This window comes from Oncorhynchus kisutch, linkage group LG27, assembly GCF_002021735.2.
Source record: "Oncorhynchus kisutch isolate 150728-3 linkage group LG27, Okis_V2, whole genome shotgun sequence".
NCBI lineage: Eukaryota > Metazoa > Chordata > Actinopteri > Salmoniformes > Salmonidae > Oncorhynchus > Oncorhynchus kisutch.
The window spans coordinates 12,035,220-12,102,099 of NC_034200.2; the positions used below are offsets into that span (position 1 = coordinate 12,035,220).

A 66,880-nucleotide genomic window follows, 5' to 3' on the forward strand; every position below is an offset into this window, starting at 1 on the left:
AGCGTGATGTGACATTTAAAAGGCAACGTTCTCTCGTTGGCAGACTGCATTCATGGTAAACGCTGAATGACAGCTCAATCAGGAAAAACTACCTTTTACATTTCTAGTGTGCCATCGATAACGCTGCTGTGACAGTGAATAGAGCACTTCATCTGTTTTAGTGGTAATCGCAGTCTGCATCGTATGTTCCATTTTCCAGATTTGATTTATGGGACAGGTGAGAAACTGGGAAAGATAGGAGTGTCACAGGCATCGGGTCAGATTAGACCCCTGGAAGGTTTGTGTGCTGTAAGCAACATGGTTAACATTGTATTGAAGAAAGGGTTAGTATATCTATGGGTGGCTGGATCCATGTGATGCGATTGACCATTAACGCAATCCAGCAACTTGTTCATAGAAACAACAATCGGAACACATAACACCAAGCAAGGCCGGATTCGTATTCTCACCGTGTCAGGAACCAATTTTATTAATATCATTAATGTCGTCAGTGTCACTGAGATGAGTTAGTCTGTGTAAAGCAGAATCGGATGTGCATTGCCATTTTCTTGACGAACACTCAGTTCCACAAAGCGAGGAGGAAGGGAAGGGGGGAGGAGGTGCAGTGAAGGAGGCAACGCAGGGAAAAAGACCTCCGCATGGGGAAGCTGAAACTTCCCCCTCCACTAGGATGTGATTGGTTGTAGCTTGTGCAAGATCAAGTCGAAACAGGTGTTCTGAAAACGAAGACAAGAGGGGTGTGTGTGTGTGTGTCAGGTTTGCTTCGTAAAGCCACTTCGTCAGGTTTTGATGCAATCGCTGACGTCATCGTCGTCCGAGGTCTGGCTGCTGCTGCTGGTTTCAGACTCTGAGCCCTCGTCATCTTCTAGGTGAGCCTCAGCCACACACCTCCAGGGGGTGAAGTGGAGGGTGACGCCTCGTGCGCCCCGGGGGAGGACCCCGTTTCTCTTCAGCTGGGAAGAACAAGAACCACCTGAGTCAAAACAAGAACCTAGACACTAACCTGGTTCTCATGCTATGTGCTTCAGACAACTCTTCCATATGACATGGGAGTGTTGGCTACAACACATACACAGGAGCCTTTTTTACACCTTGCGCTAACATGTGGTTTTCACTATCTGATCAAGTTCTGTTACGTTTACACATGGCATTAAAATGTGTCTTATCGGTCCACCGTGACCAGATTTCCTGGTCACTCCATGTATAAAAAGTATTTGAGAGATTGTTTCAAAATAATATTTTATAAATCATAAAATTAGACAATTATTTATGCCTTGACTCTGTCTCGTCAATCATTTGACTGGGCGCTATAATGATGATTTAAATGGTTTCACCATCCAGATCTTTTTACACTTGTAAGATATCCAGATACATTCCGTGCCTGACTACCTCTGGAGGGTAGTCAGAAAGATCTGATTACAATCAGTTCACAATGTCTTTTGATTGGCTACTCTACACCCATCTAAAAATGATGGCACAATCAGAATGTGGACAAAATCAGGACAAAGGACGCTTGTTAGCGCCAGGTATAAACGGGAATTGGGTTACCTAAACACCCCTTTTTCATTCTGTACAACCACATGCCACTTCCTATGAAGTAGATAACAGTCTGTCATTGAAGATGCACATAACATATTGATGATATTGTAAGACTGCCACAAACTCGTACCTGTTCAGTTTTAGTCTGGAACTCTCTGAGCTCATCCTCTGTCAGGGGCAGGAAGCTGTCATCATTTTCTGGGTATTCCTGCCAGCCCATGGCTTTCAGTAATCTACCATAAAACAGCAAACACTGCTTAGCAGACTAATGGAGTGTGTGTGTGTGTGGTGTGTGTTTTGTGTGTGTGTGTGTGTGTGTGTGTCAGTCCACCTGGCCATGCTGCTGCTCCAGTTTCAACTTCCACCTGACTGTGCTGCTGCTCTAGTTTCAACTGTTCTGCCTTATTATTATTCGACCATGCTGGTCATTTATGAACATTTGAACATCTTGGCCATGTTCTGTTATAATCTCCACCCGGCACAGCCAGAAGAGGACTGGCCACCCCACATAGCCTGGTTCCTCTCTAGGTTTCTTCCTAGGTATTGGCCTTTCTAGGGAGTTTTTCCTAGCCACCGTGCTTCTACACCTGCATTGCTTGCTGTTTGGGGTTTTAGGCTGGGTTTCTGTACAGCACTTTGAGATATCAGCTGATGTACGAAGGGCTATATAAATAAATTTGATTTGATTACCTGTGTTCTGCCTCTAGGGAGCTAGACAGGTGATCAGTGTCTGAATTGTTGAGAGAGAGGGAGTGAGACAGGCCATTCTCATGGCAGACTCCCTGGCGGTAGGCTTTGGGCTCTGGGGTGCTGCTCTCGCCCTGAGGAGTCATTCACACCAAAGAAAAGACACCTTAATAAAAACAGGTCACTTCTGCTTACATATGAACTGAACCATGTAACGTTCGAGCCTCTGATTCATTTTCCTCAGTCAGCCTGTGAATTTACCTTCACTTGGTTTAAATGTAAGATTTTTAAAGTTTTGGGCCTTTCTGTCCCACTTGGACATTTTTTAGGGGCGTTATGTACCTGTCCAGGAGTTCCAGGGCTGCTGCTGGAGGTCAGGTCTCCGGTGCACTCGTCCTTCAGCGTCCGCAGGAAATCACTCTTCCGGTCTGGTCCGCGCCGCATCAGCTTTAGCCGCGACGATGGGCCAATGTCCATGGGAGGAGTCGTACTGTAGGGATGCTGCTAGACAACACAGATGTAGAGAGAGAAGAGAATGCTTAGCTCTTGCTTCTAACAGTTATGTGAACTTTTCTCCCTTTCGGTCTCCAGGACTGGATTTGTATGGCCTGCTACAGTGCATTCAGAAAGTATTCAGACCCCAGAACAATCCAAAGTGTATTTTTGATACCGTCGCAAAGCTAACTAAAAAGTAGCATTCCCCAAGAGAGGATGGCTTTCAAATTCTTTGACGAAATGATCATGATCATTGAAAGCAAATTACTCCTCTTCAAATCTGCATTTTTCTCCAAAGCTCAGTTGTCCTGAATCTGCACAACACTACCAGGACCTAGGATTGGAGACACTCAAGGTTTTTTAATCCTACATCTCGACACATTCATGAAAATAATCATGGCCTCTAAAACTTCAAGCTGCATACTGGACCCTATTCCAACGAAACTACTGAAAGAGCTGCTTCCTGTGCTTGGCCCTGCTAGGTTAAACATAATAAAGGGCTCCCTATCCACCAGATGTGTACCAAACTCACTAAAAGTGCCAGTAATAAAGCCTCTCTTGAAAAAACCAAGCCTTGACCTAGAAAACATAAAAAACTATCGGCTTATATTGAATCTCCCATTCCTCTCAAAAAAAAAATGTGAAAAAGCTGTTGTCTACAAAACGCTTCAGTCTGATTTTAGACCCCATCATAGCACTGAGACTGCACTCGTGAAGGTGGTAAATGACCTTTTCATGGCATCAGACCAAGGCTCTGCATCTGTCCTCGTGCGCCTAGACTAGAGGTCGACCGATTAATCGGAATAGCCGATTAATTAGGGCCGATTTCAAGTTTTCATAACAATCGGAAATTGTTATTTTTGGGCGCCGATTTGCAGATTTTTTAAATGATTTTTTTATACCTTTATTTAACGAGGCATGTCAGTTAAGAACACATTCTTATTTTCAACGACGGCCTAGGAACAGTGGGTTAACTGCCTCGTTCAGCGGCAGAACGACAGATTTCACCTTGTCAGCTTGGGGGATCCAATCTTGCAAACCTTATAGTTAACGAGTCCAACGCAATGACGACCTGCCTCTCTCTCGTTGCACTCCACAAGGAGACTGCCTGTTATGCGAATGCAGTAAGCCAAGGTAAGTTGCTAGCTAGCATTAAACTTATCTTATAAAAAACAATCAATCATAATCACTAGTTAACTACACATGGTTGGTGATATTACTAGTTATTATCTAGCGTGTCCTGCGTTGCATATAATCTGACTGAGCATACAAGCATACAAGTATCTAAGTATCTGACTGAGCGGTGGTAGGCAGAAGCAGGCGCATAAACATTCATTCAAACAGCACTTTTGTGCGTTTTGCCAGCAGCTCTTCGCTGTTTATGACTTCACGCCTATCAACTCTCGAGATGAGGCTGGTGGAACCGAAGTGAAATGGCTAGCTAGTTAGCGCACGCTAATAGCATTTCAAACGTCACTCGCTCTGAGACTTGGAGTGGTTGTTCCCCTTGCTCTGCATGGGTAACGCTGCTTCGATGGTGGCTGTTGTCGTTGTGTTGCTGGTTCGAGTCCAGGGAGGAGCGAGGAGAGGGACGGAAGCTATACTGTTACACTGGCAATACTGAAGTGCCTATAAGAACATCTAATAGTCAAAGGTTAATGAAATACAAATGGTATAGAGAGAAATAGTCCTATAATTCCTACAATAACTACACCCTAAAACTTCTTACCTGGGAATATTGAAGACTCATGTTGAAAAGAACCACCAGCTTTCATATGTTCTCATGTTCTGAGCAAGGAACTGAAATGTTAGCTTTCTTACATAGCACATATTGCACTTTTACTTTCTTCTCCAACACTTTGTTTTTGCATTATTTAAATCAAATTGAACATGTTTCATTATTTACTTGAGGCTAAATTGATTTTATTGATGTATTATATAAAGTTAAAATAAGTGTTCATTCAGTATTGTTGTAATTGTCATTATTACAAACACAATTTTTTTTTAAATCGGCTGATTAATCGATATCGGCTTTTTTGGTCCTCCAATAATCGGTATCGGTGTTGAAAAATCTATCCTAGACCTTAGTGCTGCTTTTGACACCATCGATCACCACACTCATTTGGAGAGATTGGAAACCCAAATTGGTCAACACGGACAAGTTCTGGCCTCGTTTAGATCTTATCTGTCAGAAAGATATCAGTTTGTTTCTGTGGATGGTTTGTCCTCTGACAAATCAACTGTACGTTCCGGTGTTCCTCAAGGTTCCGTTTTAGGACCACTATTGTTTTCACTATATATTTTACCTTTTGGTGATGCCATTCGAAAACATAATGTTAACTTTTACTGCTATGCGGACAATACACAGCTGTATGTTTCGATGAAATATGGTGAAGCCCCAAAATTGCCCTTCCTGGAAGCCTGTGTTTCAGACATAAGGATGGCGGCAATTTTTTACTTTTAAACTCGGACAAAACAGAGATGCTAGTTCTAGGTCCCAAGAAACAAAGATCTTCTGTTTCATCTGACAATCTTGATGGTTATACAGTCGTCTCAAATACAACTGTGAAGGACCTCGGCGTTACTCTGGACCCTGATCTCTCTTTTGATGAACATATCAAGACTATTTCAAGGACAGCTTTTTTTTCCATCTACGTAACATTGCAAAAATCTGAAACTTTCGGTCCAGAAATTATGCAGAAAAGTGATTCCATGCTTTTATCACTTATAGATTAGACTACTGCAATGCTCTACTTTCCGGCTACCTGGATAAAGCACTAAATAAACTTCAGTTAGTGTTAAACACGGCTGCTAGAATCCAGAAAATGTGTTCATATTACTCCAATGCTAGCCTCTCTACACTGGCTTCCTATTAAAGGCTGATTTCAAGGTTTTACTGCTAACCTACAAAGCATTACATGGGCTTGCTCCTACCGGTCTCTCCGATGTGGTCCTGTGTACATACCTATACATAGGTATCAAGAAACAGGCCTTCTAACTGTCCCTAGAATTTCTAGGGACGCAGGGCTTTCTCCTATAGAGCTAAATTTGTATGGAATGGTCTGCCAACCCATGTGAGAGACGCAGTCTCAGTCTCAACCTTTAAGTCTTTATTGAAGACTCATATCTTCAGTAGGTCCAATGATTGAGTGTAGTCTGGCCCAGGGGTGTGAAGGTGAACGGAAAGCCACTGGAGCGACGAACCGCCCTTGCCTGGTTCCTCTCTAGGTTTCTTTCCAGGTTACTGCCTTTCCAGCCACACTGCATCTACATCTGTATTACTTGCTGTTTTAGGCTGGGCTTATGTATAGCACTTTGTGACATCAGCTGATGTAATATGTGATTTATAAATACATTTGATTGATTCACTTTTTCCACATTTTGTTACATTACAGCCTTATTCTAAAACGGATTAAATAAAAAATGCCCTCAACAATATACACACAATACCCCATAATGACAAAGAGAAAACATGTTTATAGAAATGTTTGCAGGTTTCATGAAAAGAAAAAACAGAAATACCTTACTTAAATAAATATTCAGACCCTTTGCTATGAGATTCGAAATTGAGCTCATGTGCATCCTGTTTCCATTGACCATCCTTGAGATGTTTCAACAACTTGGAGTCCACCTGTGGTACATTCAATTGATTGGACATGATTTGGAAAGGCACACACCTGACAGTGCATGTCACAGCAAAAATCAAGCCATGAGATCGAAGAAATTGTCCAGAGAGCTCCGAGACAGGATTGTGTTGCCGCACAGATCTGGGGAAGGGTACCATAACATTTCTGCAGCATTGAAGGTCCCCAAGAACACAGTGGTCTCCATCATTCTTAAATGGAAGAAGTTTGGAAACACCAAGACTCTTCCTAGAGCTGGCTGCCCGGGCCAAACTGAGCAATCAGGGGAAAAGGGCCTTGGTCAGGGAGGTGACCAAGAACCCGATGGTCACTCTGACAAAGCGCCAGAGTTCTTCTGTGGAGATGGGAGAAACCTCCAGAAGGACAACCATCTCTGCAGCACTCCACCAATCAGGCCTTTATGGTAGAGTGGCCTGACGGACACCACACCTCAGTAAAAGGCACATTACAGCCCGCTTGGAGTTCACCAAAAGGACTCTCAGAACACATGAAACAAGATTCGCTGGTCTGATGAAACCAAGATTGAACTCTTTGGCCTGGATGCCAAGTGTCACTTATGGAGGAAACCTGGCACCATACCTACGGTGAAACATGGTGGCAGCATCATGCTTTGGGGGATGGTTTTCAGCGGCAGGGACTGGGAGACTAGTCAGGATCGAGGGAAAGGTGAACGGAGAAATCCTTAATGAAAACCTGCTCCAGAGCGCTCAGGACCTCAGACTGGAGTGGAGGTTCACCTTCCAACAGGACAACGACCCTAAGCACACCGCCATGACAACGCAGGAGTGGCTTTGGGACAAGTCTCTGAATGTTCTTAAGTGGCCCAGCCAGAGTCCAGAATTGAACCCAATTGAACATCTCTGGAGAGACCTGAAAATAGCTGTGCAGATACGTGCAGATACGCTCCCCATCCAACCTGACAGACCTGCAGAGAAGAATGGGAGAAACTCCCCAAATATAGATGGGGCAAGATTGTAGAATCATACCAAAGAAGACTCAAGGCTGTAATCGCTGCCAAAGGTGCTTCAACAAAGTACTGAGTAAAGGTTCTGAATACATATGTAAATTCATAGTTACTTTCTTTATTTTTAATACACTTGCAAAAAATTCATAAAACCTGTTTTGCTTTGTCATTATGGGGTATTGTGTGTAGATTGATGACGGGAAAAAACAATTTAATACATTTTATAATAAGGCTGTAACGTAACAAAATGTCAAGGAGTCTGAATACTTTCTGAATGTACTGTACATATAAAGTGGGTGATCAATTAGCTTAATTTCTCAGATCAAATAAAATGTCTACAAAATAATGTTACAGGAATGCTAATTTAATCAATTTCAGAATAAGGCTCTAACGTAAAACAAAATGTGGAAAAAGTACTTTCCGAATCCACTCTGAACCCTTTCATGCGTGTTAGGTGTCTGCAGAGCTGCCCTCACCTCTTTGGGGGTATTGTGGCTTTGTAGCTGGGTGGCAGAGGCATAGGGTTTGGCTGCAGACACAGGACTGGTGAAGACAGAGTCTCGTCCTGACAAGTGGAGGCCAGGCTTAATGGAGTCCCTCCCACTCGGCTTCCACTGGTAGGGTTTGGTGGTCACCAGGGTAGGCTTGGGCACCAGGTTCTTGTAGACAGAGTGGGTGGAACTGGCAATGGTGGGCAGGGTTTTACTGCTGTTGATGGGTGGGGCTCCGGAGCTGGCAAAGCTGGCAGAGAACGCAGTGCATCCCGGGTCCTCTTTGGAAACCTTCTTGATCACCAGCATCTTAGACACCATCTGCTTTCCACTAGGAGGGTTCTCTGGAGATAAGGGAAGCAACAACTTGTTAGAGGGTAACGACATGGAGATAAGGGAATGGTCTGAACTTTGAAGATGTTACTGATGTCAGCTTTCTAATGTCGAAATCAATCAATTACCCCATACTCCAGCGTGAGGAGCCACTGGCCTCGTCTGGTTTCCAGACTTTCCAGTTGTTTCAGGGTTAAGGGACGGCTGGGAGAAAAAACATTAAGCATTATTTGTTATTATTCATTATATTGAAGTCTGTATATACTGTATATTTGCCATGATGTTTTATGTTTACCTGTACCAATCCAGACATTTTCCCCCCTAGGTCTCAATGTCACTATGCCTATTGGCCCCTTTTTTAACTAACTATTTTTCACTGACTCTATGCACACACTGGACTCCACCCACCCTCACATCAACACACACACACTCACCACATATACAGTGCCAACAGAAAGTATTCATACCCCTTGACTTATTCTAAAATGCTTAGTTTTACAGCCAGAACTCAAAAAGGATTAATAATATTTTTTTCCACATACACACAATACCCCATAATGACAAAGCGAAAATATGTTTGTAGAAATGTTTGTACATTTATTGTAAATTGAATACAGAAATATCTCATTTGCTTAAGTATTCACACCCGAGTCTATACATGTTAGAATTACCTCTATACATACCTAGAATTACCACAGCGATTACAGCTGTGAGTCTACCTGGGTAAGTATCTAAGAGCTTTGCACACCTGGATTGTATAATATTTGCACATTATTATTTTTAAACAATTCAAGTTTAAAGTTTAAGTTGGTTGTTGATCATTGCTAGGCAGCCATTTACAAGTCTTGCCATAGATTTTCAAGCTGATTTAATTACAAACCGTAACTACGCAACTCAAGAACATTTAATGTCGTCTTGCTAAGCAACTCTAGTGTATATTGGCCTTGTGTTTTAGGTTATTGTCCTGCTGAAATATGAATTTGTCTCCCAGTGTCTTTTGGAAAGCAGACTAAACCATGTTTTCCTCTAGGATTTTGCCTGTGCTTAGCTCTATTCCGTGTATTTTTATCCTAAAAAAACTCCCTAGCCCTTGCCGATGACAAGCCTACCCATAACATGATGCAGCCACCACCATATTTGAAAATATGAAGTGATGTGTTGGATTTCCCCCAAACATAAACATATTTATATTCAGGAAATTAAGTTCATTGCTTTGCCACATTTTTACTTCAGTACCTTGTTGCAAACAGGATGCATGTTTTGGGATATTTGTATTCTGTACAAGCTTCCTTCTTTTCCCGAGTGGCGCAGCGGTCTAAGTCACTGCATCTCAGTGCAAGAGGCGTCACTACAGTCCTTGGTTCGTATCCAGGCTGTATTACATCCGGCTGTGATTGAGTCCCATAGGGCGGCGCCGTCTGGGTTTGGCCGTCATTGTAAATAATAATTTGTTCTTAACTGACTTGCCTAGTTAAATGAAGGTTACACACATTCACTCAGTCATTTAGGTTAGCATTGTGGAGAAAGTAAAATGTTGTTGATCCATCCTCAGTTTTCTATCACAGCTATTACACTAACTGTTTTAAAGTCACCATTGACCTTTTCTGAGTTAGGACACCTTTGTAGTGATTGGGTGTATTGATACCCCATCCAAAGTGTAATTAATAACTTCACCATACTCAAACGGATATTCAATGTCTTCTTTTTTTTTTTTTTTTACCCATCTACCAAAAGGTACCAATCTTTGCAAAACATTGGAAAACCTCCCTGGTCTTTGTGGTTGAATCTGTGTTTGAAATTCACTGCTCGATTGAGGGACCTTACAGATAATTGTATGTGTTGGGTACAGAGAAGGTAGTCATTCATAAAATCATGTTAAACAGTATTATTGTACACTGAGTGAGTCCAGGCAACTTATTATGTGACTTGTTAAGCACATACAGTGAGGGGAAAAAAGTATTTGATCCCCTGCTGATTTTGTACGTTTGCCCACTGACAAAGAAATGATCAGTCTATCATTTTAATGGTAGGTTTATTTGAACAGTGAGGGACAGAATAACAAAAATCCATAAAAACACATGTCAGATATGTTATAAATTGATTTGCATTTTAATGAGGGAAATAAGTATTTGACCCCCTCTCAATCAGAAAGATTTCTGGCTGAGATTAGGAGCACACTCTTAAAGGGAGTGCTCCTAATCTCAGTTTGTTACCTGTATGAAAGAAACCCGTCTACAGAAGCAATAAATCAGATTCCAAACTCTCCACCATGGCCAAGACCAAAGAGCTCTCCAAGGATGTCAGGGACAAGATTGTAGACCTACACAAGGCTGGAATGGGCTACAAGACCATCGCCAAGCAGCTTGGTGAGAAGGTGACAACAGTTGGTGCGATTATTCGCAAATGGAAGAAACACAAAAGAACTGTCAATCTCCCTCGGCCTGGGGCTCCATGCAAGATCTCCCCTCGTGGAGTTGCAATGATCATGAGAACGGTGAGGAATCAGCCTAGAACTACACGGGAGAATCTTGTCAATGATCTCAAGGCAGCTGGGACCATAGTCACCAAGAAAACAATTGGTAACACACTATGCCGTGAAGGACTGAAATCCTGCAGCGCCCGCAAGGTCCCCCTGCTCAAGAAAGCACATATATATGCCCGTCTGAAGTTTGCCAATGAACATCTGAATGATTCAGAGGACAACTGGGTGAAAGTGTTGTGGTCAGATGAGACCAAAATGGAGCTCTTTGGCATCAACTCAACGTGTTTGGAGGAGGAGGAATGCTGCCCATGACCCCAAGAACACCATCCCCACCGTCAAACATGGAGGTAGAAACATTATGCTTTGGGGGTGTTTTTCTGCTAAGGGGACAGGACAACTTCACCGCATCAAAGGGACGATGGACGGGGCCATGTACCGTCAAATCTTGGGTGAGAACTTCCTTCCCTCAGCCAGGGCATTGAAAATGGGTCGTGGATAGGTATTCCAGCATGACAATGACCCAAAACACACGGCAAAGGCAACAAAGGAGTGGCTCAAGAAAAAGCACATTAAGGTCATTGAGTGGCCTAGCCAGTCTCCAGACCTTAATCCCATAGAAAATCTTTGGAGGGAGCTGAAGGTTCGAGTTGCCAAACGTCAGCCTCGAAACCTTAATGACGTGGAGAAGATCTGCAAAGAGGAGTGGGACAAAATCACTCCTGAGATGTGTGCAAACTATGAGAAACGTAAGACCTCTGTGATTGCCAACAAGGGTTTTGCCACCAAGTACTAAGTCATGTTTTGCAAGGGGTCAAATACTTATTTCCCTCATTAAAATGCAAATAAATGTATAACATTTTTGACATGCGTTTTTCTGGATTTTTTTGTTGTTATTCTGTCTCTCACTGTTCAAATAAACCTACCATTAAATTTGTCTAAAAACAGTGTCTAAAAACAGAATTGCACTTTGACATTATAGAGTATTGTGTGTAGGCCAGTGTCACAAAATCTCATTTGAATATATTTTAAAATCAGGCTGTAACATAACAAAATGTGGAAAAAGTTAAGGGGTGTGAAAACCTTCTGAAGACACTCTATGCTGCAGCTACGGTGCATTTGGAAACTATTCAGACCCCTTGACTTTTCCCACATTTTGTTAAGTTACAGCTTTATAAAATTGGATTTAAAAAAAGAAAACAAATCCTCAATCTACACACAATAACCCAGAACGCCAAAGCGAAAACAGGTTTGTAGAAATGTTTGCAAATGTATTAAATTGGAAAAGGTCAAGGGGTCTGAATACACTGTACTGCTCCACATACACTTCTGCTAGAGCTCAGTCTATGAGTTGTTGCCTAGTCACTTTACCCCTACCTATATGTACATAGCTACCTCGTACCCCTGCACATCTACTTGCCGCACTGGTAGCCTATTTGCGGGTGCTTTTTCAAATTGAGATTCTCCTGTGAGTGTAATTGACTCCAGTGAGTTAAATTTGCTGCAATGAGTGTAATCTTCTCAATATTAGGAGTTGAGAAATAAAGTTGACATCATTAGAAATATATTATTTTCTTTCATACTGTAGATATGTAATTCCAAGTTAATTTATTCTGTTGTTTCTAGTGATATTCATAAAAACATTGAAATAAAATAAATATATAAAAATTTATATATACAGTACTAGTCAAAGGTTGACACACCTACTATTTTCTACATTGAAACATAATAGTGAAGACATCTAAACTATGAAATAATACGTATGGAATCATGTAGTAACCAAAAAAGTGTTGAACAAATCAAAATATATTTTATATTCTTCAAAGTAGCCACCCTTTTGCCCTGATGACAGCTTTGCACACTCTTCGCATTCCCTCAACCAGCTTCATGAGGAATGCATTTCAATTAACAGGTGTGCCTTGTTAAAAGTGAATTTGTGGAATATATTCCTTCTTAATGCGTTTGAGCCAATCACTTGTGTTGTGACAAGGTAGGGGTGGTTTACAGAGGATAGCCATATTTGGTCAAATACCAAGTCCATATTATGGCAAGAACAGCTCAAATAAGCAAAGAGAAACGACAGTCCATCATTAATTTAAGACATGAAGGTCAGGTAATGTGAAAAATGAAGGTCAGTCAATCCAGAAAATGTCAAGAACTTTGAAAGTTTCTTCAAGTCCAGTCGCAAAAACCATCAAGCGCTATGATGAAACTGGCTCTCATGAGGACCGCCACAGGAAAGGAAGACCCAGAGTTACCTCTGCTGCAGAGGATAAGTTCATTAGAGTTACCAGCCTGAGAAATCATCAAATAACTGCACCTCAGATTGCAGCCCAAATAAATACTTCAAGTAACAGACATTTCACATATCAACTGTTCAGAGCAGACTGCGTGAATCAGCCCTTCATGGACGAATTGCTGCAAAGAAACCACTACTAAAGGACACCAATAAGAAGAAGAGACTTGCATGGGCCAAGAAACACAAGCAATGGACAGTAGACCGGTGGAAATTTGAGATTTTTGGTTCCAACCACCGTGTATTTGTGAGACAGAGTAGGTGAACGGATTATCTCTGCATGTGTGGTTCACACCGTGAAGCATGGAGGATGAGGTGTGATGGTGTTGGGGTGCTTTGCTGGTGACACTGTGATTTATTTAGAATTCAAGGTACACTTAACAAGCATGGCTACCACAGCATTCTGCAGTGATACTCCCACTAAGCGCAAACCAGATGGGATGGCGTATCGTTTGTTTTTCAACAGGACAATGACCCAACACACCTCCAGGCGGTGTAAGGGCTATTTGACCAAGAAGGAGAGTTACCCAACCTCAACCCAATTGAAATGGTTTGGGATGAGTTAGACCGCAGAGTGAAGGAAAAGCAGCCAAGAAGTGCTCAGTATATGTGGGAACTCCTTCAAGACTGTTGGAAAAGAATTCCAGGTGAAGCTGGTTGAGAGAATGCCAAGAGTGTGCAAAGCTGTCATCAAGGCAAAGTGTGGCCACTTTGAAAAATATCAAAATACATTTTGATTTGTTTAACACTTTTTTGGTACTGTATATATATTTAGGCAGTTGAACACCCCTGCCCTACACATTGCTTGTTTTGCACAACAAAAATATTTTTGAAACCACATAATGCAGAACCATTTCTACTGTTCAAGTTTGCCATTGTTGATTCTGCTTGTGAGGAGATGACCATGCCTCTGAGAAACACTGATGGAAGAGAGGGAGGGTGCAGCTTCCCATTTCACATAATGGGAAGGCTCCTTTATCATAATATGATTTTACCGTGAAAATATTGTGAAACACTATCATTCAACTATTACTGCAGATATATTATGGACATTTTCTGAAATTACAAAGCAAAAATTCTACATGTAGCTCCTGTAATGCCTTTGCTAACTTTGCTTAAAATGATACAGGGTGTTTCAGAGGGGTTCGAGAATGAGATTACTACTCACAAAGTCCTCTTCCACAAATTTCAGCTTGTCCTCCCCGCTGCGTTCCTCATTGGGGAACTTGTCCTGGTAGGGGGTCCCGGGGGCGCCCTTGCGGGGATGGAAGTTGCCGTTGCGCTGCCGGTGCCCCCCCTGCCTGTCCCTGTCCCTGTCCCCTCCTCCGGGCCCGGTGCGTTTGGTGTGGCGCCCCTGGTGGTGGTGCCCATCCTGCACCCCCCTTGGTGCCCCGTGCCATGTGGGAGGAGCCTCCTTCCAGCAGGGCACACCCGCCAGGCCACCATGCCCCCCCTTTGCCACCCCAGAGTCCACAGAGTCATGCCTTAGGAGGAGAGAAGGCTGCTGCCACCCATCACCTACAGACCCAGACAGGAACATAGACGGGTTAATACTATGGAACACAAAACAAACACTGCTCTTATACGCAAGCTGTCAACATACTAGAGGTGAAAATACGTTTTTGGGGGCGCACAGGGGGTTAGGATCATCAGGGTTACCTGCGGGGGAGTGCAGGGGCCCGTTGTTGAAGAAGCCGTCGGAGGAGTTGTGTCTGCGGCGGCTCACAGCAGCACGGCTGTCCCGGTGGTGATGGGGGTTGCCATGCTTCTCGAGGCTGGCTGCAGGGGACTGGACACAAAAAAAGTCAGTGAAGTAAAATCCATCTGTTCCCAGATAATAACTCTAGTCCTCTAGTATCTCCACACACACACACACACACTTTCAGGGGTGGGAAACAGGAAGCCATCTCCCACACCAAACTCTACACATCTTATCTGATTTCGTTAGCAACAGAATATCACACGGAAACATAATACACATATCTATGTAATATACAGTAGCGTAGACCTTAAGCAGCTTAGGTTTGGTGTTTAAGTAATAACTTGGTGTAGTCCATTAGTCACCACTATCAGATTGATCTTACTGGACTGCCACTGACCAAGGTTGAGGTCTGTGTCCACACCACAGACAAGTAATTTGGCTGGTACACCCTGAAAGTCACCTTGTATAGGCTACACCCGGTCTACGCCAAGCTCTTGCTTAGAGTACTAAAACACATTTAGCTACAGAACTGAATCTCAACCCTGTGTCTAGGAGCTCCAAGAGCAAGACAACACCACACCGAGCTTTCCTGGCTTTCACACTTACACGCACATTTATCTTTCCTTTTCTAGTGCTTTCACTTACCACACAATGAAACACATTTCTATCACAGAGCCTGGAAGATAGCCACTCGTTGAGGAACAAATATCTCTGGTACACAGTATTCACTGATTCAATGCCACTTACTTGCGTTTGTCCTGTCTGTTTCCCCTGAGTACACACAGTATCTTTCCTGAACCCTGTGCTGATGGCAGTCAGTCTGCCCACGATCGGCCTGCCCCTGGCTGCACGCCCGCACGTACACACACACAGGAGCTCACCTTGGCAGGCTGGGGCGTGGAGAAGTTAAGCCAGGCAGGGACAAAGTCATGCTGCGCCATTTATGTCCAGTGTCTCCAGTCAGTGGATCGAGGCATCAAACCTCATGGCAAAGATCTGACAAGAGAAAAATTTATGAGAAATCTTGGACTTTGGGAAAAAAGAAACAACACATTGTTGCATAAAACATATCATTATTACCCCAGAGTCTTTGGCTCTGAAGTCCTCTCCTCCTCCCAGTCTCTCCCTCCTCTGCGGGCTTATTCTCTCTGGCCTGCTCACAGGCACACCACTGGTCTTAGACTCAGAGTGTGTGATGGGGAGCAGCACCCCACTGCCGAGCCCTCCTCCTCCAGGACAGAACAGCCCCTTTCCCCAGACGCAGACCCTGTCGTCCAGGGTGAAGTGTTGGGAGACGGGTCACAGGGTTCTGAGATGATCTGGAATGGTGATCCAGAGGCCTGGGGTTGATTCAAGGGTTCGTTACCCTGGAGGGGATTTGATGGCTGTGGACTTCCCAAACAATTTTAACACGTGGTTTGAGCTGGGGAAGTTGCATGTGACAGTTTTTTGTGGAGCGCCGTTACCCCCACCCCCCCCCCCCCCAATTCTTCCTGATCACTCTACTAAAGCAGGTAGGATTCTTTGTCAGGGGCAGAGACACAAAGTCAGCTTGATCTTTGTTGTGAAACTGAAGGTTCTGATTGACGGGCTCAGTAGATTGGGAGGTGAATTGTCCAATGGGAGAGGCAGCTGCGGGTTGTCTGGTGAGATTTGACACTCTGGGGTATTGATCCCGGTCAATGTGAACAGGACAGTTCCACAATGACATCAGAAGAGGGGTGGAAGGAGGTTCTAGCTCTTCTCCCGCCACTATGAGTGCCAGCTCTTAGACCAAGACTCACCTTTTACAGAGTCATTTTAAGCTCTACCCAAACATATGCAGAAAATAAATTGATTCAGAGAAAGTATTTTTTATTCCAATGGTCACTGAAAACCACTGCTCACCTCATTAAACTGGTGAAAAGGCTGTCCAGGGTTGAAGGGAAAAAAAGGTGTCTAGAATTAAAGTCACATGACAGTAAAGGCAGTAGAATCCATTGTTACATTTCTGACATCTTCAATCGAGGTCAGTGAAATTTTGATACTGCAGAACAATGCATTATAATGCTGTTTTTCAGTGCATGCTAAAGACAATGGTGCCTAAATGGCTGGTTAGACCTGTTGCTTTCTTCATCCGTCTTATTATATCTGTATCTGTTAACTGCCGGTAGAATAATCCGTGGTTGTGCGGTTGCAGGAGGAGAGTGCAATAGTTCAGATTTCATAGATGAGTGAGCTTTTAGACGATATAACAGCAATCTCTTACAAGCACAATGCCCTGTGTCACAACACACCTGGGACTCCTTTGTTGAAATATAAAAATACACTTTCCCATAAACGAGGGAGCCTCAAGTGAAAAACACAAATGTCTTCCTTCAAAGCAAAAGAAAGCGTAGGAACATATGGAGAATGTCACAGATAATTTGTCAACGTAATCATTTTGTTGAAGATTCTGAGCTTTTCACAACACAAAAGGCAGGTGCTATGCAGTTAATCAAAGTATTTTCAGTCCTCTTGTAGTGTTGCTTTCACATGCACTTCTGCAGACCCAACCTGCAACTTCTGCAGACCCAACCTGCAAAAAGAAAACAGAAATAGTGTTAGTTCAGAAACCGACAACAAATACTTTTGAATCTCAGGCACACCGGTAAGGTTGTAATGCATATGGCAATCGCCTCAGCCTATAAGTTTCTTCAGTCATGTTTAGGGCACAGTGTACTAGCCCAGACGCTCGGTCTGAACATTAACATGCATCGCTTGCAGTATGGTTTCGGAAGGGTAAGGACCATATCTTTCATATCAGCTAGAAATAATTTTCTAAAAACAAAAAGGTTCAATTGATACACACCTTGACAGGGTTAGTGTTCCCACACTACCATATCTCCATGTTACAGCGCCGAACACCTGTGTGTAAGCATAACTCGGAAAAGTGTAGCTTCGTTGGATGGAGGCACCCATAGCTGTATGGATCTGTGCAAACCTCCTACAGTAAGTATATTTTTTTATTGAAGGATTCTTTCTCACTGATGAAAGAGAAGGGCCATATGTTTTGAAAGCCATATCGCAAGTGATGATTATTGACGTTTCTAAATGTTAAAATAGTGTAGGGATTGTAGTTCACGAGGCAGTTGTGGGTGAAGCTAATGGCTGAGAGCTGTTGGGAGAAGGCAGAATTCTGCCTGGAGTTTGATAGCTAAGTTGGTATTGCATGTCAAATTTGATGAAACGTGCTCCCAGAACATCTTTGATAAACCCACAAACAAAAAGCAAGCATGTTGCAATGGTGCTAAAAAAAAACACACACACACAATCAAAGCCATGTTATATTCAGATTTCTCCCTTATAGAAATGCAAGCTTTGATCAAATATGTATACCAGTCTAAAAAATACTCTAGACCTAAACACTCAGCTCCTAGTCTAAATAAGGCACAGTGAGTAACTGTGTTCTAAACTGCTAGCTAAGTCCTGCGAACCACAGCATGTCATCATGAGTGACCGAGGCTGCAGTACTTCCTGAAGACAAATCAATAAACATCCTGTATAGCACTGTGATATGCTGCCCAATGGCTTCCATGGTGTATTAAGTGGACCAAGTTATTACTCTAATTGCAAAGTAAAATTGCTTGAGAGCCATTGATGAAGCACTGCCAGCTGTGAAGGACACATTCAGTGATGCACCAATTCACAATCACTGGAGTGACTTTTGACTTGAAGCAATGGAGTGTCTTAATTAACATGTGTCGACAAGATCTAAATTCTTGACAGCAAGTTGACAACTGATTTGGTCTGCTTCTGAAAGCAAAAACGTTGATCACTGCTAAATAATTAGCTAGTTAGTTCCCTTAACTTTTTGTAACGTTCACCAAGTTGTTAGAGAGCTACAGAAACGTTAGAAGCTAGCAAGTCAACTAGCTAGCTAAATATCTAATGTTAGCTAGCTACATTAGCTTGCACAACCACTACTCAGTCCCGAACTACTGTTAAAGACATACCATATAGTTATGCAACAGAGTAACTTAAATTGTTTATAATACTGCTGTCACATTTCTGCAAATAGAGGTAAACAGACCTTAGAACAAGACGGTTTCAAAATGGCTACCTTTAGCCCACACGGGGTTTCGCATGTTAGCTAGTTAGCTTGCTATATTTGATATGATGATGCCAAAACATACCTGCAAGATGTTCATCAATAAATATTATACAAAATATATTTAGACGTAATATTCCATCGATGATTAGCATTGAAATACTTTCTTCCTGTTATGTGCCTCTAGATGAAGAGGCGTTCTGGTGTTTGTTTAGGTTTTTGGAGCGCGTTCGCGCAGCTTACTGGTGGTACGTTGAAGTTCTTGAAAATAATATTGCAGCCTGGCGCGTTGCATGGTGTGTTTCAAACTGAACAGGAGCGTGGAAAAAAGTAAAACAAATAAAAAAGGTGTTGAGGCTTAGAAACAAACTAGAGTTACATCAAAATTGTCCGTTTACACTAACTAGTACAAAAACAAAATACTAGCTAAATATTTCTGATATTGAACGCTACTCACTAGCTCCCAGGCGTTCTATTAATCAAACCTTGTGGACATCGAACTTTCGCCAGACACTGTGAATCGAGAAAACGACCTTACACACCCCTGCTATGGCTAACTTTTAAGTGGACTGTACCGCGTGAAGATCAAGGGTAAAACGGATCATATATATTTCTAAACGTTATAAAATTACATTTGCAAAGGCTTTTGTTAGAACACATCTATTATGTTGGGTAGCTAACGCGTTAGCTAATGCTGAAGAGGTCAAAGCTAACCAACAGCTAACTAACTAAACCAACTTGATTTTGTAAAATATGGCATTACGAATTGCGTATTAACGTATGCCAATCACATGTGAAACTGGCTTTACATTCCTTATGTTCTAAAATGTGCATGCGCCTCTTTTCCTTTTAGATTGAAAATGTTCTCATTTGCATTGAAAAGGCACTTCAATCCCTGTGTGGTAAGAATACACATTACATCAGTTATGTGACGCCATAATATTGGTGTATCTTTTGTCCATTTGATCTGGAACAAATAGCCAAACACATCTGGGTTCTCTGTACCAGGATAGAGGCACAGATCATGTAAAACCCTACTGAGATATTTATTTGCAACTGTCTTTATTCTCAGGGTCCATCATGGCGATCTCTGCAGTGGGTACTCAGTGGGTCCAGCTGCATGGTGAAGAGGGAATGTTTTTACACCCGTTCCAACCCCTTGTCGCCACAAGTTCCCTCGGCAACGTCACTACTGTTCCCGAGACTAGCCTCCTCCAGGCTTCTGAGCCTCAGGTCCCTGAGCTTCTCTGTCTCTTTGCTCTGCCAGGGTCACCCCGTGCCCACGGACCCTGGGAGAAGACAGGAGAACCAACAGCGCCTCAGCATGAAAGCCCTGGCCTATGCGCCCAAGCCTGCTTTGTACCTCGGCTTCTTCGGCCTCCTTCCATTCCTGGGTGCCCCCCTCCTGATGGCTGTGACCCAGTCCTACCTCCCTGAGGTGGCCTACGCCCAGGTGGTCTACGGGGCTTCAATCGTGTCCTTCCTGGGTGGGGCCCGCTGGGGCTTTGTCCTGCCTGAGGGGAGCCCTGCCCAGCCCGACTGGATGAACCTTGGCAACAGTGTGGTGCCCTCCCTGCTGGCCTGGCTGGCTCTGCTCTGCAGAGACAACATCACAGAGGGAGCCCTTGTGGTCATCATGGGGCTGGGCCTGGCCCTGCACTATGACCTCACACTGCTGCCTGGTTACCCCGACTGGTTCAAAGCCATGAGAACCATACTCACTCTGGTGGCTACCTTTTCCCTGGTGGCCACACTGACATTGCAGAAGATGTGCCCGGAGAAGAAGATCAAGGCAAAAGAGAATTGACTAGGTAATTACTAAGGGATATTAAAGTTAGCACTTGAAAGCTAAATTCTCTCATTGTGAACAGTGGAACTGACCATTGTGGGATTTGTTCAGTAGGAGCAAACAGGGAGAAAACAACATTAAAAAAATGGAAATGGTGCAACGCAACAAACCTTTCCAATAAAATACATTTTCACTGGATTTCCTTTTAATCAATGTGCTACTTAGACACTTCTGTACCTCAACAGGTGAGTGGTGAAATACAATTTCACGTTGTAATCTAGTGCCGCTGCTGAAATGAAGGTGATACAAGCTCATTCCAACCAAGGGGACATTTCTCAGTGTTTTAAAATGGTGACTACTGTGTACTGACTAAAAAGGCACTGATATTTACAGTGGTGTTATATGGCTGCATTTCAGTCAATGAGCCATATTAAACAAATACTGAGTGCAACGGTTGAAGCCCATCGCACTAGCAGTCAGTCGACATGGATAATGGACAACTCTCATGTAAGTTAATAGTTTGGATGTTAATTTTAAATTTGACACTGAAGTTGGGCAAAAAATATTCTTCAAATATACAATCAAAGTGCATAGGTTGAAACAATTGATAGGATATCAGTGACGGATAGCTATCTCATTCTCAAAAACGGACAAACAATCCTTTACACTTATGTAAAAACGTAATGGTCCTGAAAGTACCAATGTTTAAGTCCACACAAATTAGCAGAGAAAATACAGTAAACAATGAAAGCTATTTACCCTCCAGGATCACTGACACACCTCTGAAACAGAGCAGGTAGTATATGACTGAGTGATGGAGACAGACAGGTCTGCCATGTAACTGACGGAGTAGGTACTGCAGTCTCGCTAGCTCAGTTGAATCAACAGTCTCCCGGTTGGCAGTCTCCCAGTCATCTGTTTGTCTGTGTACAATGAACTTCTAGTTCAGTTACATAAAAGCAATAAACTATCCAAAATAACAGAACAATCCAAACATTCTGAAATCCATCAATTCCCCTGCAAGACCACAGAACGTGATTTGCCTTGTATTTTGCAAAGACCAAACTGTTCTAGCTAGAAAAAGGCTCTGTGTTCATGCTCTGTGAGGTGATGAAAAAAGTATTCTGAGTCACACCCTCTATTGGCTATAGGAGTACAATATGGGAAATAACAGAATTCGATTCTCCTGCAGTATTCTGCCACTGCTGTTCAAAAGTTAAAACACATTGCTGGTGAAGGCTGTTGACAATGAACTCGAGGACTCGTCTTTGATGTGGCTCCATCGTCTTCCCAATCTCTGATCCAACCCAACCACCTGCAGAAACACAGCAGTGAGGAGACATCATGGTGATGTCAGTATCTTGTCCCTCGACTCTTTAAAAAATAATCAGCAGGCCAACAATGAAGATTGGGGGGTATTTTAATGGTGCAAGAAATAAATGAGGATTTCTTGATGAATAAGTAAAAAATAAGAAAGATCCTGCTTGACAAATCAGGAGTATCATTCCATCTCATCACCTATGCACTTGAAGAGTCTCTGTGGGGAGAGCAGGGGAAACCTGACTGGGTTACAGCACCTCCACCACGTTTCTTCCTCTTGGTCACGTCCTGAAGGACCCAGTCCATGGCTGCCATGAATACCTGGTACTTGTCTTCGATCCGCAACTCCTCGCTTCAACAGCTGGTCCTTGGACAGGCCCCAGAACTCATCCAACACACACACACACACCTAAAGGTCAGATGTTCCGATTGTGATTTTTGTTCGTTGGAGCAAGTGTTATAACAGGTTGGGAACAGGCTATTCACTTTTTCTGTTACACACACTCAGCAGATTGGAATGAGATGGAAGGGGAAAGAGATCATCTGAAGACAGACAGATGGAGGAAGAAAAATACTGTGTAGCACCTCGAGAAAGTGGACATGGTTGTAGTTCTCAGTGAACTCCAGCACATCCATGCAGGCGATCTGCTCCAGGAACTGGTGTAACCCCACACAGTTGGACAGGTCCATGTGGCTCTTGAGGAACTCTCCCACAGATAGACACCACCTCACTCAGCTTCAGCATGTCTGCTGCCACCATCAGCTCCTGCATGTTCTCCACCGTCACATGAATCGTGCCTGGACGGATTCAGTTCAAAGAAACACAAAGACATCTGTATTATGTACTGTTTTGTGTATGAACACTACTGTACACTACACACTCAGTAAATGGTACATTTCATGACAGGACGAAGCTGTGTATATGAACTCCAGCAGGACCTCCAACATCTGTGCCTCCACCCCCAGGATCTGGACCTCCTCCTTGTCCGCCTCGCTCATCCATCCAGAGAACAGAGCAGAAAAGTAGGGGCTGCTGGACCAGCGAATGGACACTGAACACCTACTGCCTCCCAGCAGTAACCTGACGTCACAGAAGTCTGCCCGGAGACGCATCTTATTCATCTGGGCCAGGATGCGGTCCGACACAAACAGTCATCACACCAGCTGCAGATATGTCACCGCCACCGCAGACCCTGCTCCCAGGGGTCTCTGTCACCAGGACAGAGACAGGGGTGGTGTCACAGAGACTGTACACACATACTACTGGACTCTCCAAGCAGACACATCTGACTCTAGGGAGAAGAGTACAAGAAACATGAAAGATGACACAATCTCAAACATATACATATATGTAACATGCTGGTATATGATAACAAACACCATCATAATGATTCAAGTGCCAAATATTTTCTCCTGCTGTTCTGCCTGTTGCTTTTGTCTTCAACTGTGTTTTTGGATTCTTATCTCCTTTAAAGTTAAAGTCATGCATATAACTGCATGTATCAGTCACCAAAACGTCCCTTGTCTTTATATCATCACCACCATCTGATCTGGTTATAACTGTAAATCGGCTCATGACAACATCTTTCCTATAAAACAAACATAATTTAGCAGGCGCGCTACATTTCTGCGGGTATGTGAGAGATGGGGTCAGATCATTTTATTATTTGAATGGAAAATCATGACAATCGAAAATGCTGAAATGGAACCTTCTCTTCACAAATCAAATATAATACACCAACCTGCACAGTTTCTTGCTAGTCGTCCTCAATTTCTCTAGTTAGCTAGCTAGTTACTTGCTGCAGGCAACTTCCGCATACTTTTCTGGATCGACGGTCTTGAGTTTAATGACTAGGCCTAACTAAGCAAATACCTAACGTCTAATCATATCAACACCACTAGACGGCAGCATTGCCTTTGGTGTGCAAGTGAAACATCACAATCGGCAGCAATAAGGGCCTGGGCCAAAGATGCTGGAACCAAAAGCCTGCATTGCTGCCTGCTTGTTTACCAACATGCAGGTCACAACCATAGTTAACACATGATAATTCTGCATGTAGTAGCACTTGGTCATAAGAGAAGTTAGAAATGCCTAGTTTGCAATATCCCTCCCTATCTGCATTCTGTTTGTTTATTGCCCAAGACTGAAAGTGCTGTTGATAGTTAAATGGCAGTGCGAAGAATTAGTGTTTTTAATTGAGCTGGGCAGGTCATGGCCTCTTCATGCATATAGGGCCAAATTCAGACTTCAAATCAAAGTTTATTTTGTCACTTACACAGATTAGCAGATGTTAAAGCAAGTGCATTGAAATGCATGTGTTTTTATCTCAGGCAGTGCAGTAAATGTCTAACTGTACAATACTAATACACAAATATACCCTCCCAAGGAAGAAGAAACAAGAAATTAAGAAACATCAGAACGAGCGATAACAAAACAAGAAATGTCAGAGTCCGGAATATAAAATATGTGGTGTGTGTATAGACAATTTGGACAATATATAAGTAGAAAAAAGGTATGTACAGCAGTAGTTAAATAGGATGAGCTATGTTGAGAATACAGTATGTACAGTGCATTTAGAAAGGATTCTAAAATGTATTAAATTATTTTTAATGATCAATCTACACACGATACCCCATAGTGACAAAGTGAAAACAGGTTTATAGAAATTTTTGCAAATGTATAAAATATATTTACATAAGTATTCAGACCCTTTGGTATGAAACTCAAAATTGAGCTCAGGTGCATCCTGCTTCCATTGATCATCCTTGAAATGTTTCTACAACTTGATTGGAGTCCACCTGTGGTAAATTCAATTGATTGGACAGGATTTGGAAAAGCACACACCTGTCTATGTAAGGTCCCACAGTTGACAACGCATGTCAGAGCAAAAACCAAGCCATGAGGTCAAAGGAATTATCCCTAGAGCTCAGAGACAGGATTGTGTCGAGGCTCAGATCTGGGGATGGGTACCAAAACATTTCTGTAGCATTGAAGGTCCCCAAGAACACAGTGGCCTCCATCATTCTTAAATGGAAGAAGTTTGGAGTTTGAATCTTCCTAGAGCTGGCTGCCCGGCCAAACCCGATGGTGACCAAGAATCTGATGGTCACTATGACAGAGCTCCAGAGTTCTTCTGTGGAGATGGGAGAACTTTCCAGAAGGACAACCATCAGCAGCACTTCACCGATCAGGCCTTTATGGTAGAGTGGCCAGACAGAAGCCACTCCTCAGTAAAAGGCACATGACAGCCCGCTTGGAGTTTGCCAAAAGGCACCTAAATGACTCAGATCGTGAGAAACAAGATTCTCCAGTCTGATGAAACCAAGAATAAACTCTTTGGCCTGGATACCAAGCGTCACGTCTGGAAGAAACCTGTCACCTTCCCTACGGTGAAGCATGGCGTTGGGGTAGGTTCCTTGTTCCTTGTCAGTCATTGGCTTATTGGTGAAATCAGCAGTCAGACAATATCTTCTTTAAGTAAATCAATCAAACCTTTATTAATGCAATTGCAGACAGAAGTTGACAATGGAAACAAAGCACGAATGTTTCAGAGTAAGTTCTGCTAAATAAAAGTCAAAGTTGCTTTAATATACTTACAGTTGACCCCTAGTGGTGTAACTGCCTACGTCAACACCTTCTATCCATGAGACCAAGCCCCTGCATATACAGTTATACAAACTTGCAAGAGAAAACAATAGTCCAGTGTTTTCTAAGGGCTCAGCAGTAATGTTCCATTCATGTGTGGCTTACAGTGGCATGTCTGACTTGTCTCTTATCTATTTACTCCCCTTCAGGGGTCTGTGTCTATGTATCTCTTTAAGACTTAAGACGCTTTCCAACAGACCTCCTATTTTGACTGCAATGGCTCACACATCTGCTCAGAGACTAGAGAAGAACTGTGGAACAGTATTAAACCTTATAATGCATATATTGCTAATCTGTGGTCCATGACCCTATACATGTAGTATAGGGGAAGGGTCTTATACCTCTTCCCCTTCTATTAATACAATATAAGCATAATCAATTATTATAATACATTAATAATGGTGCAGCCCCTATCATGCCCCCAAGGTGACCCCCATCAGCAGCATCATGCTGTGGGGATGGTTTTTCAGCGGCAGGGACCGGGATACTAGTCCGGATCGAGGGAAAGATGAACGGCGCAAAGTGCAGAGAGATCCTTGATGAAAACCTGCTCCAGAGCGCTCAGGACCTCAGACTGGGGCGAAGGTACACCTTCCAACAGGACAATGACCCTAAGCTCACAGTCAAGACAACGCAGGAGTGGCTTCGTGACAAGTCTCTGAATGTCCTTGAGTGACCCAGTCAGAGCCCAGACTTGAACCTTGATCGGACATCTCTGGAGAGATCTGAATATAGCTGTGCAGCAACGCTCCCCATCCAACCTGACAGAGCTTGAGAGGATCTTCAGAGAAGAATGGGAGAAATTGCCCAAATACAGGTGTTCCAAGCTTGTAGTGTCATACCCAAGAAGACCTGAAGCTGTAATCACTGCCAAAGGTGCTTCAACAAAGTACTGAGTAAAGGGTCTGAATACTTATGTAAATGTGATATTTCAGGTTTTAATTTTAATACATTTGCAATAAATTCTAAAACCCTGTCTTTGCTTTGTCATTGTGGGGTATTGTGTGTAGATTGATGAGGGGGGGAAACAATTTAATACATTTTAGAATAAGGTTGTAACAATATGTGGAAAATGTCACGGGGTCTGAATACTTTCTGAATGCACTGTACTTTCTGAATGTACTATATATAGTGAGTGATCAATTAGCTTAATTTCTCAGATCAAATAAAATCAACAAAATAATGTTGCAGGAATGCTAATTGTATATTTTTCTAACTACAATAAACATTATGTGAACATTATTAATGTGAGCAGTGTTCAGTGACTCTATGTACATGGGGCAGCAGTCTCTAAGGTGCAGGGTAGTTTACCGGGTGGTAGCTGGCTAATGACAGTGTCTAAGGTGCAAGGCAGGGTACCGGCGGGGGCCAGCTAGTGATGACTGTTCAACGGTCTGATGGCCTGGAGATAGAAGCTGTTTTTCAGTCTGTCAGTCCCAGCTTTGATCAAATCGAAATAAATTTGCATTTGTCACATGCGCCGAATACAACAGTGAAATGCTTACTTACAAGCCTGTAACCAACAATGCAGTTCAAAGAAAATACCTACGAAATGTAAGAGATAGAGGGTGAACAGGCCATGGATTGCGTGGCTGGCCATCCTGTGACATCGGGTGCTGTGGATGTCCTGGAGGGCAGTCAGTGTGCCCCTGGTGATGTGTTGGGCTGACTGCACCACTGGAGACCACTGCGGTTGCGGGTGGTGCAGTTTCTGTACCAGGCGGTGATACAGCCCGACAGAATGCTCTCTGGTGCATTTGTAGAAGTCCGTGAAGGTCTTAAGGGCCAAGCAGAGTTTCTTGAGCCTCCTGAGGTTGAAGAGGCGCTGTTGCTGCTTCTTCACTGCGGTGTCAGAGTGGAGGGACCATTTCAGGTCCTCAGTGATATGCACGCAGAGGAACTTCAAGCTTTTGACTCTCTCTACTGTGGCCCCATCTCTGCTGTCTCCTGTGGTCCATGATCAGCTCTTTCATTTTGTTGACGTTGAAGGAAAGGTTATTTTCCTGGCACCACTCTGCCAGGGCTCTCACCTCCTCCCTGTAGGCTGTCTCATCGTTGTTAGTGTTGTGTCGTCAGCAAACTTGATGATTGAGTTAGAGACGTGTGTAGCCACACAGTTATGAGGACAGGGAGTACAGGAGGGGGCTGATCCCTGTGTTGAGGATCAGTGTGGTGGAGGTGTTTTTGCCTATGTAACAGTATTGCTTCCATCCCCCTCCTCACCCCAACCTGGACTCGAACCAGGAACCCTCTGCACACATCAACAACAACCACCCTCAAAGCATCGTTACCCATCGCGCCACAAAAGCCGCGGCCCTTGCAGAGCAAGGGGAACAACTACTTCAAGGTCTCAGAGCGAGTAACGTCACCGATTGAAACGCTTTTAGAACGCACCACCGCTAACTAAGCTAGCCATTTCACATCGGTTACACTCACCCCCCTTTTGACTGCCTCCTTTTCCACAGCAACCAGTGATCCGGGTCAACAGCATCAATGCAACAGTATTGCTTCCGTCCCTCGCATCGCCCGACCTGGGCTCGAACCAGGGACCCTATGCACACATCAACAACAGCCACCCTCGAGGCACCATTACCCATCGTGCCACAAAAGCCACGGCCCTTGCAGAGCAAGAGGAACAACTACTTTTATTTTTTTGATTTTTTGATTTTTTCATTTTACCCCTTTATCTCCCCAATTTCGTGGTATCCAATTGTTTAGTAGCTACTATCTTGTCTCATCGCTACAACTCCCGTACAGGCTCGGGAGACACCAAGGTCGAAAGTCATGCATCCTCCGATACACAACCCAACCAAGCCGCACTGCTTCTTAACACAGCGCCATCCAACCCGGAAGCCAGCCGCACCAATGTGTCAGAGGAAACACCGTGCATCTGGCAACCTTGGTTAGCGCGCACTGCACCCGGGCCGCCACAGGAGTCACTGATGCGCGATGAGACAAGGATTTCCCTACCGGCCTAACCCGAACGACGCTAGGCGTCGCCCCACGGACCATTTCACATCGGTTACACCTACCTTCACAACCTGGGTTCGGCGGTCAAGACGTCTAGGACCCAGTTGCACAGGGAGGGGTTCAGACCCAGAGCCCTGAAATTAGTTATGAGCTTGGAGGCACTATGGTGTTGAAAGCTGAGCTGTAGTCGATGAACAACATTCTCCGATACGTAATTCCTCTTGTCCAGGTGGGATAGGGCAGTGTGTTCTGCAATGGCGATTGTGTTGTCTGTGGATCTATTGGGGAGGATAAGTAGATCTTGAGATAAGTAGATAGACTTAAGTTAATAAAAGTGCATGGTGCTGAAGCTATTCATATTATGAACGTTATCTGTGTGGAACAATTGGCTAATCAGATACGTCAATTAGTGCAGAATCGGGACAGTAAGCCTGTAGCCTGTAAGCTTGTTTATGATATTTGTAGGCTACAGTACAAAGAGTGAATTTGAACTGTAAGAGGCTCTGGATAAGAGCGTCTGCTAAATCAGTGGTTCCCAAACTGTGGGTTGGGACCCACTTGTGGGTCTTGGCAGGGGTCCATGTGGGCAGCGGGATTATATTTTCTGTATATAAAAAAAATCAATACCTTTTGTGTCACGCCCTGGTCTTAGTATTTTGTGTTTATATATTTATTTGGTCAGGCCAGGGTGTGACATGGGGTTGTTGTGTTGTGGTATTGGGGGTTTTAGTAGGTATTCGGATTGTGGCTGAGTAGGGGTGTCTAGCATAGTCTATGGCTGCCTGAGGCAGTTCTCAATCAGAGTCAGGGGATTCTCGTTGTCTCTGATTGGGAACCATATTTAGGTAGCCTGGGTTTCACTGTGTGTTTTGTGGGTGATTGTTCCTGTCTCTGTGTTAGTTGTCACCAGACAGGCAGGCTGTATAGGTTTTCACATTCTGTTTGTTGTTTTGTATTGTTCGTTTTCATCGTTATTAAAGATGTCTCGATTTAATCACGCTGCATTTTGGTCCGACTCTCCTTCAACGGAAGAAAGCCGTAACATTTTGGGATGGAAAACTGTAACAAAATTTCCCCACGGGGACAATAAAGTCAGTAAAGTAATCTTTGAGAATTTACAATCACCAAAATAAAAGCCAGTTAACCAGGCTCTCATTGATTTTCTTTTGAGCCTAAAGAACACAGCATTAGCTATGTAAAATATACGTAGAATTGCAGGAAATTAGATTAAAACTGCAACATTTTCTCTCTGCTCCATGGCAACTGTGTAGAATTGCAGAATATTAGCTTTAAAACTGAGCTGCCAAGATGAGGGCCTTAAATGCCCATGGCCCAGATAGAGTTCAGCCCACAGCCTTGCCCATCACCTACACCCCTTTTTTATCCAGAAAAAACCCTGCTTTGTTACAAATAATATCATAATTATACATTCAATTTCTTAGGCCTAAATGTTTTGAAGAAGTGGATATTATTAATATATTTTTCTTTGGTTTGTGTATGGTTTTTTTCACTGCTCAACCCTTATTGTGGGTCGTGATTCAAAAGCCACCTCAATTGGTGGGTCACGAAGCAAAAAATGTGGGAACCCCTGTATAAATGACTAAAATGTAAAATGTTAATATTAAACCTAAACCTGAGGACTGTCGTTAAATAGACACAAAGACTTGAATGAACATTTCTGGTCCAACACGACATTACTTCTTTCTTTTTTGGATGATTTGATTGTTTGGAACTTTGTCTGGAACAATGTTCAGTGTCTGAAACCCGTTCTTCTTTCAATTTAAGCCCCAAAGGTTAAAAGGGTAAATTAATCAAGACAATCAAGAAATTGGTTCAATTACCTCGGGAGGAAATCCATCTTGGCATCATCTTTTCTTCTCCACATCATCTAGAGAAGCCCTTTATAAACTAAATGTATATGATTTGCACCTGATATCCATTCAGGGAGTTATTACATCTCATGTAGCCTATTTCCTTAATATTAAATCCAGCCCATTTTGTGACCTTGTGGGGATACCATCAGTAGCAGTGGCGACCAGGTCAATCAGGACCAGTGGGGCTTTGCCACCTGTTTTGAGCCCACCTGTTTAGCTAAAAAATAAATACAAAATAAACGTTTTTTTTTTGGGTTGCCTGTTTTGTTTGTTATTTTGGCATTAATACGTGTCACATATCAGTTTGCAAACAATGTAAAAAGAAACAAAGAATTTGAGTTAATAAAGCCACATACAAATATGGGTCCTTTTTTTGCTTTCTTGAGTAAAGCAGCTCCAAAATGCAGGTGTAGTGGTGGGGCAGCCAGCAGAGGTTGGTCATTTTCTCTAGTTGCGTCGTGATTGGCTCAGTGGTCTGTCACTCATTGGGACACTACGGAGAGAGCTCGAAAATTCCAGCCCATTGGGTGCTGCCATAGATGTACATTAAAAGTGCCCATCCAAGAAGGCTCAAGGTCATTGGCCACAGATAAAATGATGTCAAATCACGATATATCTACCATAGCTTTGATTGGACTGATCATGTCAACATCATACTTTCAAAATCTTAGCTAGCAAGCTAGACAAGCAATCTTCATCATGAATCAAGTCGACAATCTACTAGCAAATCCTTTTCAAGCCTTGTCTGGACTTGGAGACTTTGAAGAGACCCCTGGTGGCATGTCTTGTGGGGTATGAATGGGTGTCTGAGCTGTGTGTTAGCTTTTTGAACAGACAGTTCTGTGTTTTCAAGATGTCAATACTTCACACAAAGACAAGTAGTGATGTAGTCAATCTCTCTTCTACTTTGAGCCAGGAGAGATTGACATTCATGTTATTGATATTAGCCCACTGTGTAACATTTAAGGGCCAGCCATGGAGATTGACATGCATGTTATTGATATTAGCCTAACTGTGTACATTTAAGGGCCAGCCGTGGAGATTGACATGCATGTTATTGATATTAGCCTAACTGTGTACATTTAAGGGCCAGCCGTGGAGATTGACATGCATGTTATTGATATTAGCCCACTGTGTACATTTAAGGGCCAGCCGTGGAGATTGACATGCATGTTATTGATATTAGCCCACTGTGTACATTTAAGGGCCAGCCGTGGAGATTGACATGCATGTTATTGATATTAGCCTAACTGTGTACATTTAAGGGCCAGCCGTGGAGATTGACATGCATGTTATTGATATTAGCCCTCTGTGTACATTTAAGGGCATTTTGAGGTTACTGTAACAATAATTATCTTCTTATGTAATCATAGAAAGCGTGCATGTTCAGGGTCACAGGTCAGTGAAATCTTCACAATTTCTATAATAATCTGCACAGAATCTCAAATGACAGTGATCACTTGCACCATGTATTTCAATGTAATCTCAACTAAATACAATCCAGGTCAGTTGGCTGTGCTATTTGATCAAGCACAGTGATAACATATTAAGTTGTTGTATGAATAAACAAAATAACTGACATCCCCATTTGAACTGTGGTGTGCTTTTAAATGGTTGAAAATGCAGAGATAACACATTTAGTTGACAACCAAACCAAATCTGTGACATTGATTTTCCATTGGAATTTGGTTGTGCTTTTAGATGGTTGAAAGCATAGTGATTGACAACACATTGGGAATTCAACAAACATTTGGCTGTCTTTTTGAGTTAAGTGAAAATAGGTTAGAATCTCATTGATCAACGTATCTACCAAATATGACCCAATTCTCCACGTTGAAATGACATGGTGTGCCCAGTGGGATGTGATCGAATCCCAACGTAAAAGGTTTGAAATGACATAGTTTTTGTCAAATATACTAGTATTTAGAATTATGTTCCCGCCCCCCGCCCATCTGCTCAAGAAAAAGTCAGCATGCGGCTGAATGTAGTTGGATTTTGAGGATTATGAGGGGGCCGGGGCTACTTGGGGTTCTGCAGGTTAAATCAGAGGTCAGACAAGGTGCATGTGCACAAAAAAAACAAAATAGGTAAGAGTAAGTGGGATCGAAATGAGGACTCCCTGTTTGGGAAACAGTGGCAATTGTTAGCCTACTGAGAGAGGGCTATATCCTGGATAAATAAATACATGAATGAATAAAATGATATGTTGAGGGTGAGTGAAGAAGCCGGGTTAGGTGGCGTAGTTAGAGGAGGACAGTATGTGAAGGATGGATACCCTAGCTGCCAAACTGGCTCCCACAGATCTTATTTGCTAGATTAGAATCCCCCTGGATGGTTTGTTAGCATGCACAGGGCAGTTAGTCAGCTGCTGCTAACTCCGCTGAACCAGCTGGACGTCAGGCTGAATGTTCGGGCCTCATTACTTCACCTGACCAGAGGTGCCAGAGGTAGTTGTTGCCAAAAAGGCCAGGCCAAAAACAACCATGTAAGGTTACATAAACATGGGGAAAATACAAGACTTCATTGCATTTATAAAGGGATTCTAAGTAGTTTATAAACGGTTAATTATTCGCTATAGATTTAGTTTATGTGATGCCCCCGAGGAAGGAATGGGATTGACAGTAAAATTGCTAATATAATACCAAATAAATAGGATCAATTATTGTCAACACTGGCGGTTCAGCAATGGAACAATGTGTGCACAGAAGTGATAAAATACGCAGTAGGCCTGGCTAAAATTAAGAAAGCAAGTAAAAATCAAAGCACGCATGGATATAATAAAATTACTGGTAATAAAATACATTTTTTACTGTGTTGAAATTACATGAAAACAAATTGTATAGAGAAGATAGGCCTATTCTTATTTGTGATTGTTTTAAAATTGCCTGAATGTTATGAAGCAGTTAGGGACATTTTTAGTTAAATGTTTGGGGATCTTCAAGATTCTGCAGTATTACAAAATGACAATGTATGCATACCTAACCTAATTTCTTTCATGCTTTCCACAGCAGCCTGTGCTGGTGAAAGAAAAATAATCACCATGTCAATGTCACTGGGCTACAGAGTCTGCCTCCAACATAGCAACTAGCTGCTGGTTGGCTGCCAGTTAGTGAGCTCTCGCCATTTCATTGGTGGACCAGGCTGATGTGGAATGGGAGAGGCAGACGGAGACAGAGGGAAGAGGGCCGTCATTGGCTGTGGAAACCTGAAGGAGAATAGCTCAATTGCCAACGCCTGAGAGCAGGTTTGATGGTGTATTTTAGGTGTGACTATAAAGGTAATTCATTCTCCAGCCCTTCTTGCTCAGAAGTTTTTTCGAGGGATGGATGGTGATAGTAAGACAACAATGGATGGCATAGACGAAATGGTGGCAGGTAGCCTAGTGGTTAAGAGCGTTGGGCCAGTAACCAACTCCCTGAGTTGGCTTGGTGAAAGATCAGGCAATGTCCCCTTGAGCAAGGCACTTAAACCGAATTGCTCAGGATAAGAGTGTGTGCTAAATTACAAAAAATGTAATATATACTGAACAAAATATTAGGGCGACACTGGTCCCATGTTTTATGTGGTGAAATAAAATATCCTAGAAATTTTCCACATGCAAAAAAAAGCTTATTTCCACCAAATTATGTGCACAAATTTGTTTACATCCCTGTTATTATTTATCCTTTGCCAAGATAATCCATCCACCTGACAGGTGTGGCATATCAAGAATCTGATTAAACAACATGATCATTACACAGGTGCACCTTATGCTGGGAACAATAAAAGGCCACTCTAAAATTCTGCAGTTTTGTCACACAACACAATGCCACAGATGTCTCACGTTTTGAGGGAGCATGCAGTTGGCATGCTGACTGCAGGAATGTAATGTTAATTTCTCTACCATAAGATGCCTTTGGCTGCACGTCTAACCGGCCTCACAGACCACGTGTAACCACTCCAGCCTAAGACCTCCACATCCTGCTTCTTCACCTGCGAGATTGTCTGAGACCAGTCACCCGGACAGCCGATGAAACTGAGGAGTATTTCTGTCTGTAATAAAGCCCTTTTGTGGGGAAAACTCATTCTGATTGGCTGGACCTGGCTCCCCGGTGGGTGGCTGCACCCCTGCCCAGTCATGTGAAATCCATAGAATAGGGCCTAATTTATTTATTTAAATTGAATGATTTTTTTATATGTACTGTAACTCAGTAAAATTATTGAAATTGTTGCATGTTGCATTTATATTTTTGTTCAGTATATAAAACAGTATGAATATCAATGGAAGAATGTACATCTACAAATATTACCATGAGAGAAAGTGATGAGGGTTATGGTGGAGACAGTTTCAGATCAAGTCAGTCAGAGAGTTCAAACCAGCTAACAGGACAAAGGTTAAGTTGGAGGTGTAATCAGAGCTGCCATTCTGTCACTTTCAGTGTTGCAGTGCAAAGTAAACCTGTGCAATCTGTCTCTGTGAATTGCCTACTGTCCATTTTCTAATCAGGAACAGACACTGACACACACACACCCTGGTAGTGAGTCAGCAGCTCACAGACGCCACTGCATCTGGTCCATCCATCCAGCCAAGAAGGCTGTCCTGTCCTCTCTATGCTGCTGACTGACACAGTTTTCAGTGTATATAGTGTATATATATATATATTATTATTATTATTATTTGTATATATATTTTTACATACAATTAAGTATAATGATGATATATATATATATATATATATCATATCAGTCAAAGGTTTGGACACAACTACTCATTCAAAGGTTTTTCTTATTTTTTATTTTTTTTATTTGAGATTCTTCAAAGTAGCCACCGTTTGCCTTGATGATAGCTTTGCACTCGCTTGGCATTCTCTCAACCAGCTTCATGAGGTAGTCTCCTGGAATGCATTTCAATTAAAAGGTGTGCCTTGTTAAAAGTTAATTTCTGGAATTTCTTTCCTTCTTAATGAGTTTGAGTCAACCAGTTGTGTTGTGACAAGGTAGGAGTGGTATACAGACCTATTTGGTAAAAGACCAAGTCCATATTATGGCAAGAACAGGTCAAATAAGAATAGAGAAAGGACATGCCAAATCTTTTCAGTCTCTTGAGGGGGAAAAAGTGTTGTTGTGCCCTCTTCACGAACTGTCTCGGTGTGTTTGGATCATGATATTTTGTTGGTGATGTGGACACATAGACTGACCAGATTAATCCAGGTGAAAGCTTTGATCCCTTATTGATGTCACTTGTTAAATCCACTTCAATCAGTGTAGATGAAGGGGAGGAGACAGGTTAAATAAGGCTTTTTAAGCATTGAGACAATTGAGACATGAATTGTGTATGTGTGCCATTCAAAGGGTGAATGGGAAGGGCAGGGCAAGACAAACATTTTAAGTTTCATTGAATGGGGTATGGTAGTAGGTAGAAGGCGCATCAGTTGAGTGTGTCATGAACATGCTCAAGTTTCCTGAATGGTCCACCACCCAAAGGACACCTAGCCAACTTGACACAACAATGGAAGGGCCAGCATCCCTGTGGAACGCTTCCGACACCTTGTAGAGTCCATACCCCGATGAATTTAGGCTGTTCTGAAGGAAATAGGGGTGCAACTCAATATTTGGAAGGTGTTCCTAATGAGTGAAGAAGAAAAGTAAGATCAGGTGGGACCATTCTAGCCAATGAGAGGGCAGATATGCGTGTGAACGACGGCACAACAAAGTCATGCAACGTGCATCTACTTATTTCAGTACATTTGTAAAAGCCTAAACCTTCAGAAACTTCTATTCGATGAAATAAGCCTTAAGTAATTCGACACTCTCTCATAGAACGCCATACAAAAAAGGGTTTATCTCACACGGACAGATTTTGGGAGTAAATCCTCTCACTTCGCGTCTTCCTCTGATATAAAAAATATAAACCCTGGATTGCTGATGCTATGTATTGGCCAATGAAAGGCTTTGAAGCCACTGGTTGGTCATATTAGCACTCCCCAGAAGAAGCAGTCCTCCATAGGAATGAATGGAATTCTACATTATTTCCATGAAATGTTTCAAGGACATAATGACATGTATTTAAGTATTTTTTGTTGTAATTATACTGTAAGGAAAATGCTGACAATGTAATTCAAAAGTATGCATTAAGGTGTCTGTCAAAGAATAAACAGCAAAAACAAATGTAGACATTAATAAATTCCAAAATATTTTTTACAAAGGTGGTGGAGTTCCAAGATGGAGGCGTGGTGGCTTCAAAACAGCGGCCCTTGTTGTGTCATCTAGTTAGTATATACTGCATATCAAATATAGGGTCCTACACTAATGGACCTGGGGTCCCGGGAATAGCGATTGCCAATTGGCTATTAAGATAACGATTGTCCCTATGTCCCCTCTCACTCTCATCACACCAGGATTTTATAGAGGGGTGAAAGGATGTCCTGAGGCTGGGGTGATGATCTGTCCCTAAGCAGCTGCTCAGGTGAGAGATTTCACTGGTTTCAGGTGTTGCATACATAGAAGGATTGGCAGCACCATTTAAAGGAATAGTGAAGTCTTCATAAATCCTTCATAAATAGAAAATGTATTGTCATTGGTTGGTTGCATAAATAAACACTTGGAAGAAGTGGAACAAGGACAACGCAAGTACAAAAGGAAAACCCTCATCAGTTTATTGTCTTTCAGCAAGAAAAGGTTTTAATAATCTCATATTGCTTAACGTCGCCCAAGGAGTTTCCTCAATCCTCCCGTCAAGTTTTTAAGAGAGACTAAAACACCTTCCATCGAACCAACCACAAAAAAAAACTAGTTTTACAGTATCTCAATACAAAGTGTCTATTGTCCTCAAACTTGACAAATGTGCCAAGAACAACATGGATTCCTTTCCTCTTAAGCTATGTAGGCCTATATGTAACGAGGAAACATTCAATGCCTGTATTGAGCAATGCCACAGTTCAAGTAGTGGAGACAGAATTAACACTTCCGCACCTCTGGCAGTTCACACAAAAACGTTCTTAAAAAGGTAACATCATCAGATGAATAACGCCACCAATCAAGAGTTAGTGCATTTCTATGGCAAATGCTGATGACCCCCGATAATCATAATCATTCAATTCTAACATTACAAATACTGTTGGATTGCACTTTCCTCAAGCTTTCATCTCCTGTGGCATATTTCAGAAAAAATATATATCTAAAAATACAAAAAGCTTATACTTTGAGTAACAGAATATAACGTACAGTCCATTTATGTTTTGATCAAGCACATGTGTGGTGTGTTTTCCTCCCCCCCATCACCATAAACGGAATTTTCTGGTCGGGACACATATTTTCTCACTGATAACAAGTGCTTTGGTTATTGGGTACAATATGTAGAATGTTGTTCTAAGAATATATTGAAAATTGTTTATGCTACATTCAGTACAGTAGATCAACTGATAACTGGGTTATAATTTGACAACAGAAAAAATCAGCGCTACTGTCAAATTGCGCTACATCAGTTCCTATAGTTGCATGACTACGTACTCAAATACTCAGAACGAGTTTGGTACGTACCACAGCTAGCTACGCCACCGAGTCAGCCATCTTGTTTTCCTGCACCATTATATTCTAAACCCACTTTAATGATCTGCCGTGCATGGACATCACACCAATTAACACGTATTTGAAAATACATCGAAATTCCAAGGTATTGGATGTATTACGGTCTCATTTGATATTAGCACCTGTTCTTTGTGTTGTCAAAATGGGGCCCTGGAAGTCCAAATAAAAAAAGAGCACCTGACAAATATAAACATATTATGATATATAGTACATGTAGTCAGTCATCCACTGGATGACCAGGCCCACTAATGAAAACAAATAGTATCCCATAAAAGAAAAGGTGAAAAAAAATGGGTACAAAACAAACAAACAAACCAATAACAATAGCAAACAGAATCTTATAAAAAACAAAGTCCCAGCTGACATTCAAGTTCCAATCAAGTGAAATCACATTCACAAATCTGTTGGAATCATCCTAGTGCAAATCCGTAGAATAGCTTCAGTACGCAAACACGTCCGCCCCCTCAAGTTGCTTCACTAAAGCAAACACATCTGCCCCTCAAGTTGCGTCAGTACGCAAGCATATCCGCCCTCAAGTTGTCCTACTAGGATAGCTACAGAACGCAAACAGGTCCCACAGCCGTCTAGTCTACATCTCTGGAGCGGCTGCGGGGAGTCCCGCGGGTAGTTTAGTAGAAGTCTGTAGAAGATGGTGTTCCTCTGTCTTTAGTCGCAGGCAATCCTCTGTGGCTGTGCGGGGCGAAGCTGACGAGACAGGGGTGACGTGGACGGGGTGCACCAGCCGGACGTCCAAGGCCTGGTTGTGCTGTGCCAGGGAGTTGAGGCGGTAGTGCAGAACGAGCTCCTTCAGAGAGCAGTGGAGGTCGTAGGGCTCAGCGAAGCCGTAACCACGTGGCGTGCTGTAGATCATGCAATGCTTTACTTCTTCATTCACACTGAAAGGTTACAAAAGAAAGATATGTTAGTACCAGTGTAGCAGCCCCTAAGCTTAGAAACATGCATCAAAGTGAAGTAACTGCTTTACAAGAGCCTATAAAAGTAGAGCCATCTCATACGGCATAGCAGTATTCACATATTTTTCTTAATCTCCTTTTCCTTCATGATTATTTACATAATGTTCATTTCTCGCAGGAAGAGAACACTCACACCACAGAGCAGGCGTAGCAGCCCTGCTTGCTGCTCTCTCGGATCAGGAAGGTTCCGGTGGGTTTGTCCATCAGCATCTCCTCAGCCTGCGTCCTGCTCAGCTCTCCCACGAACCAGGTCCCCTCATCATGGTGCGCCAGCTTCTCCCGTTCCCCCTTCAAGACATAGGTGCTGCACACACACCAGGGAGGACATTGTTAAAAACCTTTCATTGATACCAATCATTCCTAAATAGTGAGCATACTATTAAAAAAAAGGTGTATTTTATCATTTCTAAACATGTATAAGCACCACAAGCATCTCTAAGCAAAAACTAAGTACAATTACGAAGTATTATAAGAATTTACAGGTCTATACTATGAAATACTTACTCATCACTGCTATCGTCTTGGATCCCCAGCCAATCGTTAATGCGTTTCTGTCGCACACCTTTGTGATTCAGCCAACTGAAAAACCAAGGGGACCAAAAATGAATGTCTGTGCCAACCCACTGGGTACATCATTTCAATGTCTAGTTTTGATTATATTTTAGTTCAATTGTCAACCAACGTGAATTCAACATGAAATCAACAAAACATTTCACCATGTCATTGGATTTAGGTTAAAGGTTTGGTGAAAAAAAGACAAAATTCCCTTATGTTGTGTCAACGTCATCACACATATTTTTTTGTTGTTGAAATGACGTGGAAACAATGTTGATTCAACTACTTTTTGCCCAGTGGGAAGGGCTTGAAAAAAGCTACTACATTAACAGTGATTGGAATAAAACAGAATAGAATAGAAGTATTGTAACTTACTTGAAGTACTGGTCCCTTATGTTGCGTAGCTCTATGAGGTCAGGCCTGAGGCTGTTGATCCTCCTGTCTGTCTCTCTATAGTCCTGGACCTGGGACCTCAAGTCCTGCTCCAGGTGGACCTTACTGTTGTAGATCTCCCCCAGCCGAGACTTCAGCTTCTCATAGTTCATCAGGAAGCTGGAAGGGCAAATGTCAATGGTCATAAAGGGTCAAAAGATGGGTCATGGGTCAAGCCACTGAGCTGAAACATAGCTGCATGCATGTTGGAAGGAGGAAACAACAAAGAGACATCTATCTATCCACACTATAAGCATATGTGGAGACTCCCATGTCGAGAGACGTAGCGATGTTGTTGCCTTAGTTTGCCAGACTCACCTCTCCAGGTCCTTCTCTGTTCCCTCAGATCGACTGCTCCTCTCACACTCCTCCCCGTAACGCTCCTGCTCACGACACTGCTCCTCGAAGATCAGCATGGTCTCGTTGAAGGCATCTATCGCTGTTCTCTTCATCTGGATCTCCTGTGAGGTTTTACTGTAGGCCTCGTATAGACGGTCAAATTCTTGACTCTTCTCCTGATACTGACTGTGGTACTCCTGGAGCTTCCTGCCAGCCACGTCAACACTGTCCTCTTCCACCAGCTCATCCTGGGTACAGACAGGCAGACAAATGTAATACAGAAGACAACTAATTACTTGTCTGTGTATGACGATTATCTTCCATTTACTTAGGAAACCAAAGGCAAATTTCACTCCCTCACAAATTTCCATCTCAAAATGGACACAAACATTCTTGAGACTGAGGGTAGATGAGAGGTGTGGGTGGGTGTCTCATGCCTACCTGTTGGAAGCGGGATACGGGGTGTGTGAGCATGACGTCAAGCACAGCGTTGTACTCCACCAGAGGATGGTGCTGGTAGTGCCAGATGAGCTCCACCACGGAGCTGAAGGTCAGGGGCTCTGAGAATCCGTACTTCCCCTCGCGGTGGTAGATCTTTATCAACTTGCTGTGGCCGTCTTTCCTCAGCGTTAGCGTGAAGTCTCCTTGTGTCTTAGTGGAAGCGTCACGAACTAGGAAGGAACCGTCAGGTGTGTTGCAGAGCTTCTCGTTGACTTCCTCCCTGGAAATGTCTCCCCAGTACCACTCGGCATCTTGCAGGGGAAAGACGGGGGCTTCCCTGAGGCAGTTGTGGCTCATGGAGGAGGTCATAGGCTTTGTTGACCTAGGAGGGAGAGCTGAGAGAGAAAGAGAGCAATCAGGATGACAGTTTCCTGAGATAATGATTCGTTTGAGAGGAAGTGAAATAACTGCAAACATAAACTGTCACCTCACTATCACCACCGGCAGACTCACAGCTGTTTAAATGAATGATCCCCCACACAACAACACCCCCCCCCCCTCTTTGCAAGCTTGTCAAATCTCCAGACAAGCCTAGGCATGTCCAACATAGGTTCACTCACAAAGTTGGCTTTTAGTATTTTTTTTCATGCAAGGGGAAATAGATTTCACACATTTGTCAACAAGTCTGAAAAACCAACAAAGAAGCTAAAGCAACCGAATGTAAATGCTGCAAATTCAGCACATTTTTACTCTGTCAGTAAAGTGCAAATGTAGGCATAACTTTAGATAGGGTCAATTTTACATCCCCTGGTTGTCTTGTGTCCAAATTCTGCAACTGCCCCAAAACCATCCATCTTCTGGAAGGGCACTAAAGTTATGATCCTCTATACAACTATTATATTTTTCTTTTACCGCAGGACTTTCAAAACCCTCTTAACTTTTCCATATTGAGGCGAAGGACGATATTTGCGATGTGTTTCACTACAGGCCAAAAGTGCATTTTAGGAACCTGTAGCAGCAAAAGCTGAAAGCCCGGATTCCTAAACTGTATAACTTGTGACTGTACCCCAAGCCCTCACTCCAGAGGGTGTCATGAAGTAAAGGAATAAACAAATACAGTATATGAAGAATAGACTTCATAAAAGCCCGGATATAAATATCATATTCTCTTTATTTTACTTCAAGAAGCATTGGAAATGGTCCCTCTTTATTTGACACCAGCCAGTTCTAAACAGGCGATGGCTATGGCATTCACTGTAATCCCACGGAGACAGCTGAATAAAAAAAAAATTAAAAGACAATATGTGATAATAATAAATGCAATATCACATTAAGTAGCATACAGCCATCCATTGGCAGTTTCGAAGTAAGTCATGCGACAAGTTGCCTAGTCTGGTCTGGTAGGCTTTCAGTGGTTGCGCACGAATTAACTACGGTCGGCTACAGTAGACTAGAGAAAAAGGGGAACAAAGCAGTCATTTCATTGCGGCATTTCTTCTCCACTCAACATTGTTTACGCGCTGGTAAAACGCGTTATTATAACATAGTAATAGGTTAGAGAGAATTTAATCACCCTATGACCCAAAATACCATGTTTAATTTTGATATATATCTTTGTAAAGACAAAGCAAGACTGAGAATGAGCGAATCCACCGCGTCAACGACAAAAGTATTACGTAATTGCCAAGCAGCGAATTGCGCTATGCATGCCTGGGCAAAACACATGGGGAGGGGGGGGGGGGACACCTGTGTGTGCACAACTGGTATTATGTCAACTTTCTATCATAAGCGGTTAATAAAATGTGATAGGCATTTTAATATAATACAGATCCAACAAATACCTGGAGGTGCCTGATCCATTTCGACGAAGAATAGGATTTAAGAGGGATAAAACATCCCGTTCCAAACGTTTAAATTCCAAATCGTTTTGTGGGATACCTTTCCCTTTCTCACGATGCGTAAAAAATACAACTTTCTCTTGCACCAGAGTGAAGGGATCACAATGGCGATTCGTTTTAGGAGCCTATGCGTCCTACTTCAGATTAGACAGTTCAGTAGCAGAATTATTAATTAGTCCAGTTTGAGAGAATATCATCAACGCCAAAATCGTAATTCGTTCAATACATTTAATCACAAAAGCAGTTCTGCAAAAAAATGATGATTGTCATTTCCAGCTACGTTTCTCATTACCGCCGATCGGCTCTGCTCCAAACTTCGTCGCAGAGGCAGCGGTCAAGAGATTTTAAAGGGATCTGCAACATCATCTTGGGAGAAACCACCACGTTTAGAGGGAGAGCTGTCGTCACAAGACCGATTGCTTAATGTATACAGACTGAAAATACATTTCTGATGTAAATATGAAATAGTATCATGTTGTCTTGTATTGTATTAATTGTAGCCTATATCTGAATGCAGCTTTTATAGACATACGATTATTGGTGAGGGATGTGTTTAATAACCGTTCACGTACACCCCTAAATGAAAAGTGGTACGTTCCTTGCCTGATCGTTTCATTCAAGGTTCTCAATGCAAGGTAACTGTAACTGCGATTAATTCGACGACACATACATGAGATATGAATGAATATAACTAGCGAAGACACAAAGACACACAGATACATTGTTTATTTTTAATAATAATAAAGATAAGCACCATAGTGCCTAGTAGCCCTTTACACTCGTACTCGCCTGTCATCGATGACTATTTTTATTTATTAATATAGAAATCATGTTGACGGTAACCCTGCAAAAAAGTCATTCATAAACCATTTTAATTTTCATTTGCATTAGAAAGCTAAGTATTTGTTTCTTGGGCTTCAAGAATGTGACTGCTCAAAGTACTTTAGGCCTTGAAAAATAAATAATTTAACTGATTGAATGTAATGGGATATCCGTAAACAAATGCCCTGGTCAAGGCTATGACTGCGCCTGCGCAATGAGTAGAGCTTACTCAGGTGTTCAAACGGGCATATCAGACCGAGAGCCTAATGCTTCTCGGGTAGTTCTTTGTGAGTTTTAGTTCTCTATTTAATCTGTAACGATGAAACGTTACAAATTCCGCGATATAAATGTAAAGGTAGTTTGCGATTGAGAAGAAATATGGAGCGTGTGAGGTGAATGCAGTCTCCGCTAAAGTAGGAACATTGCTTTTGCATTTCAATCATTCTTTAAAGCTAAACTTCCGTGGTATGGATTGAATAGAGCCCTTAGTTTAGAAAACGATATCTCCACAGAGGCAACAGTTACGGGGATGGTTAAAAACAGCATGCTTGCAGTAGCAACATCAGGGAAACTGGGAAGAAGGTAGTGGTGCTTTAAATAGGCCTACAGCAGTTCTGAAACATCTTTGATTGAGTCTTTCATATTTTCCTTAATTGCCGGCCTCAAAACGTGACAAAAAGAGATGACCTGTATAGGAAATAAATTGGCAGATGCAAACAGATTATCATCATTAGCAGACAACATTTACTTGAGGGCTCAAACAACTCCGGTTCATTCTGGTGAACCTGAGTTTGAGTTATGTGGTTGCAATATCAACAGTTCCTGATCTCTGGTATATCTTGGCATACATCATTCAAGACTAAGTTTAAATTGTGTGCAGCGCAATGGACATATACCCTAATGCACAATGTCTCAGGTAAGTCTGGGTTGTCAATATTCAGTGTCATGTATTCATGGATTCCAAGGGAAGCCAGGCTTCCCCCCCAAAATTAGTAATAACATTTTTTATTTTATTTTTATTTTTTAGATTTCGTCTCTGTGTTTCATAAATGTCCTTCAATTCGCAAGATACTGAATGTATCTCACCGGAGAAAGCATCCAAGTGAGCAAAACAGCGCCCCTCTGTCTCTGATTGTGTAGCCCATCTATACTGTCTGGTCAAAAAGAGTATGGCATTGTTGCCTCCCGTAGCATTGAATGCAAGGGAAGCCAGCAAACATTTGGCCTCCCTTGATCATTTGTAAAATAACAATAGCCAATCAGCGTTGAGCTAAACTGAGTGAGCTCAGCTGGGAATAGTCCTGGTGCACCATAAAAAAAGGGTCAAGGGAAGCCAGATCGAATTTGGCTTCACACCAATCACATCACATTAGAAGCCAAATGTCACTGACAGAAAACTTGAATTGTTGCATCTCGTTGTGTCGTTGTCCTCCAGTGGCTAGCTAGCTAAATTCTTCCCTTTTGTAAATTAGCCATGGATGGAGATAGGGATTTTGACTTGTGGTTTTACTTAATTCTCCATACTGGCCAATAATTATATCCAACCATAAATTCATACATTGTGCCCCTGGCCTGAAAGGATGGAAGTTCAACATGTAGCTAGGTGTAGTAACTTTAGGCTTATGTTAACTAGCTGGCCTGGTGCATCGGTTGCCCATGAAAGGAAGTTAGGCTAGTGAGCAAGCATTTTAGCCAGGTAGCCCAGGACAATAAAAACTAAAAGCATGTAAGACAGAGTAATAGACCATTTAGAGAATATGAAAGAGGAGGATGGCATTGGCGTATGGTGAGTAAAAAAAAAAATCTATTTACACACACACACACACACACACACACACACACACACACACACACACACACACACACACACACACACACACAAATCAGTTCCATGGACAGCTACATCCTATTTAACTTAAGTTGATTGGACTAAATAATTTTTGGTATCTTTTAGTTGTCATTGTTTTAGACTAAGCATAGGTGATTAGATGATGTTGAAATGGTGCTGGAATAGTGGAGGCAGCGCCTGTTTTCTTTGTGACTTGCGGTAACTCTCCATGGTTCTAAGTCAATAGTTGTTTAGTAGTCTGAAAATGTCGGAAACATTAACAGCTTGACCATGCTGTAGGTCATGTAACTGTTTGTTATATGCAATATGTTTTGTGGACTTCACCGGACAGATGTTGCTCTCCGGTTTCGGGATGAAACAAATGTGTGGTTGATGTTATTCTGCCGCTATGTCTTCTTATTGTCTCGGCCTTACTCCTATCGACCTGGCCAAGGCTTTCAGCTCTGTCAATCACCACCACATTCTTATTGGCAGACTCAACAGCCTTGATTTCCCAAATGACTGCTTCGCCTGGTTCACCAACTATTTCTCAGACAGAGTTCAGTGTGTCAAATCGGAGGGCCTGCTGTCCAGACCTCTGGCAGTCTCAATGGGGGTGCCACAGGGTTCAATTCTCGGGCCGACTCTCTTCTCTGTATACATCAATTATGTCGCTTTTGCTGCTGTTGATTCTCTGATCCACCTCTACGCAGACGACACCATTCTGTATACTTCTGGCCCTTCTTTGGACACTGTGTTAACTAACCTCCAGATGAGCTTCAATGCCATTACAACTCTCCTTCCGTGGCCTCCCAACTGCTCTTACATGCAAATACTAAATGCATGCTCATCAACCGATAGCTGCCCGCCCATCCAGCATCACTACTCTGGATGGTTCTGTCTTAGAATATGTGGACAACAAATACCTAGGTGTCTGGTTAGACTAACTCTCCTTCCAGACTCACATTAAGCATCTCCAATCAAACATTAAATCTAGAATCAGCTTCCAACAAAGCATCCTTCACTCATGCTGCCAAACATACCCTCGTAAAACTGACTATCCTACAAATCCTTGAATTCGGCGATATCATGTACAAAATAGCCTCTAACACTCTACTCAGCAAATTGGATGCAGTCTTTCACAATGCCATCCGTTTTGTCACCAAAGCCCCATATACTACCCACCACTGCGACCTGTATGCTCTCGTTGGCTGGCCCTCGCTTCATATTCGTTGCCAAACCCACTGGCTCCAGGTCATCTATAAATCTTTGCTAGGTAAAGCCCCGCCTTATCTCAGCTCACTGGTCACCATAGCAGCACCCAACCCGTAGCACGCGCTCCAGCAGGTATATTTCACTGGTCACCCCCAAAGCCAATTCCTCCTTTGGCTGAATTTCCTTCCAGTTCTCTGCTGCCATTGACTGGAATGAACTGCAAATATCACTGAAGCTAGAGACTCATATCTCCCTCACTAACTTTAAGCACCAGCTGTCAGAGCAGCTCACAGATCACTGCACCTGTACATTGCCCATCTGTAAATAGCCCATCCAACTACCTCATCCCCATACTATTATTTATTTATTTTGCTCCTTTGCACCCCAGTATCTCTACTTGCACATTCATCTTCTGCACATCTATCACTCAAAGTGTTTAATTACTATATTGTAATTATTTCGCCACTATGGCCTATTTATTGCCTTACTTCCCTTATCCTACATCATTTGCACACACTGTATATAGACATTGTATTATTGACTGTATGTTTGTTTATTCCATGTGTAACTCTGTGTTGTTGTTTGTGTCGCACTGCTTTATCTTGGCCAGGTCGCAGTTGTAAATGAGAACTTGTTCTCAACTAGCCTACCTGGTTAAATAAAGGTGAAATAAAAAATAAAAAAATGTATATCACAGTGTCAAGGTATATGAACTAATAGGTCATAGACCAAACAAAGCAATTATCACAACACATACAGTAGGTTGTAATATGGGCATTTATTTCATGGCTTGGCTTCCCCCAGTGATTTTACCTTCGCACTGCTACTGACTCAGAATAGAAAACAGTCGGGCATGCAACCTGGACCTAAATGTTGAAAACATTTGCGCTCAAAAATGCAAGGTGACGCAGTCGCATACTGTAGCTACTATCGGCCTCGACATATAAAAAAAAAGAGACAAACACAGACACAAAGTGACTTTTTCTCTAAGAGAAAGAAAGAAAAAAAGTGACACAGAGAAACAGCAATGAGGATTTCAGAAGTCCAGGGGAGTCTCTCAAGTTGGATTTAATTGAATTGACCTTAATTGCAGCCCATTTGTGCAGGCTATTAGCCAGACAAAACCTTCTGAGTTTAACAATAAATAGTTGGCTAAATGTATCCTAAGTCGACTACTATCCCTCTTATCCATACTAATTTCATAATGTAGGTAGCCTACCCACACTGTGTCTGTGAGCTGTTAGCTAGAGTGCATGTGCCACGACCCACATTTGCTATGTGAATACCTTGGAACAGATTTCCAAAATTAAAATAACTTGCAGCTGATTTTCTGGTGTTTTTACAGTCATTTATGTCCAACAATTTTCTAACAGAAAACTTGGGGGGCTAAATGCCATCTCCCGTGGGCCAAATTTGCACCTTGAGCCTCAAGTTGAGGAACCTTGCTGTACACTTTCTTGAATTTGTTCTGGATTTGGGGACTGTGAAAATACCCCAAATGGCATGTCTGGTGGGGTCAGTGTGTGTGTCAGAGTTCGGTGTAAGTTGACTATGCAAGCAATGTGGACTTTAACACAAATGTTTCTTATAAAAAATAAGTGATGCAGTCAGTCTCTCTTCAACTTTTAGCCAAGAGAGACTGGCATGCATACTATTTATATTAGCACTGTTATTACAATGAAGAGCAAGACGTGGCGCTCTGTTCTGGGCCAGCTGCAGCTTAAGTAGGTATTTTTTTGCAGCACTTGACCACATGACTGGACAATAATCAAGATAAGATAAAACTGGAGCCTGCAGAACATGCTTTTTGGAGTGTGGTGTCAAAAAAGCAGAGCATCTCTTTAGTATGGACAGACCTCTCCCCATCTTTACAGCCATTGTTGTTACCATGACAGTTTACAATCTAAGGTAACACCACGTAATTTAGTCTCTTCAACTTGTTCAACAGCCACACCATTCATTGCCAGATTCAGCTGAGGTCTAGAGCTTAGGGAATGATTTGTAGTTTCAGAGATGTTTATTAACTGGCCACCGATTCTAAAACTGAATGCAACTCCTTGTTAAGGGTTTCAGTGACTTCATTAGCTGTGGTTGCTGACACGTACATGGTTGAATCATCCGCATACATGGACACACAGGCTTTGTTTAATGCCAGTTGCAGGTCATTGGTAAAAATAGAAAAGAGTAGAGGGCTCAGAGAGCTGCCCTGCGGTACACCACATCCTACATGTTTGACATTAGAGAGGCTTCCAGTAAAGAAAACCCTCTGTTGTATTAGATACATTTGAAGTCAGACGTTTACATCCACCTTAGCCAAATACATTTAAACTCAGTTTCACAATTCCTGACGTTTAATCCTAGTAAAAATTCCCTGCCTTAGGTCAGTTAGGATCACCACTTTATTTTAAGAATGTGAAATTATAGTAGAGAGAATTTCTCAGCTTTTATTTTTTTTAATGTATAATTTTAATTTTATTATCACATTCCCAGTGGGTCAGAAGATGACATACACTCAATTAGTATTTGGTAGCATTGCCTTTAAATTATTTAACTTGGGTCATATGTTTCGGGTAGCCTTCCACAAGCTTCCCACAACAAGTTGGGTGAATTTTGGCCCATTCCTCCTGACAGAGTGTAACGGCTTTCTTGTGGTGAAGGAGAGTCGGACCAAAATGCAGCGTGATGATGATTCATGTTATTTTAATGAAGGAAAAACTATACATGAAGAAACTACAAAATAATGAAATGTGAAAACCGAAACAGCTCTATCTGGTGCAAACACAAAGACAGGAACAATCACCCACAAAACACTCAAACAATATGGCTGCCTAAATATGGTTCCCAATCAGAGACAACGATAAACACCTGCCTCTGATTGAGAACCACTCCAGACAGCCATAGACTTTGCTAGATACCCCCACTAAGCCACACACCCAATACCTAACAAAAACCCCAAGACAAAACACACCACAATAAACCCATGTCACACCCCGGCCTGACCAAATAAATAAAGACAAACACAATAATACTTTGACCAGGGCGTGACACAGAGCTGGTGTAACTGAGTCAGGTTTGTAGGCCTCCTTGCTCACACACGCTTTTTCAGTTCTGCCCACAAATGTTCTATTGGATTGAGGTCAGGGCTTTGTGATGGCCACTCCAATACCTTGAATTTGTTTTCCTTGAGCCATTTTGCCACAACTTTGGAAGTATGCCTGGGGTCATTGTCCATTTGGAAGACTCATTTGCGACCAAGCATTAACTTCCTGACTGATGTCTTGAGATGTTGCTTCAATATATACACCAAATTTTCTTACCTCATGATGCCATCTACTATGTGAAGTGCACCAGTCCCTCCTGCAGCAAAGCACCCCCACAAGATGATGCTTCCACCCCCATTCTTCATGGTTGGGATGGTGTTCTTCAGCTTGCAAGGCTCCCCCTTGTTCCTCCAATGGTCATTATGGCCAAACAGTTCTATTTTTGTTTTATCAGGCTAGAGGACATTTCTCCAAAAAGTATGATCTTTGCCCCCATGTGCAGTTACAAACCGTAGTCTGGCTTTTTTATGGTGGTTTTGGAGCAGTGGCTTCTTCCTTGCTGAGCGGCCTTTCAGGTTATGTCAATATAGGACTTGTTTTACTGTAGATACTTTCGTACCTTTTTCCACCAGCATCTTCACGAGGTCCTTTGCTGTTGTTCTGGGATTGATTTGCACTTTTTGCACCATCTCTCATCTCTAGGACACAGAACGTGTCTCCTTCGAGAGTGGTATGATGGCTTTGTGGTTCCATGGTGTTTATACTTGCATACTTTTGTTTGTACAGATGAAGGTGGTACCTTCAGGCATTTGGAAATTGCTCTCAAGGATGAACCAGACTTGTGGAGGTCTAACAATTGTTTTTCTGAGGTCTTGGCTGATTTCTTTTGATTTTCCCATGAGGTCAAGCAAAGAGGCACTGACTCAAATGATGTAAATTAGCCTATCAGAAGCCTCTAAAGCCATGACATAATTTTCTGGAATTTTCCAAGCTTTTTAAAGGCACAAACAACTTGGTTTATGTAAACTTCTGACTCACTGGAGTTGTGATACAGTGAATTTTAAGTGAAATAATCTGTCTGTAAACCATTTTTTGAAAAAGTCCTTGTCATGTAGAAAGTAGATGTCCTAACCGACTTGCCAAAACTATAGTTTGTTAACAAGAAATTTGTGGAGTGGTTGAAAAACAAGTTTTAATGACTCCAACCTAAGTGTATGTAAACTTCCAACTTCAACTGTAGATAGCTCCACAATATGGCAGAGGTTGAAAAGCAATAAAACACAGTACATGTTCAGTTTTCTGTAAGCATGCTGAAAGTCTGTTGTCAGTTTGTTTACAGAGAAATAGCATTGCATTTGGTCAAACGTGTATGTGACCAATAACATTTGATTTGATTTGAAAGTTGAATTTGTCTTTCTGCACATGATTTAATTTAAAGTCCTCCAAAGTTTTCTTCCATCATTGAGCTTTGTTTCTGCTTTTTTTGGTGAGTTTAGTCACAAACTGTCTTCATTTGCAGTTAGTCAGCTAGTCAGTTGTGCAGCCAGACTTATTAGCCACTCATTTTGCCCCATCTCTTTCAACCATACAGTCTTTTAAATCCTCATCAATTCATGGGGCCTGAACAGTTCAAACAGTCAGTTTCTTAACAGATGCATGTTTATCAATAATTGGAAGTGCAGTGTCTGGATGCTCCTTTTTAATCACATATCAGACCAACAAATATTTTTTTACATCATCCACATAAGAGTCACAGCAAAATCTTTTGTATGATCTTACACACTATTTTGATGAATAAGCAGGTACAGGCAATTTACATTTTTGCGCTGGGCTTCTCTTCTTGCTTCTCTTCTTCCAACTTAGCGCGTGCCTTCAGTTAAGAGTTATAATATCTCCTCCTAGTGGTGGCACCGCTAAGTAATCATGTATATTAAAGAAAAACCACGGAGGACTACAATAATAATGTTGTAAACAAACAAACTTTGAATACAAAATATGGACATTTATAGAATCTATCAACAACCAGAAATACAGTACCCCTTTTTTGGGGTGACTACCTCATCTCTGTACCCCACACATACAATTGCCTTTGAGGTCCTTCAGTCAAGCACTGAATTTCAAACACAGATTCAACCATAAAGACCAGGGAGGATTGCTCTTCTTTGCCTCCCAACGAAAGGGCACCTATTGGTAGATGGTTAAAAATAACAAAAGCAGACTTTGAACATCCCTTTGATGGTGTATCAATACACCCAGTCACTACAAAGATACAGGTGTCCTTCCTAACACAGTTAACGGTTAGAATGGAAACCGCTCAGGGATTTCACCATGAGGCCAATAGTGACTTTAAAGTTACAGAGTTTAATGGCTGTGATAGGAGAAAACTGAGGATGGATCAACAACATTGTAGTTACTGCACAATACTAACTTAAAGGACTTAAAGGACATTGTGAAAAGTAGCCTGTACAGAATAAAAAAATATTCCAAAACATGCATCTATTTGCAATAAGGCATTAAAGTAAAACTGCAAACAAAATGGCAAAGAAATGTACTATATGTCCTGAATACAAAGCATTATGTTTGGGTCAAAGCCAACACATCACTGAGTACCACTCTTCATATTTTCAAGCATGGTGTGGCTGCATCGTGTTATGAGTATGCTTGTCATTGGCAAGGACTAGGGAGTTTTTTTTTTAGGACAAAGTGAAACGGAATAGAGCTAAGCACAGGCAAAATCCTTGAAGAAAACCAATTTGACAGAGCTTGAAGAATTTTTCAAAGAATAATGTGCAAATATTGTACAATGTGCTGGGCTTTTAGAAACTGACAAAGAAAAGACTCACAGCTGTAAACAATGTATTGACTCAGGGGTGTGAATACTTATTTCAAAATGTAATTTTAAATCAATTTGCAGACATTTCTAAAAACATTTTCACTTTGTCATTATGGTGTATTGTGTGTAGATGGGTGAGAAAAACAGATGTTTAGTCCATGTTGAATTTAGGCTGTAACAAAATGTAGAGTTAAAGTGTAAAAAGTAGAAGTCTTGAAGCACTTTGAGATTATATGAAAAGCACTATATAGTTAAAATGTAATTATTATTATTATCCCGTACATGACCTGTCAGTCATAAGTCCCAAAGAGTTTTTTTTTTGTTCCACTCCTGCATTCATCCCAGTCATCAGCAACAGATCATTGGACTAGCCACATGTTTGACATGTGTACAATTACAATGGTAATAAATTAGCAAATGTTAGGAAATATTATATAACATACTATTTACAAGTAGAATGTTATGGTTTGCCTTGTGTGGTAAGATTTGTGGGCTTTGACACACTTATATAGGTGTCAGAACCAGCCAAAATATTGCAATATATGCCACAACACATCTAAATATATGTGTCATGACAGTTTTATGACAATGTTATGACAGGTTATATCAGTTATGTAATGGTTATGACCGTGCCATAACGTGTTATGACGCTAGGTGTCAAATAAAGTGTTACCAAAAGTTTTTAACATGTGAAACCACACATTTCCCTTGTAACTGCAATTCACATGTGAGGTGAAAACATATTGTTCTTCTCACGTGAAAAGGTGGTGTTAACATAACTCTAAATTTAATACATGTGAAAATATGGTTTCACATGAAATTTAATCTGAAATTGTGAAATCAGCAATTCTCACGTGTCAAAATGCAATTTTCACATATGAAACTGACAATTTGAGGTGTCATAACTCTAAACTAACCCCTAAACCTAAACCTAAACCTAATTCTAACCCTAAACCTAACCTCTAAACCTAAAATAGACTTTGTCCTCATGAGTACCTGGGAAATGTCCCCACCAGGAAGAATTTTCCTTGTTTTACTATCCTTGTGGGGACTTGTGAGGATTGCCAGTACCCACAAGGATAGTAACATACACACACACACACACACACACACTTGTACAGTATGTGTTGTACAGTATGTGTTAAGTACAACTTGTACACTTACGACAATAACTATGAGTTATTTGCATTTTCTTTGTCTAATTTGCATGCCTTATGCAAGTTATTCCTTATAGCAGAAGAATTCCACCTGAAACAGGAAAAAGGCTTGGGAAGCATTGGACCTCCAGTTGACATGTGTTGTCTGTTCAAGTTTGTGCATATGTTTCCATGTTTGTGCATGTGTTTGTGTATTGGTGTGTACGTGTGTGTGTAGTCTTTGTGGGTTCTTAGAAATAGTCTGTCAGGGCTTGTCCGTGGCTGCCCATCCCCCAGCCCTCACCCTGTACAACCCTCACAGAATGTGCCCTCTTGGCCTCTGGGTCTGACCTTTGTGACATCATGTTTCACTCCCAGTGCACTATTCTGCTAACACTCAGTATCAATGCTAGATCTATATAGGGGGAGAGATGGCTAGGATGGGCATAGCCCCTGAGTGTGTCTGTGGCGTGCAAACATCAAGACAATGTAAAAGTGTGACTTTTTTTATATTATTTTGTGTGTGTGTGTATGAGTGTTAACATGATACACATGTTTATGTATAGCAGGGTATGTGTTTGTGTGTGTGTGTGTTTGTGTGTGTGTGTATGTTTTGTGGCAAAGAAGGGGGCCGAGTGATAAATGGCAGATATGTGAGGGCAGAACTAATAAACGGGCTCTGCCCTCCAACTAAGGGGTGGCCAGATGGTGAACTACAAAACACAAAATGGCCGACCGCCAAAATGCTACAATCCCCAGAAGCAAGGGGAACGCTCGCAAGGTGGGGCTGACCCACATACAGTATACTTATATAAGGGGTCAAGCCACACCAGGAAGAGGGGGAGAGAAAGGAGCTGTGGACCTGTGAACCATTGAAAAGAGAAAGTGATAATATATCTGCTGGATTTACCGTGTATTACCTGGACTGTTTGGACTTACCTGTTGGCTGTTTTGGACACTGATCTACCGAGAACCCGATTTGTGTACCAAACCCTGCTATCCTCGATCGACCACGCCTGCGGCCTGTGGCGGTCCAGGCTGGAGAAACAAACATTCAGTTACTGTCCTGTTGGAAAGAACTCTCTCTGGTGTGATTTTGTGTCCCCCGCTTAATTTGTGTACAAACTCTCCTAACCTTGAAGAGAGTTGTCACACGTGGTGGAGAATGCAGGCACACGGTGGACTGTGTGTTTTATTGTGGTTTGAAGCGGATAAACGGATTAGCTATACCGCTGGTTAAGTAAAAAAATTTTTTTAAGTAATATGTTCAGTTAGCACTCCAAAGGGGAGTTAGGTTTTTGTATTTTGTTTGTTTGATTCAGTTTGCTCTGGGAAATGAGTATGGAAGGAGCCATACAAGCACTGTTACAAGCAGTTGCAGCCCAACAAGAGGCAACTAGAGCTCAACAAATAGCTCATCAGGATGCGTTGCGAATGTATCAGGACACGGTGCAGGTCCAGCACCCCACCAACCAGCTGCTCAGAGAGGAGCAAAGGAGAAACACCAAGGAGTTAAAAGTAGGCCTGCAGGAGCTAGCGACCCGTTCATCGTACTCAACCAGTTTCAGAGAGGGCTACACCGAGAAATATGACGATGGGTTGATCAGAAGGAGGTACTTTCCGCTGACCATCTCGTGACCCTGGTTGAACAGTATTGTATGGCAGGAACAGCTGAGCAGGCACAGGAGGGGGGGGGGGGGACGTTCCCCAGGCCCTGGTAAACCAGCGGACAGTGTTTCAGTATTTGGGGGGGGGGGGCAGAGTGGGGCTGTGAGGATAGAACCAGGCTGGGGGTGAGACAACCCCCCCCCCCCCCCCCCAAAACCCTATAATCTGTTACAATTGTAATAGACCAGGACATATTGCGGCATAATTCCCTGTTAAAGAGGAGCCAATGCAATGTAACATCGGTGGAAAAGAAGAAACTGATATATTATATCTGTCCTGTGGTAACCACTGTACTGAAAGACCAAGAAACTTAGTGCAAACTTAGTGCCAACTCATAAACTGGATAAAAGTCAGGACGTCAGTGTTATGTGCATTTATGGTGATAGCTGCCCGTACCCCACAGCCGTAGTGAGCATACAAACTGAGGACGGCTTATTATGAGGTCAGATGTTAGATCCAAGATGGCGTAGCAGTCAGACGTCTTTTGTCCTCGTCTTTTCGTGTCCCGTATATATATCTTCTTATATCTTTTTTTATATTTTTTCTTTGCATATATTTAAAAAATATTTTTCTTAACCTCAACTTCAACATACTCTCCTGCAATCCGCCTCACCCAATGTGGTATGGATCCGCTATTTTCTTTACTTTTGAACCAGAACCCCCAACAGAAGCTAGCCAGCTAACTTGTTACTAGCTAGTAGTCAGCTAGCCACAGCTACCTTTAGCCCGGACAACTCTCGCCAGCGTGACTCAAACCAGAGAAAATCTGACGTATTTTTCTCCATATCTCCGGATTCCTACCGCAAGCTCTGAACCTTTTCACCTGGATCATCACAGCCAGCTAGCTGCTATCCGAGTGGCCACTCATGACTATCGTCTCTGTCCCGAAGCAAGCACCAATCAGCCTGGAGCTAGCCTTTGCTAGGCCTATCTCCCAGATAGCCGAAGAGGTCCATCAGCCACTCCTTGGGCTACAATACCTATTTTGCCAATTGGCCTGAATCCCTTTTACTGCCGACATGGAGACTCATCATGACTGGACTACCGACGTAATTTGCCCGAGGAGGTTTTTCAACTGGCACCTCCGTTGCAATGTCCCCTGAATGCTAGGTGCGGCCCGCTAGCTGTCTAGAGCATATCGGACTGTTAGCTGAAGAGGCCCATCAGACAAATTCTTTGGCCACTATACCTATTTGCCAATTGGCCTGGACCTTTTTACCACACGGAGCTCTGCTGATCCATGACGACTGGTCTGCCAACGTAATAGTACGAGGGGGCTACAACAAACGTCTAACGTCGCAACATCCCTCTAAGACCCTTCTGCTAGCTTGCTAGCCCAGGCCCGCCGAGCTGTCTGAATTGCCGTGTCCCCGGCCTGCCGAGCCACAATCACGCCCATAGTAAGAGAGCATATAAGGCAAGCACAAGAGCACCAGCGACACACTTATAACCGGCAGGCTACCCTGAGGGAATTTCAACCAGAAGATAAGGTGTTGGTGCTGGTCCCCACGGTAGAGTGTCAACTGTTAGCCAGTATGAAGTGCTAGAGAAAATAGACAAAGTTAATTATCGGATCGGACAGCCAGGTCGTTGGCCCCCGGAACAGATCTATCACATACCCCACACCCACTCAGGAGGCAGCCGAAGTGCATACTTCACCTACACTGTACCCAAGCACAAGTACAAGTAAAGACCTTGATCCAGAAAAACAGAGATGTATTTTCAGGGATACCAGGGCGAACTGAGGTTACGCTATGATATTGTTTCCCTACCAGGGAGAAAAGTAAGCATGAGGCCATATCGGGTACCTGATACTCAACAAGCCGTGATCAGAGCGGAGGTGGAGAAAATGTTGGCGGCTGGAGTGATCGAATAGTCACATAATGAGAGGTCTAGCCCAATAACGATGGTCTCTAAGCCTGATGGGTCTTTGGTTTTGTAATGATTTCCGGAAGGTAAATGAAATCTCCAAGTTTGATGCCTTACCCCATGCCCTGTGTAGATGAACTGTTGGAGAAAATAAGTAACGCTCTGTACATTACAACCCTGGACCTAGCCAAACGTTACTGGCAAATTCCCCTGACCCCCAGAGCCAAAGAAAAGACAGCATTTGCAACTCTGACAGTTTCAATACACCATTATGCCATTTGGCTTACACGGGGCCCCGGCCACCTTTCAACGGCTAACGGACCAGGTCCTAAAACCGCACTGAGCTTATGCCACAGCTTATTTAGATGTCATGGGGATCTACAGCCCAGATTGGGAATCCCACTTGCCCCGGGTACAGGCAGTGCTAGACGCCCTTAGGAAGGCAAGGCTCATAGCGAACCCTGCCAAGTGTTAAGTGAGGTTAGAGGAAACCGAGTATCTGGGATACACAGTGGGAAGAGGGTTAAATCAAACCCCAACTTAAGAAGGTCGAGGCAATTAGAAGATGGCCGAGAACAGTAAATAAGAAGCAGGTTCGAGCCTTTTTAGGGTTGACAGGTTACTACCTGCGGTTCATACCACAGTGGCCTTCCCACTCACCGACATGACTAGATCCAGAGGGCCAATCATGGTAAAATGGGATGCAAATGCCACAAAAGTATGTAGAACATTACAGGAGGCTCTATACTGTAATCCAGTGTTGGTGTCGGTGAGTGGGGCGACCACTGTAGCATAATTTGGGATGAACCGCCAGAATGAGGTGTTTAGTCCCAGGGTCCTTAGCTTATATCTGCTGGATTTACGGTGTATGACCTGGACTGTTTGTACTTACCTGTTGGCTGTTTTGGACCATGATCTACCGAGAACCCGATTTGTGTACCGAACCCTGCTATCACTGACCACGCCTATGGCCTGGGGCGGTCCAGGTCGGAGAAACAAATATTCAGGCACTGTCCTGTTGGAAAAAACTCTCTTTGGTGTGATTTTGTGTCGGTCTCCCGCTTAAATTGTGTACAAACTCTCCTAACCTAGAAGAGAGTTGTCACAGCTTGTATGCTTACGTACATCAGCATGTGTGAGTGAGGAGTGTGTGTGACTCCTGTGGTTTCTGGTCCTCAGATATAGGCAGCCCTGATGAGATCAGTGGAAGCTTATAGCAGGCTTAACAGGGATAGGCTGATACTGCAAGCCTTAACAAGATAGGCTGACATAATGCAAGCCATAACGGGATAGACTGATACTGAAAAAATGTTTTTTTTAAACATTTTATTCTACAGTCCACTATTTACTTCAAGTGTATAGAGCTGTCAAAGTTAACGTGTTAATCGCATGCATTAATACTTTGAATTGACAAGGTAAGTATGTATAATTACATGATAATGAATTACCTATTGCCACGCCTGCTCTTCCCCCAGCATTGCACACTCCTGCCACCATCATTACGCACACCTGCCTTCCACCCGTCACGCACATCAGCGTATTATTGGACTGACCTGGATTCAATCACCTGTTTATTACCTCCCCTATATTTGTCAATTCCCCATCTCTGATCCCGCTGCTTACACAATTGTCATTGTGTATCCGTGTGCTGACACTGTTTCTGTCTTGCCCTTTGTCTGGTCCTAATTACATGTCAACTCCCCATACCTGCTTCTCGTGTCCGGCGTCGGTCCTTACACGTATGATGAATTGCATTTTTTTTTGGGGGGGGGGGTTGTTTAAATAAAACATCACAGCGATCACCAAAAAGGCATACGAGCGGATGTACTTCTTGCGTCAGCTGAATAAATTCAAACTCTCATGGACAATACTGATTTGGTTCTACACAACCATCATCGAGTCCATCCTCACCTCCACAATCACTGTCTGGTTTGGAAATATGTCCGTCTGGTCCAAGGGCAAACTGCAACAGATTATCCGGTTTGCTGAGAGGGTCATCGGCTGCGACCTGCCCTCCACGAGGTTCTGCACGATTCCAGGGCAACATCATTGCCGACCCCTTCCACTCTGGACACCACCTCTTACAAAGACTCCCTTCTGGCAAACTATTCAGGAGAATGACGACCAAAGCATCTTTCCCCTGCCTTGGCCCTCACCACCTGGTCCACAATGATCTTCTCATTAATGGACTCTGCACTCTGCACTACTCATCCACGGACTATGTATCCTGCACTATTGTCATCCTAGAACTGCACATTGCTCTATGCACACTCTACACATTCTTATATGCTCTGTCACGCCCTGGCCATAGAGAGGCGTTTTATTCTCTATTTTGGTTAGGCCAGTGTGTGACTAGGGTGGGCATTCTATGTCCTTTTTTCTGTGATTTTCTATTTCTATGTGTTTGGCCGGGTGTGGTTCTCAATCAGAGACAGCTGTCTATCGTTGTCTCTGATTGAGAACCATACTTAGGTACCCTTTTCCCCCACCTGTTTTGTGGGAAGTTAACTTTGACTTTGTTCAGGGCACATAGCCCAAAGCTCCACGGTTTGGTGTTCTTTGTTTTGTCGGTGTCATTTTTAATAAAAAGAAAATGTACGCTTACCATGCTGCACCTTGGTCCAGTCCTTCAGCCAGCCGTGACATGCTCCTGACAGGTTCATATACATATCCCCCCACTGCACATCATCCTGTAAATGTTTATTTATTCATACATCTCTACATACATGTACATAATTTATAATGTAGCTTAGTGTTTATGGTGACGCTTGTAGTTCTTAGCTTAACGTTGACATAGTGTACATACTGCATGTGGAATTGTGTCAACTCTGCTTCTATACTTGTTTTGTATATCCTGTCTATCATCAGTCTTTCTATATATTCTGTTTATTGTGGTAGTACCATTTCACCAAGTCTGTAACGTAAACGCTAGGAGTCAGGAAGCAGGTGAAGAAGGTGAGTTTAATAATGAACCGATACAGATGAACAAACATGAGAAGCGTACTGAACATAAGAGAAAACAATGCTACCTAATAGCTGATGTCAACTGAGGCCTAAAGAAAGGGCAAGTAATAATGGAGAAAATGATGACCAGGTGTGTGTAATGATGTTGCCAGGGCCGATGGTTGGTAGAGCGGTGACGACAGCCGTAGGCGTGACAAAGTCAAATTCCTGTACATGCAAATGTATTTGGCGAATAAAGGTGATTCTGATTTGTTTTGACTTGGGGAGTAAAGATTGAATTGATCCTCTCACTACAATACTCATCATTGTTATCTGTTTTAAAAGACACAACAACAACAACAACCACCACAAAGAGAATGTGTGTCATGTTGTTGTAACTGTAACACTGGCTATGGTAAATGCAACATGTCTCAAGGCTGCTGTGTGTGCGCGTGTGTGTAAGCCTATTCACCACCATTGAAGTGATGCAGAACAGTCTGTAACATACTTGAGAGGGTGTTCTTTCTGCATTCTCCATGGAGAGACTGTGGGGTTTCCCTGATCCTCTGCCAGACCAGCACACAAAGCATGCAGTGATGGTGCCAGAGGCAACTGGAGTGCGGGCAGAGTGTAGGACGGCTATGGTCTGGCCCCTAGGACCCTGCCATTGTGGAAATGTAAGTGGGAACAGTGTCTGAGCTGCTTGAATTGGAACAGAAAGAAATGTTGGATGACCAAAACTATGAGCTTCAAATAGCTGGGCCTGGGAACATAGCGTGTTCTATAAAGAGGTCACAAAATAACCGAAACAAGCAAAAAAGGAGAAAAAAACAATGTAGGGAAGAAAATGACAAATTATTTTGGAGAATGACTACAGTTAGTATGTACAGGGCACTATATTAAAAACAATTAATTGGTAGCACCAACTTTATTTTTTAAATTCTTTTTAAGTTAGGAGCACCACATAAAATTTAGGAGCACCAGAAAATAATATTTGTTAAAGTGATTGAGATACAGCCTATTTTGGGCACATATTAAATCTAGCTCCTTTTGAAGCACATGTTGTGCGCTATAAACTAAAATGTAACACTGTAAAGACATTCGTTTACCTGAAAAGCTCAAATGTTGATATGAATGGTATTTAAATTACGAAGTCAATTGTGGATTATTAGGTTTCTATATTGTGTAAAAGCACTTTTACCTATTGAGATGCAGTACATCTCTTTCGAAATGTATTTTGATGATGACATGCAAGAGACCTGTCATTCATTCATTGCTATGACCATTGATCTCCTGAAGAAGCTATCCCTTTTATTTTATTTCTGTGCCCCCAAATGTTTGGATATACATGTTGTTAGGTAGCTAGCCAATGAGGTAACAAGACTGAGTGTAAACAAATGATTAATGACGTGCGAGTAGGTTTAGAATGGCCCATGACATGGTTTATGAATGTAAAATGCAGTCCCGGCAATTTGGTATAGGAATGAAAAAATGTTGCGCCGGTAATATGGGTCAGATCTTTTTATGGTTGGGCTGTAAGTAATTTTGTTTTTGCTGTAGTAATGGTGCAAGGATGACACTATCGAATCTGCACTCGCTGTTTTTTTCCTAGGACACTCGGAAATAACATTACAACATGAATCCTTACAACAATTATTATCTGGGAGATTTTCTCCTAGTAGCACAGTGCTGCCAAAATAAAACTTGTGGTCGCACAGCAAAATATTTTGCACTTTAGAGCCCTCATTATGTTGCCCATTCTTCCTCTCTTCTTGCCCTCTCTTTCTCTTTGACTCAATTACCTTCCCTGTCTGTCTGTCATCCCCTCACACCACCCCATCTACTCATGACTTTTACTAATTTACTCATCACCTTTATTCCACACACAGAAACGCATATAAGCCCTCCCTCCCTTCGGCAAATCAGACCATAACTATCCTCCTGCTACCTGCTTACAAGCAAAAACTCAAACAGCAAGTACCAGTGATGTGCTCAATACGGAAGTAGTCTGATGAAGTGGATGCTAAGCTACAGGACTATTTCGCTAGCACAGATTGTAATATGTTCTGGGTTTCATCCGATAACATTGAGGAGTTTACCACATCAATCACCGGCTTCATTAATGTCTTCATTACAGTGTCTCCTGACCCCTCCTGTCTCAGCCTCCAGTATTTATGCTGCAGTAGTTTATGTGTCGGGGGGCTAGGGTCAGTTTGTTATATCTGGAGTACTTCTCCTGTCCTATTCGGTGTCCTGTGTGAATCTAAGTGTGCGTTCTCTAATTCTCTCCTTCTCTCTTTCTCTCTCTCGGAGGACCTGAGCCCTAGGACCATGCCCCAGGATTACCTGACATGATGACTCCTTGCTGTCCCCAGTCCACCTGGCCGTGCTGCTGATCCAGTTTCAACTGTTCTGCCTTCTTATTATTCGAACATGCTGGTCATTTATGAACATTTGAACATCTTGGCCATGTTCTGTTATAATCTCCACCCGGCACAGCCAGAAGAGGACTGGCCACCCCACATAGCCTGGTTCCTCTCTAGGTTTCTTCCTAGGTTTTGGCCTTTCTAGGGAGTTTTTCCTAGCCACCGTGCTTCTACACCTGCATTGCTTGCTGTTTGGGGTTTTAGGCTGGTTTCTGTACAGCACTTTGAGATATCAGCTGATGTACGAAGGGCTATATAAATACATTTGATTTGATTTGATGATTAATAAGTGCATTGACAATGTTGTCCCCACAGTGACCGTACATACTGTACAGTGCATTTGGAAAGTATCCAGTCCCCTTGACGTTTTCCACAAATTGTTACAAACAAACAATACCCCATGAAGACAAACCAAAAACAGGTTTTTAGAAATGTTAGCAAATTTGAAAACTGAAATATCACATTTACGTAAGTATTCAGACCCTTTCCTCGGTACGTTGTTGAAGCACCTTTGGCAGCGACTACAGCCTTGAGTCTTCTCGGATATGATGCTACAAACTTGGCACACCTGTATTTTTGGGAGTTTCTCCCATTCTTCTCTGCAGATCCTCTCAAGCTCTATCAGGTTGGATGGGGAGCGTCGCTGCACAGCTATTTTCAGATCTCTCCAGAGATGTTTGATTGGGTTCAAGTCCGGGCTCTGGCTGGGCCACTCAAGAACATTCAGAGACTTGTTCCGAAGCCAGTCCTGCGTTGTCTTGGCTGTGTGCTTAGGCTCGTTGTTCTGTTAGAAGGTGAACCTTCGCCCCAGTCTGAGGTCCTGAGTGCTTTGGAGCAGGTTTTCATCAAGGATCTGTCTGTACTTTGCTCCGTTCATCTTTCCCTTGATCCTGACTAGTCTCCCAGTCCCTGCCGCTGAAAAACATCCCCACAGCATGATGCTGCCACCACCATGCTTCACCGTAGGGATGGTGCCAGGTTTCCTCCAGACGTGACTCTTGGCATTCAGACCAAAGTTTCATTACACCAGAGAATCTTGTTTCTGATGGTCTGAGAGTCTGAGTCTTTTGGCAAGCTCCAAGCGAGCTGTCATGCGCCTTTTACTGATGAGTGGCTTCTGTCTGACCACTCTATCATAAAGGCCTGATTGGTGGAGTGCTGCAGAAATGGTTGTCCACATGGAAGCTTATCCATAGAGGAACTCTGGAGCTCTGTCAGAGTGACCATCAGGTTCTTGGTCACCTCCCTGACAAAGGCCCTTCTCCCCCGATTGCTCAGTTTGGCCAGGCGGACAGCTCTAGGAAGAGTCTGGGTTGTTCTGAACTTCCATTTAAGAATGATGGAGGCCTCTGTGTTCTTGGGGACCTTCAATTCTGCAGAAATGTTTTGGTACCCTTCCCCAGATCTGTGCCTCGACACAACCCTGTCTCGGAGCTCTACGGACAATTCCTTTGACCTGTTTTTTTGCTCTGACATGCACTATCAAACAGTGGGACCTTATATAGACAGGTGTGTGCCTTTCCAAATCATATCCAATCAATATAATTTACAACTGGTGGACTACAATCAAGTTGTAGACACATCTCAAGGATGATCAATGGAAACAGGATGCACCTGAGCTCAATTTCGTCTCATAGCAAAGGGTCTGAATACTTATGTATGTAAGGTATTTCTGTTTCTAAATGTTTATACATTTGCAAACATTTCAAAAAACCTGTTTTCACTTCGTCATTATGGGGTATTGTGTGTAGATTGATGAGGGAAAAAAATTATTTAATCAATTTTAGAATACGGTTGTAACTTAACATAAGATAATGTGGAAAAGTTCAAGGGGTCTGAATACTTGCTGAAGGCACTGTACATACCCCAACCAGAAGCCATTGTTTACAGGCAACATCTGCACTGAGCTAAAGTCTAGAGCTGCCGCTTTCAAGGAGCGAGACACTAATCTGGACATTTATAATAAATCCCCTTACGACCTATGACGAGACATCAAACAGGTAAAGCGTCAATACAGGACTAAGATCGAATCCTGCTACGCCGGCTGTGATGCTTAACGGATGTGGCAGGGCTCGCAAACTATAATGGATTTCAAAGGGAAACCAGACGCAAGCCCACCAGACGCGCTAAATGCCTTCTGTGCTTGCTTGGACGAAAGCAATACTTAACCATGCATGAGAGCACCAGCTGTTCTGGACGACTGTGTGAGTTTGCTCTCCGTAGCTTATGTGAGTAAGACCTATAAACAGGTTAACATATGCAAGGTTGCGGGGCTAGATGGAATACCAGGACACGTACTTAGAGTATGCGCTGACCAGCTGGCAAGTGTCTTCACTGACATTTTCAACCTATCCCTGACCCGGTAAATAATACCAACTTGTTTCAAGCAGACCACCATAGTCCCCATGCCCAAGAACGCCAAGGTAAGTTGCCTAATTGACTATAGCCTCGTAGCACTCACATCGATAGCCATGAAATGCTTTGAAAGACTAGTCATGGCTCACATCAACAACATAATCCCAGATACCCTGGACCCACTCCAATTCATATACTGTCCTAACAGATCCACAGATGATGCATTCTCCATTGCACTCCACACTGCCCTCACCACCTGGACAAAGGGAATATGTATGTATGAATGCTGTTCATTGACTCCAGCTCAGCATTCAACACCATATTCCCCTCAAAGCTCATCACCAAATTTGAAAGCTTCAAGTCCCTCTTTGTTCACACCACTAAGAATTAATGTGGTCCACACACATTCACATAGTTGGGGAGAGGGCACGTCAGCGCCTCTTCCCCCTCAGGAGGCTATAAAGATTTGGCATTGGCCCTAAAATCCACCAAAAGTTCTACAACTGCGTCACTGAGAGCATCTTGACTGACTACATCAAATAAAATAAAATGTTATTTGTGACATGCGCCGAATACAACAGGTTTAAACCTTACCGTGAAATGCTTAATTACAAGCCCTTAACCAACAATGCAGTTCAAGAAAAAGCGTTAAGAAAACATTTACTAAATAAACTTAAGTAAAACTATTTCAGAAAATAAAAAGTTAAACTACAATATCGAGGATATATATTTTTTATTTTAACTATGCAAGTCAGTTAAGAACAATTTCTTATTTACAATGACGGCCTACCCCGGCCAAACGCGGACGATGCTGAGGCAATTGTGCGCCGCCCTATTGGACTCCCAATCATGGCCAGATGTGATACAACCTGGATTCAAACCAGGGACTGTAGTGACGTCTCTTGCACTGAGATGCAGTTCCTTAGACCGCTGTGCCACTCGGGATATACAATGTAAATAGTCTGAGTGGCCATTTGATTAATTGTTCAGCAGTCTTATGGCTCGAGGGTAGAAGCTGTTAAGGAGCCTTTTGGCCCTAGACTTGGCACTCCGCTACCGCTTGCCGTGCGGTAGCAGAGAGGACAGTCTATGACTTGGGTGACTGGGGTATTTGACAATCACCATTTGGTACGACAACTGCAAGGCACCCGGCCGCAAGGCACCACAGAGCGTGGTTAGTATGGCCCAGTACATCACTGGGGTCAAGCTCCCTGCCATCCAGGATGTGGCGAAATCCTGCACGGAGCTTTAGAGCGCATCAGCAGTAAGGAAGGAGGAAATAAAGATAGCTCTTCCGGCTCTCTGGGAGGTAGTTCTTGGTTGGCGCGGCAGTTTGATTGTGTGTGCGATGCTACAGATGTCTTATTTATTTTCAGCATGTTTAGTTTGTAAAGTAAACTCCTCCACTGGGAGGTAATACAGATTATTGGAAATCCTCTAATGTTGATGACTGTGTCCGTTCTTGTAAATTGTGTCTATGAAGTTGCCGTTCAATTGCTCAGCCATTATTATTATTGGTGGGGTTACGTGTGTTTACGTGCTGTAACGTGGGTTTTCTATGGTGTGTCTTGTCTTTTCTCTCCACCGGCTATCTGGCAAACATGCTACACTCTTGGCAATCTCTTCTGCTGATGTGTGTGGGTCTGGTAGTGGTACTCTCTCTATCCTACTCTTTTCATTTCGGCAGGGTTAATACCTACCAGGCGCCCGAAGAAAATCTTTATCCTTACCCCTCTCTAACAACACCGCTACAGCAGTGTCAGAGGAAAGCACCCCCCAAATATTCTAAGACTCCAGCCACCCAAGCCATAGACACTTCTCTGTGCTACCACAAGGCAAGTGGTACCAGTGCACCAAGTCTGGAACCAATAGGACCCTGAACAGCTTATACCCCAAGCCAAAAGAATGCTGAACAAGGCTGCTATAGCTAATCAAGTGGCTACCCGTTCTACCTACATTGCCCTCTTGCACTGACTATGCACACACACTGGACTCTTCCCACAAACTCTCACATACTTACACTGACACCCAAACACAAACACACACACACACACACACACACACACTACATACACACTCTCACACACACATAGCATGTACACACATGCATACTGATGCGACACACTCACACACACACACTACATACGCCCACACACACATAACATGTACACACATGCATACTGACGTGACACACTCACACACTTTCACACTCACCACATATGTTCCTGCTACTGCGCCACG

General features: G+C 42.7%; 3 protein-coding genes and 1 pseudogene across 5 annotated transcripts; 1 reads left to right on the plus strand and 3 right to left on the minus strand.

Moving 5' to 3' along the window:
* Positions 1-436: 436 nt before the first annotated feature.
* LOC109871773 (vasculin-like protein 1) lies at positions 437-19,266 on the minus strand. 3 transcript variants are annotated; one of them, XM_031806531.1, is made up of 12 exons: positions 19,157-19,266; positions 18,943-19,007; positions 15,711-17,187; positions 15,512-15,626; positions 14,588-14,717; positions 14,097-14,446; positions 8,282-8,357; positions 7,806-8,164; positions 2,569-2,730; positions 2,230-2,360; positions 1,670-1,772; positions 437-953 (listed from the first exon to the last, which is right to left on the minus strand). In XM_031806531.1, the coding sequence occupies exons 4-12, from the start codon at positions 15,569-15,571 to the stop codon at positions 780-782; spliced, it is 1,545 nt and encodes a 514-aa protein (XP_031662391.1). In that variant the 5' UTR covers positions 15,572-15,626; positions 15,711-17,187; positions 18,943-19,007; positions 19,157-19,266; the 3' UTR covers positions 437-779. The 3 variants fall into 3 exon arrangements, with proteins under 3 accessions (XP_031662391.1, XP_020318355.1, XP_031662390.1); XM_020462766.2 differs by having other exon boundaries at positions 2,569-2,727; positions 18,785-19,173; XM_031806530.1 differs by lacking the exon at positions 19,157-19,266 and having other exon boundaries at positions 18,785-18,961.
* Positions 18,669-21,470, plus strand: LOC109871775 (transmembrane protein 69). Its single transcript, XM_020462767.2, has 3 exons — positions 18,669-19,290; positions 19,553-19,601; positions 19,772-21,470. The coding sequence occupies exons 2-3, from the start codon at positions 19,560-19,562 to the stop codon at positions 20,504-20,506; spliced, it is 777 nt and encodes a 258-aa protein (XP_020318356.1). The 5' UTR covers positions 18,669-19,290; positions 19,553-19,559; the 3' UTR covers positions 20,507-21,470.
* A 420-nt stretch (positions 21,471-21,890) lies between these two features.
* Positions 21,891-22,930, minus strand: LOC109871777 (actin-binding protein IPP pseudogene; annotated as a pseudogene).
* A 13,978-nt stretch (positions 22,931-36,908) lies between these two features.
* Positions 36,909-42,832, minus strand: LOC109872010 (phosphatidylinositol 3-kinase regulatory subunit gamma). Its single transcript, XM_020463078.2, has 7 exons — positions 42,447-42,832; positions 40,606-41,000; positions 40,144-40,412; positions 39,769-39,945; positions 39,343-39,417; positions 38,972-39,142; positions 36,909-38,760 (listed from the first exon to the last, which is right to left on the minus strand). The coding sequence occupies exons 1-7, from the start codon at positions 42,463-42,465 to the stop codon at positions 38,454-38,456; spliced, it is 1,413 nt and encodes a 470-aa protein (XP_020318667.1). The 5' UTR covers positions 42,466-42,832; the 3' UTR covers positions 36,909-38,453.
* Positions 42,833-66,880: the final 24,048 nt, after the last annotated feature.

Bases quoted from the DNA above. Each gene is read 5' to 3' on its own strand.
- LOC109871773 (XM_031806531.1), bottom strand. From the start codon at position 15,571: ATGGCGCAGCATGACTTTGTCCCTGCCTGGCTTAACTTCTCCACGCCC. The intron at 14,447-14,587 runs GTAACCCTGATG...CTGGGTCTGTAG, and splicing joins GCCCCTGCACTCCCCCGCAG to GTGATGGGTGGCAGCAGCCT. The intron at 954-1,669 runs GTACGAGTTTGT...TGTTCTTCCCAG, and splicing joins TCCAGACTAAAACTGAACAG to CTGAAGAGAAACGGGGTCCT.
- LOC109871775 (XM_020462767.2), top strand. From the start codon at position 19,560: ATGTTCTCATTTGCATTGAAAAGGCACTTCAATCCCTGTGTG. The intron at 19,602-19,771 runs GTAAGAATACAC...CTTTATTCTCAG, and splicing joins GGCACTTCAATCCCTGTGTG to GGTCCATCATGGCGATCTCT.
- LOC109872010 (XM_020463078.2), bottom strand. The intron at 40,413-40,605 runs GTAGGCATGAGA...GTCTGTACCCAG, and splicing joins CCGTATCCCGCTTCCAACAG to GATGAGCTGGTGGAAGAGGA. The intron at 39,143-39,342 runs GTAAGTATTTCA...GTGTGTGTGCAG, and splicing joins CAAGACGATAGCAGTGATGA to CACCTATGTCTTGAAGGGGG.